This window comes from Zingiber officinale, chromosome 3B (genome assembly GCF_018446385.1).
Source record: "Zingiber officinale cultivar Zhangliang chromosome 3B, Zo_v1.1, whole genome shotgun sequence".
NCBI classification, from domain to species: Eukaryota; Viridiplantae; Streptophyta; class Magnoliopsida; order Zingiberales; family Zingiberaceae; genus Zingiber; species Zingiber officinale.
This window is the reverse complement of record NC_055991.1, coordinates 100,326,373-100,398,461: the sequence shown is the minus strand read 5'-3', so window position 1 is coordinate 100,398,461 and position 72,089 is coordinate 100,326,373. Positions and strand designations below refer to the sequence as shown.

Genomic DNA, 72,089 nt, shown 5'->3' with positions numbered 1-72,089 from the left:
TTGGTTTTTGCCCAAAACCAAGTCCCAAGCCTACCAAACCAACACCCGGTCAACCTTGACCTGTTGGTACACCATGCCTAGCATCTGGTCACTCGTTTGACCTGCTAGGACTTCCCACCAAGTGTCTGGTCAATCCCTTTGACCCACTTGGACTTTTCTATTCATGCCAAGTATCTGGTTACTCCCTTTGACCTACTTGGACTTCCATCAGATGTCTGGTCAATCCCTTTGACCTATCTGTATTTCCTCGTGCCAAGTATCCAGTCAACCCTTTGACCTACTTGGATTTCCCAACACCAGATGTCCGATCATCCTTGATCCATCTGGATTTTCCCTTGCCTGGCTTCACTCACCAGGACTTTCACCTAGTTTCACTCACTAGGGTTTTCCATCTGCCTAGCTTCACTCACTAGGGCTTTCACCTGGCTTCACTCACCAGGACTTTCACCTGGCTTCACTCACCAGGACTTTCACCTAGTTTCACTCACTAGGGTTTTCCATCTGCCTAGCTTCACTCACTAGGGCTTTCACCTGGCTTCACTCACCAGGACTTTCACCTAGCTTCACTCACTAGGGTTTTCAATCTGCCTAGCTTCACTCACTAGGACTTTCCTTCTGCCTGGCTTCACTCACCAGGACTTCCATTCTTCCTAACATCCCAGTTAGGACTTCCCAGTCAAGTATCCGGTCAACCTTGACCTACTTGACTCTTCTTCAATCAATTTCTTATTGTCAAACATCTAAACTCAAACCAAGACTCAGCTTGGTCAACCAGGTCAACCTTGACCTGAGGGATGTTGCACCAACAATCTCCCCCTTTTTGATGTTTGACAATACCACAATAACACTTACAATACCACATGTAAGTTAGGCTAATCCTATAGCCTTAATCTTCATGCCACTAGGTAATGAACACATAAATTAAGCTCTTCATTCTCCCCCTAAGAGGGCACACTCCCTCTAGGTAATGAAAGCCTAACTTACACCCATGCACAGGTCCTTTCATTCTCCCCCTATTGGCACACATCAACCCATCTTTGGGCACACATCAACCCATCTTTGGGCACACATCAACCCATGCCCCAGTTTTGGGTACACATCAACAAATCCATTTGTTGACGACTCTCCCCCTGAAGAGTTGCTCATCGTTGTTCACAACATCACTCGTCGTGATCAACACGATAATGAAGGTCCCATACCCTTCATTTATCCTTAACTTCTCCCTCAATGTAGACAAATACCCAACCTTGAGCATTTTCTAACCACTTGAGTTCCCACTTGAAATAATGAGGATATCCACTCCCCATTACAAGTTCAAAAGCTCATACATGAGCATTTTCTTTAAAGAAGGTTAACCACCTTCCAAGGTTCATGAAAAATAATTTTTCATGTCTTTAAAGAGTCCCTCCCCCTAAAGATATGGTGGTTAACTTCTGTCATTGCACCAACAATGACTTGGAATCCCTAAACCTTTAGGAAACCCAAATTTAGAAGTTTTGAGGTTCAAATACTCAAAATTTGAAACAAACCTCAACCTAAACTTCAATGAAGCCTTCCTTAACCAATCCATCCTTGTTTTCACATGAAAACACCCTTTGTATGTATACAAATATATTTTAGGGGGTTTGGAATGGTTACCTAGACTCAAAGAGGTTCAAAGATGCTGAAATCAGGCCTTCCCAGCCAAAAATCAGCAACTTGGATCGATTAGAGTTGGGTTCCAATCGATTGAACCTTTCTGAATTGATCCACTGATCGATTCAGACTCCCTGGATCGATCGGCTGATCGATCCAGCGAGCTTCTGCTCGCGGGAGACTTGCCTTCCGAATCGATCCACGGATCGATTCAGGCACTCCAATCGATCCATGGATCGATCGGAGCTCTGATAGTTGCTGAAATTCCATTTCAGTCAACTTCAGAAACCCCTAGAAAATTCTACAAAAATCCAAAAATCGTGAAATTTCGTGTAGACATTATTTAGGGCATACTTAATCATGGAAAAATAGTTTTCTATGAAAATACATCATATTTTCAAAGATTGACACAAGCTTGAAAACTTGCTAAAACTTTAGCGTTTTCTCCAGGTTTGTGTCTAACTATTCAATGGTGATTACTATCAAAAGATAGCCTTCACCAAGGTTTTCCAAAATCACTTTGAAAACATTTTCAAAACCAATATCCCATCATGTTCCTTGGGCATAATGCACATGACTTGTACATTAGCTTTCCCAATGATGGGAAAACACATAACTATGTGTTTTGATGAACCTAAAAACTCAAAAGAATACACTGAATCAACATCTTGAGCTTTGTTCATCATCCTAACATCTCACTTGTATCTAATGTGCACTAAAACACATACAAGTCACCTTATAGTCTTTGCGAGATGTAGATTTTGGTTTTGCCCTAAACTAGGGATCATGCATATCTATCTAGGCATTTTAGAGATATTAGACATCCACCTAGGATGTCACTCGTTAATAAGTGTTGTTAAATGCCATTTGTCCTTAATTACAAGGAATTAAACTAATGCATGATAATGTTATGGCATACATCAAAATAAAATAACTTTCAAAAGAAAGATTCCTATAACTACATGATATATGAATGTCATGACATGGTATTTTTGGATTTTGCATAATAAAACATGAATGCAAAAATAGACATGATGTCATGGCATATGATAGGCAAACAATCATGGCAAGATTTAGCCTAAATAAAATATACCTAGATTAACTATCTAAGTATCCTTAAAATCTTAGCTAAACTTACAACTTAAACCTAGATTGCCCTAAAGTGCTTCAAGAAAGTGCCAAAGCCTAAATTGACATTTCTAATTCCCTTGATTAATGTATGCCAAATGAAAATAAGCATATCCTCAAATGTTGGCATATTTCATTTTTCACAAGAGTAGCACTTTTAAATTAAGGCCCGGATTGCCTTAAATTTCCTAAGAACATACCAAAATCCCAACTTGGTATTCCTTATGAATTTTCCAATATGTGCCATTTAAGATTAAAATCAATTCTTCCATAATTAGGCACATTTTACTCGTTCAAGGAGTAAATAATAATTCCATTTCATTTTCAAAGGTTAACAAAACCTTGAAAATGCTCCTTGAGTGTCAATTTCCTCAAAGTTGGGTTAACTACCCTACTAATCGGAGTTGACACTCTCTAACCCATTTATGGGGTAGAGAAAATGCTCCTAGGAACCCAACACCTATTGGTGCTCCTTGGATGCTCTAGGTACTCACTAGGGATAACTTCCCTAGATACCTTCCTAGTGATCTTGTTGGACTTCTTAGAAGCCTTGGTCACATTTTCTAGGTCAACTCTAGGGATAGCCTCCCTTGTGACCTTGTTAGTGACTTTCTTAGACTTCTTAGAAGTCTTAGTCACTTTGGTTGCAAAGATACTTCTAGGGATATCTTCCCTTGTATCTTTGACTTGACCTCTAGACTTAGGGTTTGTTCCATAGCTATATGGAACTCTATGATAACTAGGCACATCCCTTTTTGCTTTGGGTTTGTATCCCAAACCTCTATGGCCATTTGATGGCTTTTGTACCCCTAAACCTAGGTTATGCTCATTTTGCCATTTTAGGATATTTTCCATCTTTTTTAGGGTCTTTTCCATTTTATCAAGTCTTGATCTCAAGACTTGATTTTCTATCATTAAATCCTTAGATTTTGATTTTTCATTACACCCATGAGCATTTTTGTTTTTGGGCTTGTATCTATTATCCTTAGTGTTCTTGCCCAAGTGTCCATCTACCTTCCTAACCTTAGGTTGGGTAGTTTTGGCATGTAGGGCCACATGCTTTTCCTTAAAGCCCTCATGCTTCCTATTCTTATGGTAAATTGTATTAAAATGATAAAAATTAGAACTATCATGCTTTTTACCATAATGTAAAGGGTTAGGCTCAATAAAAGATACCTTCTTCTTTACCTTGGAGGCTCCCCCTTGACTAGTGCCTCCTTGAGCCTTGACCACCTTCTTCCCCTTGGGGCATTGACTTCGGTAATGCCCCTTTTGATTGCAAGAGAAGCATATAATATGCTCCTTGCTCTTCTTTGTGTTGGGGATGATCTCCTTGGGCTTCACCTTGCCTTTTTGTGCCACTTGGCCCTTCTTCTTGGCCAATTTAGGGCACTTGCTCTTGTAGTGCCCGTGTTCCCTACACTCAAAGCATATAATATGATTTTTATTATTAATTGAAATATTTATACCTTTGCTTGTAGGGGTGGCATCTTTTCCTTTGGATCCGGAGGTAGAAGCTTCCTCTTGATCGGACCTTGATTCTCCTCCAATTGATTTTTCTTGACTTGTGGAGGTAGAATCTTCTTCCTCCTCTTCGTCTCTTGACCCGGATGTAGAAGCTTCTCCTTCTTCTTGATCCGGCGTCACCAAGGATTGCTCCCCCTCAATCCTAGAGGTGGAGGCTTCATCTTCTTGAATATGAAACAAGGAGTATGCTCCCTCCTTGTTCCCTTCGTTGCATTCCTTTGAGGATGAAACTTCTTGAATTTCCTCTTCTTCGGAGGTTGAGCATCTCTTAACCTCGGAGTCCTCCTCTTGGTCTTGCTCCAAAGAGTCACCCTCTATGGATACTTCTTGCTCTTGTACAGTGGAGGGGATCTCTTCATGAAGCTTGGCCAATTTGCTCCATAATTCCTTTGCATCTTCAAATTCTCCAATTTTGCAAAGGATGGTGCTTGGCAATAAATTGACCAAAAGCTTGGTCACTTTGTCATTTACATCGCACCTTTGGACTTGCTCCGAGCTCCATTTGCTTTTCTTGAGAAGCTTGCCCTTGGAATTTGTTGGAGCTTCAAATCCTTCCATTAGAGCAAACCATTGCTCTATCTCCATCATAAGAAAGTTTTCGATTCTTGATTTCCAAGAATCGAAGCTCGTGGAAGTGTATGGTGGAGCCACCCTTGTGTCAAATCCAAGTCCATCTTGGAATTGCATCTTGAAGTTGAGCTTCTTGAAATCTTTGACTTTTGATGAATTTGCTTCAACTTCTTCACCCTCTAGCTTTTCTTGTTATGCTTGACCCTTCCGGCGATGATTCCGGTGAAGAGCGGCCTCGCTCTGATACACTTGTTAGGACTAAAAGTAGCTAGAGGGGGGGGGGGGTGAATAGCTCGTCGCGTTCGCTCGTTGCTTGGCTTTGCTTGTTTCTTCAAAGATGTGCAGCGGAAATACAAAGAAATACTCACACAACGCTAACACGGTTGGTTTACTTGGTATCCACCTCACAAGAGGTGACTAGTCCAAGGATCCACACCAACGCACACACCCTCCACTAATGAAACTCTCCTTTATGGTAACTACCAAGGACGGAGAAGCCCTACAAGACTCTCAATACAAGAAGAAGAAAGGGTAGTAAAGAAATACAAGCTTACAAGCTTACAATGAAAGCACAAACCCTAACCCTAGTTTCTTCTTCTTGCTTTGATCCGCCTCTTGACTTGGAAGAGCCTCCAAGAACCTTCAAGAACTGGCGATCTTGAGCTTGAGAGTGCTGTGGAGGAGCTGGCGAGAGATCTGGAGTGAATCGGAGAAGAGATGCCGAAGGAATCGTGCGCCTGCGGCCTTTATCGACGCCAACGGTCGGATCCCGATCGATTCGAATGTTCCCAATCGATCGGGGAGGCTTTGGATCGATCCACGGATCGATCGAGCGCTTATGCGAAAACGCTGGATCGATCCATGGATCGATCCGGCCGCGCGAAGCAGCGGCGTCCCAATCGATCCACCGATCGATTGGGACATCTGAATCGATCCACGGATCGATCCGACCTCTCAATCGAGCTTGGATCGATCGATCGATCCAGTACTTGGTTTTTGCCCAAAACCAAGTCCCAAGCCTACCAAACCAACACCCGGTCAACCTTGACCTGTTGGTACACCATGCCTAGCATCTAGTCACTCCTTTGACCTGCTAGGACTTCCCACCAAGTGTCTGGTCAATCCCTTTGACCCACTTGGACTTTTCTATTCATGCCAAGTATCTGGTTACTCCCTTTGACCTACTTGGACTTCCATCAGATGTCTGGTCAATCCCTTTGACCTATCTGTATTTCCTCGTGCCAAGTATCCAGTCAACCCTTTGACCTACTTGGACTTCCCAACACCAGATGTCCGATCATCCTTGATCCATCTGGATTTTCCCTTGCCTGGCTTCACTCATCAGGACTTTCACCTAGTTTCACTCACTAGGATTTTCCATCTGCCTAGCTTCACTCACTAGGGCTTTCACCTGGCTTCACTCACCAGGACTTTCACCTGGCTTCACTCACCAGGACTTTCACCTAGTTTCACTCACTAGGGTTTTCCATCTGCCTAGCTTCACTCACTAGGGCTTTCACCTGACTTCACTCACCAGGACTTTCACCTAGCTTCACTCACTAGGGTTTTCCATCTGCCTAGCTTCACTCACTAGGACTTTCCTTCTTCCTGGCTTCACTCACCAGGACTTCCATTCTACCTAACATCCCAGTTAGGACTTCCCAGTCAAGTATCCGGTCAACCTTGACCTACTTGACTCTTCTTCAATCAATTTCTTATTGTCAAACATCTAAACTCAAACCAAGACTCAGCTTGGTCAACCAGGTCAACCAGGTCAACCTTGACCTGAGGGATGTTGCACCAACATGGGTTACCCTGTCCGGTATGTTAGTTTTGGAGGTGCCAGCTATTTTGGAGCCTCCCCCTGAATTATTGGCTTTTTATTTTAAGATTTTTGTATAATTAGAGTTTGATTTTAGTTAAGTTTTAATATTTAATTTGTAATTTTAAATTTAAGTTTTTAATTTTGAATTAATTAAATTGGTTAAATTATCTTCCTTTAAAAGAGTATATTTAATATTTAAATTTTCTTTTAATTCAATTTTATTAAGTTAATTGAACTATCTTTCTTTAATAGCTTATTTTTAAAGTTTAAGTTTTTATTAATTTTTAAATTTGAATTAATTAAATTGTTTGAATTATATTTCTTTAAAGTTTTATCTTTTAGCCTTTTATTAATTGTTAATTTTAAATTTTCTAGATTATCTTTGTTTAATATGTCATCTTTGACATTCAATTTTAAGTTTGTTAAAGTGTTTGATTTTATCCTTATATTTTCTTTGCCTTTTAAATTGAAATGATTAATTGAATTTATTAGATTAGTTTTATCTTTAAAATTTAATTTTTTGTTAATTATATTATCTTGGTTTTGGATAGCATTTTCTAGACTAATTTTATCTTGATTATTAAATACTTTATTAAGGTAATTATTGATTTTATCCATTTTCTCATTTTTAACTTCTAAATTTGAATTTATTTTAATGTTGGATGTATTTATGTTTAGATGATCACTTAATTTTAAATTTTCTAAATTGATTAAATTATTTGAATTGATTTGGTCATTGTTCTGTTTGACCAAGTCAAGGTTGATGCCAAATTGATTAGAGTCTTGATTGACTTATCAGAATCTAGATTATTTTGTTATTTTGAATTTAAATCATTTAGATCTAGATCATCATACACCATACTTGGAATAATTTCATACTTATCTGAATCATCATGTTGGTTATTTAAACTACTATTAGCAGGGGTATTTTGGTAAACATTACTAACCTTGAGCGCAACCCCTAATTCAGTAGGCTTTTCGATTGGATCTGACCCGAGTTTGGATTCGATTTTTACTTGATCCTCGAGCTCCATCGGCTCCTCGTGAAGTTTGATCAACTGGGTCCAAAGTTCATGTGCATCTTTATACTTGTCTAGTATGCATAAAACATTGTTAGGTAAAACATTACAAATAATTTTACTTATATTTGTGTTTAGTTCTGAGTTCTGAGAAGGTTTTCTCAATATCAGCCAATAATCAAAGTTTAGACTTCCTAAGAAACATTCCATTCTTCGCCTCCAGTAGTTGAAATCTTGATCGTACGGTGATGGTTCGTTGGGGTTCCATCCTTCTTGAAGAGGCATTGGTCTTCATACATGGAAACAGAGAAAAAGTCCCAAGACTTGGTCTTGGATTAGTAGTGTTGGAGAAAAAATATAATTTTTCACTATTTTTTTAAAAAAATAATAAAATATTAATAAAAAATATTATCTCAAATTTTTGAAAATGTAATATTTTGTCAATACTAAATAATGGTGAAAAGATGATGATGTATTTTTCAAAAGTAGTTTTGGAGGGAAAAAAATGATACCTGCTCTGATTGGCGGTTACAAACAATATCTAATTTTTCTTTAAAAAAACACCCCCTTTACCTGATTGGCGGTTACACCAAATCAGAGCGGTAACTGCTCTGATACCACTTGTTGGACCGTGATCGTTCGATAGAGGGGGGGGTGAATATCGATTATAAAAATTCATCGAGTAAACGCAGCGGAAAAGTAAATCAATGCAATGCTAACACAAGAACCAATTTTACTTGGTTCGGAGCCTTTGGCGACTCCTACTCCAAGGCCCGCACACAAGGGTGCTTTCGTTGGGCAATTCACTAGCAATTCGAAGAATATTACAATAAAGAATTACAGGAATGCTAATAAGAAAATTAATACCGACAAACTGAAAAGAAGTAAACTAAAGACAGCGCTTTGTCGGAGTAGCCTCACGGCGTCGCAGGAACACAGTAGAGCAGTCTGAGAGTTTTGAGTTGTTGTCCTGAGCTTCGCCTTTGACCCTCCTTATATAGGAGGCTCGGGGCGCCCCGGATCCCTTCTGGGCGCCCTGGTGTGACGTGGCAGACCCAACCAGCAAGCTCCACGTGTCAAAGCCGTGAAATGGATAATATTTGCCTCCGGGCACCCGGATCCCTTCCGGGCGCCCGGACCTCCTTTCTCCAGAGAATCCTTCTCCTGCAAGACAAGGTTAGTCCGAGACAAATATATAATGTGTAACCTGCAAAACAAAGTGTTAACACAGTTTATAAGTTCAACATGAAGAGTATGACTTAGATTCCGTCTTTCTGAGACCGGAATCTAGTCATGATCTCGACTTAGATATCCGAAATGGATCTAAGCCGGATCAACGCCTAATGTTCCCTTCCCGGGAACGCGTCTTCACAGTCACTCCCTTCCAGTGACTTACCTTTACTCACCTGTCAGACGTCCGGTCAGCCCTTCGACCCATCTGGACTTCTCGCCAGCTATCCGGTCAGCCCGTCGACCTAGCTGGACTTCGTGCCAAGCGTCCAGTCAGCCCGTCGACCCGCTTGGACTTCGTGCCAAATGTTCGGTCAGCCCGACGACCCATTTGGACTTCGTGCCAAGCGTCCGATCAGCCCGTCGACCCACTTGGACTTCGTGCCAGACATCCGGTCAGCCCGTCGACCTGTCTGGACTTCGCCTGCACACTCGGTCAGAGTGTTAGATAACGACAAACCTAACTTAACCTAATTTGTCATTCATCAAAATCTGAGTTAGGCCGTTAGTGCTAACCGCACCAACAATTACGTACTCTAATATAGAAATATCATGTTCATCAAAGAGATAAAATTAGACGAGCTTATATTAAGATGGGGTCATATCAACCTATTAAAAATGAGTATCCACCAACTAAATTCGGAAGTCAAAATCAGCAATTCCAAAGTCATTGGTCTAAGAAATTTACTTGGTTAGAGTACTCTCCTTCAAAAGATGCTACATTTTGCTTTCTATACTTCTTGTTTGAATAATAACATCCTCATAATCCTACATTTATAACAGATGGATTCAAATATTGGAAGTGAGTTAATGATGGGGATAGATGCACTTTTTTATGTATGTATGATGCAACAGAGCTATTATGCTCCCTGATTCTCATTGTACAACTCCCATGCAAGACTGAGTGCATGGGGTGCTCGAAAGTAGTCTTGACACCCAGAAGTGCACCTAGTCATGCACATGAGTCAGGGAGCATAACCGCTCTCTGGGATGCAATACTTCACCACATAACAATGTTTCGAAATATGTTGATAATTTGATGAAAATACCTTATCATATTGACAAAGTGATGAATGCACGATCTTCATAAAATAGATTGCAACTTTACAGTAACTATTGAAAACACTCGATGGCTAACTTTGCAAGCATGTGCACTTAGAGGGATTAATGAATCTCCATCTTCTAATAATCATGGAAATGTTATTGAGATGATAAAATTTATTGAAAAAATGAATGAGAGTATTGGGGCATCATCTTAAAAAAAATTTCAAAAATGCAAAATATACTTTACCAGATATTTAGAAAGATATCTTTAATATTATTGTCAACCAAGCGAGAACCAATATTCATAAAGAAATCAAAGATGTAAAATTTTGTATTTTAATTGATGAAGCAAGAGATACATTAACAAGATGCAGATGACTATTGTATTAAGATTTGTGGGTATTGATGTTTTTTTATGAGAGCATTTCCTTGCCATTGTATATGTGACAGACAGAAATGCTTAACACTTAAGAAAGAAATGTTTGATGCACTTGGTCATTATGTAGTTGTATATCCACAACATGCGAGAACAAAGATATGATGGTACTAACAATATATGTGACTCTTAAAATGGATTACATGCTCTTTTCTTGAAAGATTGTTCATGTGAATATTATGTACATTGTTTCGCTCATCGACTTTAACTAATATTAATTATAGTTGTTGAAAAATAGGTATCTATTTGGTTATTCTTTTCAAAATTAAATTGCATTGTAATCTTATTAACACATCTCCTAATTGTCATGCTTAGTTACGTTATGCTCAAAGAATTGAAATTGTACATATGATAGCTACTAGTGAATGTGATACTGGTAGATGATGTAATCAAATTAGAAATTAAGACTCATTGGAGTTCTAATTTTGACTCAATTTGTATTATGATTGATATGTATAGATTATGATTATTGTGTTACAAAACATGGTGGATGATGGGTATTAACTCCATCCGTGGTAAAGCTAATGGTTTGTTAATTGTGATGAAACCTTTTGATTTCATATTCATATTACACTTGATGCAAAAGATAATGGGGATAATACATCTGTTTTGTCAAACATTGTAAGAGAAATCTTTAGACATTTTAAATGCAATGGACTATATTTCAACTACCAAACCTTTACTTCATACTTTGAGAGAAGAAGGATTTATTCTTCTATTTAGTTATGTGAAAGAAGTTTGTGCCAAGTATGACATTGAGATACCTCACATAGAAACTCATTATAAATCTGTTATAGGTCATTCTTGTCAACAAAATGACTCAAAATTCTTGTCAACAAAATGACTCAATCACAGTTGAGCATGATTATTGATTTAATGTATTTAATGTCATAATGGATTTCAAGTTGAAGAACTTAATAATAGATTTTAGGATGAGGTAGTCAAACTTTTTAAGCTTAGTTGTGCTTTGGAAGAAAAAAAAAACTTTAAGCTTCTTAATGTTAATCATATCTATCGATTTGCTGAGAAATTATATCCTATTGATTTCGATGCACAAGATTTACACCACTTGAGCATGTAATTGGATTACTATAAGTTTGATGTTGCTGACTATGAAAAATTTCATAATTTTTTAACTATTTCTGAATTACTTCTAAGATTATAGTTGAAACAATTTCTTTTTCTGCAGCAATGGAACGGACATGTTTAACTATAAAACTTGTTAAAATAGTTTTTCCTAACAAAATGAAAGTTTTTTAATAGATTCTATGATCATCTACATTGAACAGGAGTTAATTAAAAAAAATTAATAATAAAATAACAATTAATGAGCTTGATTCTAATAAAAATAGAAAAGCACAACTTCAATAATTTTTTACATGATGCTTTTGAATTATTTTTAAATTAAATATTTTTGTTTCATATTTTTTAAAAAAATTAATATTCAGATATTTTTATTTTATTTTTATTTTTAAATTAATTAATTTATCATATCGACCGATAACTTTGAATCCTGTGGCCTGCCAACCACACAGGTTAATATCACCTAAATACACATTAATATCACCGACAGTACGGTTCAATAGTTATTGCTGCCATTTTTACACCGTAATTTTTTTCCTTTTTCTTTTTTCCTTTTTCCTTTTTCGTTACATAAATCAGGTTAACATTCTCGTGTAAAATAAGGAAGGACCCCTCATGTATGGAGGCCACGTGTAAGCATATCCAGTCCAGACAAGAAGAGTTTGACTTTTATAAAAAAATATCTTATTTGAACATTTTCAATAAAATTGATCAAGATATCATTAAAAAATTATCTGTTTCCTATTTGCCAAATAAAATTCTAAAATATAGAATCTCATATTTAAAAATTAACAGTCTCCTGGTTAACCAGATAATTTCTCATTCTATTTTTTTTTTTTTTTTTACTTGTGAATTTATTTGAACATATTTCTTATGGAAACTTCAACTACTTTATTTCATCTGCTTTTATTAAATTTATCCTAATAAAGTTTAGATCTCACGATTCAATATTTTCAGAAATATCGATACTTAACATTAACCTTCTAAAATAGTTATGATTTACAATTCATTATACTTCAGTGTATGGTTTGTGACAGCTAAAGATTATTATTATTTTATTTAAAAATATATAAAATGTAAATTATCTATATATCCCCTTAAAGTATAGAAAAATCAAAACTCATATAGTTGGCTTACCATTTTACCCTTGTTAGCATAGAAAGTGGTATTATTACTAGATTCTATTTCTCATTATGATAGTATTAGTTCCTTCAATATTAAAATCTTCTACCACCTCATTTGAAAATTACATTTCTTATATTCATTTTGTAGCTCTTATCTAATCATCAAGTAATATTTGTGTTTTTAAAGAGTCAAGAAATAAAGTAAATTATCTTTCATCCAATATTTTATCTCTAGAACTAAACTTTTATTCTACCACAATGATTGATACTAGACAAGCTAGATTTTTTTTTTTTGGTATGAGGGAAAAGATGGAAAAACTTTGAATTTTCTATTACCACCATCATAGAATATTTAACTAAATTAAGAGAAATTATAAAATAATTCTTAAATTTCTATCTAAAATTGAGAAACCTCGTGGACATTTTATTCGTTCTCTTAGTAAAAATTATATTTTTGTAACTTTTAAATTACTACTATAGTGAAAAATTTGTGTTTCAACTATATTAGTTTCTAAAATACATATTTTAAATTATAATATTTATAATTATCATATAAATTATTTTTAATATTTTGTACAGTATTAAGAGGATCAAGAAGAATAATCTTTAACTAAATTAAAACATCATAATACATAACTAATATTTCATGTAAAACATCTAATTTAAATCTAAGATCTAAAATACATGTAACTAAATAAATATCAAGAATACAATAAAGATTATTTTCATTAGTAGCATATTCATTTAAAATTAAAGTTATATTACAAAAATTCATAATAACTAAATGAAGAGTAGGATAATAAACATTAAAAAATTATTTAATTGTATTACTAATACTTTTAAAATTTCACAAATATTACTACATACATTTTATTTGTATGAAAATAAATATATATATTAGCATTATTAGTAATTGGTAAAAAAAATAAACACAATAATTCCCTATATGGAAAAAAAACCTTATAATAATTGACATATTGAATTTTAATGTGCAAATTTTTTAAATCTCATTATATTAATTTTATAAAATTACCTCATTGTTTCATTATATTAAAATGCGACTATAAACAAGAAATAACAATTTTAATTGGTTTAATTTGTTTCTTTTAATTTTTAATCCATCTTAATCTATAAATTTAAACATGATATACATAACTAATATAAAAAAATAAGACATATAAATTTTAGTTTATCAATACTTATATATTTGAAGCATTATCAAATGATATTGAATATATTTTTAGAAGTTGATCATTCTTTCAAATTTTAACATAATAATTGAGTGATATTGTAAACAGTACGTGTTTCATCAAAAATTTGATATACTAATAAATATTTTTAAATTGTTCAGGAATTATAAATCTAATTACAGATCACACTTATATAAAAATATGTTTACCAATGGTCATTCCAACTATTATAACATAAAGATACTTTATTATTTATTTTATTAAATTCTTTAATTATTTTTTCCTATCTTATTTATTTTTTAATTGTATGATTAAATATAGTTCAGGAATATGTTTACCATATGAGTCAAGTGAATCATGACAAAATCTTCAAAAGTATATTTAGATCCAAAATTAAAAGAAAAAGTATTCTATATAGCTAAACCTAATTAATAATTCTCTTAAATTAATATTAGCATATTTAAATAAATTTGAATTGGTACAATAGACCAAAACTTGATCAGCTAAAAGCGGAGCAGAAGATCCCTGCTCAATTAATAAGCCTGGATAAATTTATCCATTTAATTATAACCAAAAATTAAAATTAAAATTGCTCTTGGCACTTACATGAGCAAGTGGATTAAATTTGGTCTTCCAATTTTGTAGGTCATGCTCCATTTTCCAATTACAAGCAGTAGCAGTCTAAAACTGCATACCCTACCGCTCTTTTTGACCCAAAAACGTGCAAGCAGCCACACAGCAATATATCAAACAATATATTATATTATATTATATTAATTAAACACATTACCATTTGAATACATATTTAAGAAAATGTGTTAATTAAATAGGATTTTATGAAACATAATAATTGACTTTTTGGCACAAATACTAAGCTTAACCAAAACAAAAGATATGCTAATGAATTCCAAAATGTTCTATAGCGATCAGATCATATCTGATTAACTTACAAGTTCTGGCTAGAATGATCAATCATAGCCTAACTCAATATAATATGTATATATGATATTGCTAACGACATGGAACAGATGAATTGGATAATTTACAGGTAAAACACATTGCAAAACTGTTTTCGTCCTGTAGATCTATAAGGTTGTTCTCTCTAATTAATTAACACCTTATTTCATTTTTGAGCGGTCACTTATTGGTTGGGATCAGGAGTCGACGTTAAATCACAGTCAAAAATGGAAATCCTGCAAAATAAAGATCAAAATCCTTAGTAAACTTGTTACAAATTCAGTACAACAAAGCATGCCCAGTATATGGGCAGCTGAAAAAGATTCTGCTAAAGAGAACTCATACCAGGATCTCTAACACTTGAGTCTTTGAGAATCTTCATGGTTCATATGATACTGGCACCAAAACTTCAGATAAAAAATGGTCCGAATGGTCACCAATTTGACAATAGCAACAAGCAAAAGGCTTCCTTGAAAGGTACTTCGATAAAATCAGGTCAGCCTAGGTGCATATTTGACTATTGCCGCACTGCATCCTCGTGGAATAAAAGAGTCATTTTCTTTGTCATATAGATTCTAGTATTTCACGAAAGCAGGCAAGATGGCATAAAGCTCTGCCAAGCATTGGAAAATCCAGTTTAGGAGTTGTTCTTTAGGTAGATCCAAAAGTAGTTCCGCCTGCATGCCAGTGACAAAGAACCAAAAATGCTAAGGCAAAGAAAACTTGAACAAGCAACCAACAAAAATGCCAAAAAAGTAAATATGCTTACAATGCAATCAATTCTCAAACAGTACAGGCATCTGACCTTAAATTTGCTAATAGCATGTGCAGAAAAAACAACAATCCAATAATTCTGATCAGTGCAATGAAAAAGAGATGAGTTCAAGTCTACAGTCTACATAGGACATACAAAATAAAATGGAACCCAATGGACTGGTGTGGCACTTTACTTGGGTTCAATTGAGTCAATTTGATGCAGGATCTTTTAAAACAGCAACATTAACTATTTAACTTAGGACCAATGATAGATTGGTCCTAGACTTAGGATCCGGTTATAAGAATGGAAGATATGAGGAAAAGGAGGAAAACACTTATAAGCAAAGATCTTTAAGAGCTAAGCAAACTCAATAACCAAGAAATTATAAGCATGACCAAAATACTACTAACTAAAGAGTGTTATAAGCATGACTCCAACACAAGGATTTTGTCCTGATCACGCATGTATAACCAAAATATTGTTGTAGCTTTCACAATTGGGTATTTCCTTTTCTCTTATAATATTTTCCAAATCTTCTTGCATCATCCCTCAGCTTGAAAGAAATCAACTCTAATGAGTTTAAGAGATAGACAAAGATTTCTCCAGTTCGTAATCCCTTTGAAAGAAAGAAAGAATGAAAGAAGAAAGTTTAGATTTATAAAATTAATTGTTTCAAAAATTGATGGCACCGGTAGCTTAGGTGCCAATGGAAGCTAAAGAGTTAAAATAATGAGTGCAAAAAGAGCTCAGGAGATCAGTGTAAGCTGTTAGTTTTCAATTGCTCCACTTGGTCCTCCTTTTCTTCAATTTCACTTAGCTTCACTTATTGTTCTGTTGTTCTATCACAGATCAGTTGATTGGATCCACCACTATCAGTAAGATGGTTTTCCTGATTGTAATAACTTCCAGTCTAACAATGGCTACCTCAGTCGACCTGCTTGTACCATCAGTTGATTGTTTTCCTTGTAGCCCTTAAGTTATCAAAACATTGTTGTTCAACTTTATTAGATCATCTTTTCCACTGTCATTAGTTGATTGGAATTTACCATCAATTGATTGACTCTAGATCAGCTGACAGTCCAATCGACTTAGTCACGAACAGAAATATTTTATTCGTCGGCTGATCAGCTTGAGTTGATGACTTGGTCAACTCAACCATCAATCGATTGAAGACCACTTTCAATCAATTCGACAATCTTAATGGTCAAGTCTTTGCCTAAATTGAAATTACCCTCTTCCAGGTACAAGTCTTACTTAAAAGTTATCTTGCAATTTGTTGGTTGATCAACTTGAGTCAAACACTTAGTCGACTCAACCACCAATCAATTGAAGACTGTTTGTCAACTAGATCATCAACTACGACCATCTCAATGGTCAAGTCTTTGCCTAAGTTAAAGATACTCTCTCCTAGGTACAAGTGTCTCAACTCACTTAAAGTTTTCGCCATGTGATCAATCTCCTATCAGATTTCTTATCCCTCAAATGCACCTAGCCCTCACCTCACTTCACATGACATCATTTATGCTTCATGATCCTGTCCGAATCGCCGAACCAAAGGACGCTGGGCACGTGGCGCGCTCCTAGTCGATGGCGTAGGCCTCCGAAGCTTCGGCGAACCTGCACAGAAGTCGGGCCGGGAAGGGATTCCCGGCGGCGACCCTCCGACGCTCAAGTCAGGCGAAGCTCAATAGAAAGAAAGTGGCTCCGAGACTCGTAGAATACCTACCTCAGGCGAAGGGTGAGGGCCTTTATATAGAGCAGCAGAAAAGCGAGTGTACACATACCGAGGTGTACACGTGTCCATGGCCCATACCCCAGTAAGAGCTTGTCAGTGAGCTTACCTGATCCATACTGCTACAGTCCAGGTATGTCCTCGATGGGACAGCGGAATCTTCTGTCATAAGATTTGGAGTATGGCTTACATGCGGAACATACTCGCTATCAGACAAAGATGTCCCTTTCCTCTTCCCCTTCAATCCAGATCTGGCGTCCGGCCGGCCAACTTCCGCGACAGCCGTCCGGATGTATACGGTGGTCTACTTGGGAGATTCTTAATCACGTGCTTTGTGGAGACCATTAGCAGTATGTTACCTTATGGATTTGGCCGAGCGTGCAGTCCGCTCGGCCCCGCAATCTTTTCCACTGAGCGCTGGAACCCTGACTTCCTACAGGGCGCCTTTAACCATCAACCCGACACCGGTCGGCCGGCCGGTCGGACCCAGCCCTCTTCGGACGTTGACTCCACCGAACGGCCGGTCGGCCGTTCGAACCTCCCATCTCCGGACGGGCCTCCTTCCACTTTGACTTCCACGTGGCGTTGACCTCACCGAACGGGGTCCCCTGTTCTTACCATCGGATCACTTGCCTCCCCTTCAAGTCTAGTTGAAGGAGGCGAATTGTCCGATTGACTGGACTGCGAATCTAGCCGGGCGGCTCCTCCGTGCTAGTATCCTCCGATCGGCCGACCGCAGAGATGGCCTTAAACAAATCAACAATGGCATTCACCGGATCTCCTCGTGTTCTGCGCCAATCTTCGACATTAAGGTTGAGCATGCTTTCATTAAATGCTCCGAATGGTAGAATGCCACGTGGCGCACTGCCATCAGCCTACGGCGGCGGCGGCATGGTGTTTTGATGTGATCGAAGCGATTCGAAATGGACGGCAAGATGCACGCTTTGATTCCCGTGACCTGGATCCAATGGTGGAGGCCGGCCGGCCTCCACCCTATAAAGCCTTCGTTTCCTTCTCTCCCTCATTTGCTTCCGCGATCTCGACCACTGCCTCCAGTGCTTTGGAGCTCCGGCGATCCTGTTTCTGCTCTCCGACGCTCTCCGGCGCCTTTTTCCTTGATCCCTTTCCCCGCTGTAAGGTTTTATATCTTTCCTCCCTCCTTTCCGGTGTTTCCTCCGCATTTCTTTCTCAGTTTCGATCTTTGAAACCTCCTTTCGTCTGCTGTTGTTTTTTTCCTGCCTTTTTGCCTTTTGATTCCTTCCGATCGGCCCATGGCTAGCTCTTCAAATCCCGAAGACCAGTCGCTCGACCCATGGTACACCACCATGCAGTCCCGATTCGACCAGCGCGATTTTGATATTCTGACAGACAATTTCGAAATCCCCGAAGACTTTGAACTTCTTTTAGCCGGTCCTTCCGCTCGGCCGCACAGGCCGCCGCGCGGAGGTTTTTGTGTCTTCCGATACCAGTTTACCGCCGGTCTGCGGTTCCCTGTACATCCTTTCATCATAGATGTTTGTAATTTTTTCGGTGTGCCGCTCGGCAGCCTTGTACCCAATACCTTCCGTCTCCTCTGCGGTGTTGTTGTTTTGTTCAAGATTCACAACATCCCCCTCCGACCGGAGGTCTTCTTTTATTTCTACTACCCCAAGCAAGCCGAGCCGGGCACCTTCATGTTCCAGGCTCGGCCCGGTTTGGTCTTTTTCAACAAACTTCCTTCTTCCAATAAACATTGGAAGGATTATTTTTTCTATATCCGTATGCCCGATCAGGCCACCTTCCCAACAAAGTGGCAAGTCGGCTTGCCCCCCACTCCCGATCTGAAGAAATTTAAGACCCGACCGGAGTACCTTCATGCTGCAAATATGCTAGCCGGTCTGCGCCTTGACATCAATAAACTTCTTCACGAGGGAGTGATGTACATCTTCGGCTTGAGTCCCATTCGGACTCCTCTTCCGACCGGCTTCGGTAAGAATTTTACTCGTGCATTCACTTTGATTGCTAACTGATTTCCTCATTTTTCCTTTGCAGCAAACATCGTCATGGAGTCAGTGATGGCTGGCATCTTGAAAAAGAAGGCGGCGGCGCTCGAGGCCGCGGCAGCAAAGGAGATGGAGGCGCTGGGTATCTAGCCTGTCGGATCTCATGAGGGGGAGAGCGGGACTCAGGCTGAGTCGGCCGCTCAAGCTTCTCAGCCAAACGTGGTCAGCGGAGCCACCCCCCCTAGAGAACAAACCGCACCCGAGAAAGGTTCCGCTCGGGAGGAGGAGTAGCCTCTACAAAAGAGGCGCCGAGTGGAGACTCCCCTGCGCTCGGCTACATTAGCGGTCCAACCGTCCGAGCGGGCAACTGCCGCCGCTCGAGGCAAAGCGCCGGAGGTCGAAGCCATTTCGTCCGACCGGACGCCTTCTGAATGGGACGAGCCGGAAGCCCCCATTGAGGCTATTCCGGTCAACACTCGTCCGCCCGCTCGTCACTCAGTCAAGCGCTCAACTATCCATTCGCAGTTTTCTGCGCCGGCTTCTGATCCCGGTCGGACGATCCCTGGTCACGGCCGCACAGTACGGGTCACCCTTCATCTCCCGACTGAAGAATTGCTGCCAGAAGCCGACTGGCCAACCGCGCCCGAGCACACCATCACCTTGAAAGGGCCTCTGGCCGAGATGTGGGCCGACGCTCGGGCGCGCATTGCAATGATCCCCCTCCGGAACTTGGCCAACAGCCACATGCAGGAGTCCACGGGGGTAAGTTTGTTTTTCTGAAGCTTCACTTGCATTTTTCCGCTCGGCCTTTAACAATTTCGCCTTTTTGCATCAGCGATGGGTGGAAGAGATAGCCGTCTCCAACCGCCTGACTATGGTGGACGAGGAGCTGAGGCAACTGAAGGCGGCAGGCGGTCCGTCCGGCTCTCACGGCCCGTCATATTCCGAGCTGCAGGAGGAGCTTAAGAAAGCTCAGGATTTGCTAGCGGCCGAGCAGAAGAAGACAACCGACCAGGCTCACCATCTGGCCGAGCTCGAGCGGCAAGTCAAGTCGCTCGACACAAAGATAACCTTGGCCACCACTCGGAAAAACACGGTCATCTCCGATCTGGAGAAAAAGAATGTTGAGGCTTGGGGCCTGGAACTGAAGGTCAAGGAGTTGAGTGAGCAGCTCGACCAAGAGAAAGTGAGCCGCTCGGCCGACGCCAGCAAGCATAAGGACGAGCTGACCACTTTGCAAGAATCTCTTGCTGCAGCTCAATCGGCCTTCAAAGAGTACCAAGAGGCTGAGCCGAGTCGGGTCGCAGCTTCAAGACAGGGCTACATCCGCTCGCCCGAATTCTTGGAGAAAGTTTGTGAGCGGATGTATACCGCTTTTGATCTGGCCATGGCCGCCACCATTACCTACTTGAAGTCGAAGGGGCATCTTCCCGAGTCCGCGGTCATTCCAGTAGCCGATCAGGTGGCGCTTCTTGACAACATACCTAAGGACCTCTACGATTATTTAGAGTAGAAGTTTAAATGTAATATAGCCGCTCGGTTATAAACTACCCATTTTTGTAATTTGGCTGCTCGGCCTTATTTTTCTTAATGTAATCTCCTTTTGTTTGCTGTTTCTTTGATATAATGTCTTGAATGGAAGTTTGCCTGTGTGCTGTCCGCTCGCCTTTTATCATACCTCTAGTATTCGAAAGGGATTTTTACAAAGTATTTTGCGTAACCTTTCCGCTCGGCTAAATAGGTAACGTTCCGCCGAGATAGCAGAGGTCGTTCGCTAGATGCCGATGTACCTTTGGGTACAGGGCCGAGCGGAACGTAGAGGCGGTCGAACAATATTGAAGCTTTGATAGAAGAGATCTTTGGACGCTTACCGTCCTTATTACCCTCTTCCGCTCGGAAGTTTATAGACGTCGGCTCGTCTCTCGATATTTAACGTCGGAGCTCGACGGTCTTCCGCTCGGACGTTTATAGACGCCGGCTCGTCTCTCGATATTTAACGTCGGAGCTCGACGGTCTTCCGCTCGGACGTTTATAGACGCCGGCTCGTCTCTCGATATTTAACGTCGGAGCTCGACGGTCTTCCGCTCGGACGTTTATAGACGCTCCGCTCGGACGTTTATAGACGCCGGCTCGTCTCTCGATATTTAACGTCGGAGCTCGACGGTCTTCCGCTCGGACGTTTATAGACGCCGGCTCGTCTCTCGATATTTAACGTCGGAGCTCGACGGTCTTCAAGGCTAATTTTGAGGCTACCGCTCGGCGGACCCATAGGCCATCCTTTGAATTAATTTTGCTTCTTGCATTACAAGGACATGGGCGACTAACATATACAAAAATGATTTACATTCGTGCACCTTTCACCCCGCTCGATAAGGCTGAAGATGATTCGCACTCCACGGTCGATCCAGCTGCCGCCCGTCTTCATCCTCCAAATAATAGGCTCCTGAGCGGAGCTTTTCAATAACCTTGAAGGGGCCCGCCCACGGTGCCTCCAGCTTGCCGACGTCGCCGACCGGCTTGACTTTCTTCCAGACAAGATCGCCGACCTGGAATGATCTGGGAATGACGCGCCGGTTGTAGTTTTGCTTCATTCGTTGACGGTACGCCATCAGCCGGACGGACGCCGTGGCTCGCTCCTCATCAACCAAATCCAGCTCCATGTTCCTCCGCTCGGCGTTATCATCATCGTAATGCTGGATCTGGGCGGACTCGACGCCGACTTCGACAGGAATCACCGTTTCGCCGCCGTACACCAGATGGAACGGCGTAACGCCCGTTCCTTCTTTTGGAGTCGTTCGGAGAGACCATAGGACGCCCAGCACTTCGTCCACCCAGCTTCCTCCCAAGTGGTCGAGCCGAGCGCGCAGAATTCGAAGAATTTCCCGATTGGCTACTTCGGCTTGACCGTTGCTTTGGGGATAGGCCACGGACGTGAAGTGTTGCTTAATTCCATAGCTCTTGCACCAATCTTCAAGTAACTTCCCTGCGAATTGCCGCCCGTTGTCGGACACAAGTCGACGAGGGATGCCGAACCGGCAGATGATGTGTCGTCATATAAACTTCTTGACCATCTGCTCGGTGATCTTGGCCAGCGGCTCGGCTTCCACCCACTTAGAGAAGTAGTCGACTGCGACAATCAGGAACTTTCGCTGCCCGATCGCCATGGGGAAAGGTCCCACGATATCCATTCCCATTGGTCGAATGGACAAGACACTGTAGATGCCTTCATATCTTCCGCCGGTCGGTGGGAGAAGTTGTGATACCTCTAGCATGAAAGGCACGTCCCTACTGTCCGAGCGGCATCCACTTGCAGTGTTGGCCAAAAGTATCTGGCCAGCAGGATCTTCTTAGCCAGCGATCGTCCGCCCGGATGTCCTCCGCATGATCCTTGATGAACTTCCTGGAGGATGTACGCCGCGTCTTCCGAGTTCACACATTTCAATAGCGGGCGTGAGAAAGCCTTTTTGTAAAGCTGATCGCTGATGAGTGTGAACCGACCGGCTCTCCTCCTGAGCAGCTGGGCTTCATACTCATCGGATGGCATGGCGCCCGAGCGGAGGAATTCTATGATGGGTGTCCGCCAGTCGCTTGGAAATGTGAGGCCTTCCATCCGGTCGACGTGCGCCACCAACAGTACTTTTTCGATTGGCTGCTGAATTGTGACCGGCGTTATTGAACTCGCAAGTTTGGCTAACTCATCAGCTGCTTGATTTTCCGCTCTGGGTATCTTCTGGACAATAACTTCTCTAAAATCGGCTTTGAGCTTCTCGAAAGCTTCAGTGTAGAGCTTGAGCCGAGCACTATTGATCTCGAAGGCACCAGAGAACTGCTGAGCGACCAACTGCGAATCCGAATGAAGCGTTACCCGACCGGCTCCCACATGTCGTACTGCCTGCAAGCCAGCTATGAGGGCCTCATACTCTGCCTCATTGTTTGTAGCTTTATAATCCAGCCGGACGGATAAATGCATCTTTTCTTCTTGCGGAGATAGCAATAATACACCAATACCGCTCCCGAGCCGAGTGGACGATCCGTCCACAAATATCTTCCACATGGCTTCTGGCTCTGGCCTTTGCACTTCGGTGATAAAATCTGCCAAAGATTGTGCCTTGATTGCCGAGCGGGGTTGGTATTGAATATCGAATTCGCTCAATTCTGTAGTCTATTTGATGAGCCGTCCGGACGCTTCTGGATTCAACAGTACTCTTCCTAGTGGACTGTTCGTCCGGACAATGATGGTGTGAGCCAAGAAATATGGTCGGCTAGAACCAGAGCAAAGGCCAACTTCTCGAGCCCGGTGTAACGAGATTCAGCATCTTTTAAAATGTGGCTCGGAAAATACACCGGCTGCTCATCGCCGCTCGACCTCACAAGTGCTGAGCCTACAGCATGCTCGGTTGAAGACGTACAGGCAGAGAATTAAGATATGTCTTCAATTCTTCGAATGCTCGGTCGCATTCTTCATCCCACTGGAACTTAGTAGCCTTGCGCAGGATCTTGAAGAATGGTAGGCTCCGGTCGACGGTTTTGGAGATAAATCTGGACAATGTCGTTATCCGACCGGTCAGACGCTGCACCTCCCTCAGATTTCCTGGGGGCGGCATGTCTTGTAGGGCTTTTACTTTACTGGGATTTGCTTCAATACCCCGCTCGGTCACTATGTACCCCAAGAAACGCCCTCCTTTGAGCAGGCACTTCGGGATTTAGCTTGACTCCATATTTGCGCAGCGTTCGGAAGGTTTCCTCCATATCTTTGAAGAGATCGGCCGCTCGGACGGATTTGATGAGAATGTCGTCCACATACACTTCCAGATTCCGCCCGATCTGCTCCTTGAACACTTTGTTCATCAAGCGTTGATAGGTGGCCCGACATTTTCAACCCGAACGGCATCACATTATAGCAATATGTCGGTTAACTTTTTCTTGGTCTTCGGCGGCATGATGATACCACGATGGGCGTCGAGCATGCATATCAACTCGCATCCGGCAGTGGAGTCCACAATCTGGTCGGGATAAATCTTCGGGCAAGCTTTGTTGAGATCCCGAAAATCTATGCAGACTCTCCACTTGCCGCTTGAGACCAAGACCGTTAGCCAACCGGCTAGGGCTGGATCTCGCGTATATGGCGGCTTCGAGCTTCTCATTTCCGCCGGATGATGGTGTTACGCTCATTGAAATCCTTTTTCTCGCTTGGTAGGCGTCCGGTCGGACGTGGAGCTCATGCTGCGCTATACTTGGTGAAATTCCGGGCAGCTCATGTGTCGACCAGACGAAGACATCATGGTTTCTTTGGAGGCATTGGATCACCTCCTCCTTCTGGTTGGTCTCCAGATCGGACGCAATAAAGGTTGTGCCCTCCGACCGAGTGGGATGAATCTGCACTTCTTCCTTTTCTTCATAAATTAAAGTGGGAGGCTTTTCTGTTATGGCGTTTACCTCGATCCGGGGCGCCTTCCGAGCGGAACTGGCTTCGGCTCGGACCATCTCGACGTAACATCGCCGAGCTGCTAGTTGATCTCCCCGTACTTCTCGCACTTTGTCCTCGATGGGGAACTTGATCTTCTGGTGAAAGGTGGAGACGGCCGCTCGGAACTCGCTAAGCGCCGGTCGTCCCAAAATTACGTTGTAGGATGAGGGCGAGTCCACCACCACGAAATTTGCTGTCCGCGTCCTCCTGAGCGACTCTTCTCCTAGAGAGATAGCCAGTCGGATCTGTCCGACCGGTAGAACTTCGTTGCCCGTAAACCCGTAGAGCGGGGTCGTCATGGGCAACAGCTCGGCTCGATCAATTTGTAGTTGATCGAAGGCTTTCTTGAATATGATATTAACGGAGCTCCCTGTGTCAATAAAAATACGGTGGATTGTATAATTTGCTATTACCGTTTTGATGAGGAGAGCGTCATCATGCGGCACTTCGACTCCTTCCAAGTCCCCGGGCCCAAAACTGATTTCGGGTCCGCTCGCCAGCTCTTGGCTGCAGCCGACCGCATGGATCTGGAGCTGCCGGGCGCTCGCCTTTCTTGCTCGGTTGGAGTCCCCTCCGGTCGGCCCGCCAGCAATAATATTGATCTTGCCTCGGGAAGTATTGCTTCTATTTTCTTCTTCCCGAGCGGACGGTCGAGACCGTTCTCGTGACTTTCGGCGATTCTCCTGCCTTGGGGAACGATGCCGATCGGGAGTTTGTTGCTGCTGTGGCCTATCGGCTCGCGTTCGATCGGCTTCATGAGTTTTCTGTCGCCTGTCGACTGAGGGAGACCGTCGTCCGGCATTCCGGGGCACAGGATGAGCCACGAAGGGAAGACTTCGACAATCCCTTGTGTTGTGCGTATCCGTCCGGTGGAAGGAACAGAACATCGGGGTCCATTTCTTCCTTGGTTTGGGTCGGGCGGCAGCTACCTCTTGCACATAGGACTTGACGTGGGGGGATCGGATTGCTTCGGCCCTTGGTCCTCTGGGCGGCTGATGTGTGGCGTGTGGTTTCCGCTCGGCCGGAGGAGCCCTCTCGGTTGGAGCTTCTTTTTTCCTAGCCGCTTGTGCCTCTTCCACGTTGATGTATTCGTTCGCCCGATGTAGCATGTGATCATAGTCTTGGGGCGGCTTTCGGATGAGCGATCGGAAGAAATCCTCATCCACTAGGCCTTGTGTGAAGGCATTCATCATGGTTTCCGAGGTGGCCGTTGGAATGTCCATCGCCACTTGGTTGAACCGCTGGATGTAAGCTCGGAGCGATTCACGGGCTTCTTGCTTGATGGCGAACAGGCTCACGCTCGTTTTCTGGTAGCGTCGGCTGCTTGCAAAATGGTGGAGGAAGGCCGTTCGGAAGTCCTTGAAGCTTGTGATGGATCCGTCCGGCAACCTCCGAAACCACCGTTGAGTCGATCCCAAGAGAGTGGTGAGGAAAACTCGGCACTTTACTCCATCTGTGTATTGATGGAGAGTAGCTGTGTTATCGAACTTACCCAAATGATCATCCGGGTCGGTTGTTCCATTATAGTCGTCGATCGTCGGAGGCACGTAGTGCTTTGGCAGGGGATCTCGCAGAATAGCCTCTGAAAATTGGCAATTGATCCGCTCGGACGATGCGTCCGCTCGGGGGGCTTTCCCTTTTCTGTCTTCTCGTCTAGGCATTTCATCCGAAGAAGATCCCCGGTCCTTTTGAGCTGCTGCAGCTTCAGGGGTGCGGAATAAGGCTCGATGAAATGCAACGGTGGCCGGTGGTGCTTCCGCTCGGCCACCAGACGCTGATGTTGCTTGCTGCTCCGGCCGCTCGGCTGTGGCTTTCTGTTTTTGCTCTACGAGCTTGGCGGCCCTTATCTCGATCAGAGCATCGAGTTCCTCGTTCGAAAGCGTCACCATATGTTGTCGTCCAGCCTCGTCCATTGTTTCCGATCGGATGCAGGAGCGTTCCCACAGACGGCGCCAAATTGATCCTGTCCGAATCGCCGAACCAAAGGACGCTGGGCACGTGGCGCGCTCCTAGTCGATGGCGTAGGCCTCCGAAGCTCCGGCGAACCTGCACAGAAGTCGGGCCGGGAAGGGGTTCCCGGCAGCAACCCTCCGACGCTCAAGTCAGGCGAAGCTCAATAGAAAGAAAGTGGCTCCGAGACTCGTAGAATACCTACCTCAGGCGAAAGGTGAGAGCCTTTATATAGAGCAGCAGAAAAGTGAGTGTACACATACCGAGGTGTACACATGTCCATGGCCCATACCCCAGTAAGGGCTTGTCAGTGAGCTTACCTGACCCATACTGCTACAGTCCAGGCATGTCCTCGATGGGACAACGGAATCTTCTGTCATAAGATTTGGAGTATGGCTTACATGCGGAACATACTCGCTATCAGACAAAGATGTCCCTTGTCCTCTTCCCCTTCAATCCAGATCTGGCGTCCGGCCGGCCAACTTCCGCGACAGCCGTCCGGATGTATACGGTGGTCTACTTGGGAGATTCTTAATCACGTGCTTTGTGGAGACCATTAGCAGTATGTTACCTTATGGATTTGGCCGAGCGTGCAGTCCGCTCGGCCCCACAATCTTTTCCGGAACCCTGACTTCCTACAGGGCGCCTTTAACCATCAACTCGACACCGGTCGGCCGGCCGGTCGGACCCAGCCCTCTCCGGACGTTGACTCCACCGAACGGCCGGTCGGCCGTTCGAACCTCCCATCTCCGAACGGGCCTCCTTCCACTTTGACTTCCACGTGGCGTTGACCTCACCGAACGGGGTCCCCTGTTCTTACCACCGGATCACTTCACCTACATAGTTTGCCTCCTCTAGCTCAACTACACTCTGATGCTCCTCATCTTGTGATCCCTCGGATGTCCCATTACATTCTTCTTTGGTTTCTCGAATCTTAAGCCATCGAGTCATCATCAACCTTAACCATGTCAAGTCTCCATGTGCACTTCAACAAATCTCTGCATGACTTCATATACATATTTGTCCAAACATCAAAACCATAATCAACCTAGATCATAAAGGAAACATCTACACTAACAAAGGATGTATGGGTAATCTTTTACCCAAGCACCATTCCTTCCATACTTCTTCCAGGAAACTAGACTCAAATAAAGAATGGATGTATATTTGTTGAAAATTTGAGCATTTTTTTCCCTATAGAAGTGGGTGGGCGAACTTTGAGGGAGTCCAAGGTGAGCATCTAGCTTGATTAATTTTCCTAGATATTTGGTTGATTCACATTTATATTAATCTATCTTGGTTAACTCATGGAAATTGAACTTGGATCAGAGATGTATCAATTACAAGGCACAATTATAGATATGCAAGTAGGCCTTAGAGCTATAGATCATTATAAGATGTGTTGGATTCATAGTAGCAGGAAGGTTGACTACAATAAACTTCAATATGTATTTAAATGAGCTTTCATGGGTTTATTAACTTATCTCTGATCTGATATATGCAGTTACATATATTATGCAGTATACTTTATACAATATAGTTATTGTAATATCTATTCTTCAATTAACCCAAATGATATATTTAATGAATTAACAATTATAATTGGGTCTAAATTACTTTACATTTTAGGTTTAAATGACTTAATTAGGCGTTGTTATTAAGAACATGATCAACTATGAAGATGACGATGAGGCAAACACTTGCTCCTCTTAAAGACATTCACATTTAAATCTATAGGAATCAAGTTCCTTTTTGTGCTGGAGAATGTGGCAAACAAATCTAGTTGTCTAAAAAAAAATTTGGGTGTGAAACACAATGTTTTTTTTTTTTTAATGTTAACTTTTTGTACACTTGCATCAGGTCATGCCCCAACTATTCAATACACTAGTATATTTTGTCATACATTTTATGAGACGGGATTATTGTGAAAGTCTATCAAAGATATCTTCATCCAATTGCTATAAATCTGAGTAATGCAAACAAATCTATCTTGTGTTGCAGTGTAACATTTCTATTAAATCTTGACATGATTCGACACATTTCAGAGCATACGAGTTTGACTCAAATGAGTTTTACTTCTATAATAGTCTTCCACCTTGCCTTGTTTCCCTCTAAATATATGCCTATAACCATTAGAAAGTTAATTGAATTAGAGTAAAGAGATAAAATATATCATGCATCTCAACTAATAATTATACCTTGCTAATACCAAAATGAGTTCCAAACATTAGATAATAGCATTGATCCATATAACTTCCTCAACCATAATTTCGCATTGAAATTATTTTCGCATACGTCCATAGATAGTAGAATTGAACTTCTGCTAACATAATTGGAATTGAAATACACACGGTAGAGACACGATAGGGGACTCTAATATCACTCATCCTCTTTGTTACAATTAATGCTCTGGTAGTGATGGAATCAAATGATGAGTCATAAGAAGAGATTCTTCTTATCTCTATCAATACAATTGAAACTGTGTTACAATTGAGGACACAATGACATTTACTCATGCCTACACAATGTCGATATCGATCAACAATCAAAACTATATGTTACAACTCCATTAGCCAATACCAATTGATACTTGAAATCATGGTCGGTTCTTAATATGTATTGTGCTAGTATTTAGATGCCATCAAAATTCTTTAGAACTTTCTCAACTAACTCATATCTTAAGATCATATGTTTAATTTAAATGCCAAGGAAGTTAGATACGATGACATTATTTTCTAGCACTTATATGATCTAAATTATGTTTGGAATGAAATCAACGGAGGTGGCAAGTGATCTTGTCCATTACACTATCCAAGGCCTAACAAGGGTGGGCATGGTACAGATAACATGCCAATCCTAGCAATCAAGATCCACCTCAGGCCAATATTTTAAACACTGCAACAACTTACAAAAATGATATGAAAATACACCTTTATTTCATTATGAGTGAACGAAAGAGAATTCCGATATACATCAGATGTCATTGACTCTGTCATAAGCCTGAAAACCTTCTTACTCATGTTTGTGATCATAACGACTGTCTTTCCACTCGTATATATCCTTTTGATACCAAGGTCTGCTGCCATTCGCCTCACATAGAGTTTTTTTAGCAATATCTGAATACAACAAAGTAAAGCGACAAGTGTTAGACTTGACCAGATAGATCTTTAGCATTCAAGTTCAAAATGATTAACACCTCCATTGAATGAGGTTCTTTTCCATATTGTCGACGTAACTGTTCAGTGAATTGCATTAATCTCCATATATCATTTGCTGCAGCTCTCTCTGCTTCCTTGATAAGTTCAACAGGGTTATCAAGATAATTTATGTAATCAGAGGAGAGGTGCGGTGTTAAATTTATATCAAGCTGGACAAACAAGGAGGGGAAAAAAGTCATACATTAAGATATGATCTCAAAAGATTAACAAAAATATTTTCTTTGGGGGAAAATGTTAGCACCTGCACGCTGCTATAAGGTACTGGGAGAAGTCTATTTTTGTCGACCTAAAAGAAAACTTAGCAATTTCAGTGTTTTCTTGAATTATACTAATATTGTATTGAATTTTGATTTCAATTGGTACAATTCAATGGCATGATAAAAGAAAGTGTCTTGCATACCAACTAAAAACTTGAAAGATCCTACAGCACAAGGAAATACCTCAGATAAGCTTTCAAAAAGCATCTCAAAGAACAGATCAATCCCAACATTCCCAATATCACCTGTCTGTTGTTCGCCGAATATATTACCAAACCCCCTTATTCCCATGTCTCTCTCTGCGAGATAAAATCCTTTGCCTAGGTCTCCGAAATCCTCGATTGCAGCAAGTCTTTCCTGTGATGAAACAACCACCAGCCATAATGGTAAGTGAAATAGAGACCTTAAATTACATTCTTTAAGAAACAGAAGCAAACTTACAAAAATAAAAGTTCAATAAACCTTGAAGTTATAGGGAGTTACACTACTGAACCAATTATAACATAGAATCAGACTAAAGTTTCAAGCTAACTGAGATCTAAAATTTCAGGGAAAGAAATCATGACATTGTAGTAGAGCACTCACTGCAGCTTGATCAGAGAGCAATGACTTGTCAGGAAAGAACAAATATGCATAAGCTTCTTTATCTGATCTCCCGACCCTTCCTCGAAGCTAATTAAGAGATATTATAATGGCATATTTAGTACATTAAACAAGAGATTGAAAGATAAAATGAAACAAATCATAATAATTCAAAGAATTCTAGCATGGACATCCAACAAAATCTTCTAAATGTACAAGATGAATTCAGACATTGTTGGAACTGTCATCATAAATAAACAGTCCAGTAGCACATTGCCATTGACTAAAATAAATGTAATATGCTTACAGCAAAGTTTTTTCTCAAGAGGATGATAATAGCAGATCTCATACTAATGGAAATAGAGCACTGATGTCAAAGTGCATTTAGAGAATGTACTTTGTGCTATAATGCACTGTGTGAAAGTACTTTAGTGTTGGGTAACACAAATTTAAAAATTGTTTTGCAAAGCAATTTTCACAATTAGGTAAAGCATGATGGTATAATAAATAATTAGAATCAATATTGTTAACCAAAATTTAAAATAAATTAAAATTTATATCTCATTTTCAGTGTTTTTGTTAAAATGAAAACATGATACGATATATTAAATTCCTGTGATTAATTGATTATAATATGTTAAAACACTGGTTTGTTGATCAACTTAGTATTGGGGTTTATGTCATAATTTGTGGTACAAATGTTCATATAGAATTTAGGGAAACTATACAAAATAACCCATACACGGACATATAAAACCCTAAATATAGAAGAACCAACATGAGACTCAACACTCTACAAGCTGAAAATAGATGCTATTCATGTCCAAGTTGTCATATAAAAATTTCTCATGAGAATATAAATTAGACACAACAATAATAAAATGAGAAATATACTACTCATATGTGTATGCTTACTTAAAAGTTAATGAAGTATGAAGCCAAGAATCCCTTCAACTTTAGATCAGCAAAGCTCTAAAAATAGTTATGCGAGCACACCGGCAATGTGGTCAACGACCTTAGACTAGCTGACACATGGATAAGATAGAAGAAATGAAGAAAAAGATAAAATGAAACTAACAACAAAGAGATTTAAGAAACTAATCTCTTTAGTGAGTTCTCTCTAAAGGAGCTTATACTACCAAATGCCACCAGTTGAAACTAATTGGAAAAGGAAAGCACTAGCAAGGTTCTGGAGGAAAGAAGGCATAACATAGTCTTTTGCTGGATATAGCAAAACGATAACAGTGCATTTTCTTTACTAAACACTTTATTGGAGATAGAGAACACATCTTGGCCCTTTATGGGCCATAGACTGAGAATCAGACATAGGTTTTCACTAGAGATAATTACCAAGAACAAGAAACACGAGGAAAAAGACAGATGGAAGATGAATGCTCAAGGACTTCCCTTCACAACACAAACCTACGGAGAAGACAAGGTGTGGAGGAGGCTGAACTGTTTGATCTATTGGGGAGAAAGAGAAGGAAATGTGCAGAGAAGGTAGAAAACAAAATGATGGAAAGAAGCATAGAGAGCAGAGCTACACAATTAATGTAAAGGAAGAAAGCATGGTTTCTTACTGTAGGAAATAGATAGCAAGCTCGGTGACTGGCACCAAATGAAAGAGATCTGGGAAGCAAAGCAAGACACACATGTTGAGAGTGGATGAAAGAGAAGAAAAACAAATTTAGGAGAATATGAGCAGGAGATGAATAACTACACCACATCAAGAGGAAGAAGAAATAGGATAGAGCAGTCACTACATATTTGGGAATCCCAAATATGGAAGATGAGCAAGGGAAATAGAATTCGGAGGGAAATAGCAAAATGAGAGAGAGAGAGAGAGAGATGATGATGATGGAATCTCATGCGACATTTTAGACACAAATGAGAAAGAAAAAAAAAGGGACCAGACTAGCAAGTGCTGTAAATGATGAGCTAATGTCATCCTTGTAGGGAACAAACATTAGATGGTGTCTGAGATACAAACCAAGAGACAAAGACTACACAGGCAAGTGGCTTTTGCTGCGGCCCATCATTGATGATGCCAACACCTTTCGTGAGTTGGCCAGCAAAAGCAGTGTGGCAGAAGCAGAAAGCACCACTTACATCTCTAGGATCCGTGAGGTGGCTAGAGAGGTATGAATAGCCAAAAATCCGAAAATCAAAACACTCAACTACTTTTATACAAATTACAAGGCTCAAATAAAGTTATAGTTAAGCAATGGAAACACAAATAAGAACAAAAGCAAGGCCAACAAATTCTTTAACATGGTTCGGACCTCGAGTTCTATTCCACGGCCTATTGACTTGTTAGGTGGGTCACTGTTCAAAAAATCCCATAAAATGTTGTCCTACAAGAGACGAAGAAGTTTCATAAAAATAAAATGCTTTTCTTTTACTATGATAAAAATAAAAGCAACTTATTTTGCAAGAGCTTAAAGATGGAAATCTTAAGCTCTTTGAGTTTCAACCAGAGAAAAAGATTATATAAAACAAATAAGAGAGTGGAATTTGAGCTGAGCAATAGAATTCTTGTTGTGGTCAAGCTCCCCTACCTCTCTATTTATTCAAACCAAACTTGATAAGTTTCACACAGCTGCTCTATTTAATTTCCATGGACTCAAATCTTCTCCATTTGACTAAACATCAATCCAGAAAGCCTTATCTATTGACTATTACTCTTCACTTGACTCAACATCTGTTCAATCGACTCAAATACATTGCAGTCAGTTCAACTCCTGTCAATTGACCCAATTGTATAAGATTGCAAGCTCATTTGCCAGCAAATAGTATTCTAGTCAACTAAAACCAGATTCAGTTGAATAAAAGCAAGTTTAGTCAACATAAATCCAAGTCAGACGACTCAAGCTCTTTCAGTAGATTATTGCTACAACATCATCCTGTTAGTAAACTTAAATAAAGAGCAACCTATTTCAGGTTGTCGATTGTCCAATCAACTTAAACCACTTTAATCGACTGAAACTTAAGTTGAAAGAAAACCCTTTGATCCTTGAGAAAAACATCAATAGTTGATTATCAAGTCAACTTGATTGTTCAATTGACTGAAACAAACCTTAAGTTTACTAAATCTTCTCGAGGATCTCAACTTGACTCAAGATCGAGCTTATTTGCCAACTATGAACCAAAATACATGTTCTTTGGTCAAGTGAATGCATGGGTAAACATTTAACCAAAATGCAAGATTATAGTCACTTGTAATCCTCTTAAGACTCATTTGTCTTCATTTGCCAACTGGGCTTGCTTTTGGGTCATCCTCATCTGCAAAGAGGCCTCGCATTTGAGTCTTTCTCTACCAAGAGACCTGGCCTTTGGATCTTTCTAAACTGCTTAGAAGTCTTACCTCCAAGTTTTCCTCAACAGTACATGTCACGGTCCTAGCCAATCTTAATCTTTCAAGTATCCAGCACCTATTGGTCTTCTCCATCTCTTAAGTATCTGATACCTTGACCAACTTGAACTTCTCCAAGCTCAACTTTTGTAGTCATAAATGCACCTATACCTATCAGACCTATGCATTTACATATGTGACAAATATATCCAAAAAAACAAGCTATACCTAACCCAAACCCTTTACCAACTATTTTAAAATAAGCTAGTCGGAATCTACCATCCGGGGTATTATTGTACCAACAATCTCCTCTCCTCTTTTTATGTTTGACAAACCATTTAAATTTGAGTAATATATAAAAGAAATAATCCTTAATGTTTATTTCACAATTTCCAATTATTTAGGGTAATGTGGAAGAAAAAAAAAATCCCCTTTAACCATTTTCTGATGCACTAACTTAAATGTCACATTTTCTCCACATTTAACAAAATAAAAAATAACAATTAAAATATAGTTAAAAAAATTATACATGCAAGTTTAACAAAAAATGTATAATAAAATAAGCAACTAATCAGAGAATGTAAATTTGTTTCCCTCTTAAGGTAAGATCTTTTTCTTAGGTAATAATAGTTTCCCTATACAACAACAATCAAGTCTTACCCCACTAGGTGCAGTCGGCTATATGGATCCTTCTATGTCATTGAGCTCTATCCCCTACTATATCAATATTTATATTTAAATAAATTATATCTTATTTTATTGTTCCTAACCAAATCTTCTTTGGTCTTCCTTTTCCTCATTTGATGTGCACATTTGTCATAGTTTTACATCACCTCTACGTGTATGTTCATACCATCTTAAATGTGTCTTCCAGAGTTTTCCCTCAATAAGTGTAACCCCAACTTTCTCTCTAATATTTTCATTTATTATCCTGTCCATTCTTGTATATCCGCACATCCACCTTAACATCCTCATCTCTGCAACTTTCATCTTTTGCATGTGCTCGAGTCATAGTTCAACATTCAACTCCATATAACATAAAAGGTTTAATTGCCTTTTTATAAAACTTCCTTTTAGTCGTAAAGGTACTTTACCATCACAAATAACATCTTACTCTCTCCTCCATTTCAATTATCCTTTTTGTATTTTATGTAAGACATTCCTCCATCCTTTTTAAAAAATGATCCTAAATACTTAAAGCTCTATAGACAACTCGTCATCTCTTATCTTAACAATTATCTAATTGCATCTAATATCACTAAACTTAAATTTTATATATTATGTCTTTACTCTACTAAGCCTAAAACTTTTCACTTCTAACGTTTCTGCTATGATTCAAATTTTGCATTTACTTCTTCAAGTGTCTCATCTACCAAAACAATATCATATGCAAACAAGCAGCACAACAGTACCATATCTTAGATATGTCCAATAAGTTCGTTTATAATTAGTGTAAAAAGATAGAGACTTAAAGTTGATCCTTGACGTAATCCTTTTCTTATGGGAAATGCTTCGATTAATGCGCCCAAAGTTTTTACTCTTGTCATTACATCCTCATACATATCCTTAATTAGTTCAATATATACTACGCTAACACCTCTTTTTTCTAGAATTCTTCATATATTTTCCCTTGAGACTCTATCATAAGTTCATATAAGTTTTTTCTAGGTTGACGAATATCATGTGTAAGTCTTGCTTTTGTTCTCGATATTTTTCAATTAGTTGCCTCATATACAACTTCTATTATCGACCTTCCAAGCATATTATTCAAATTGATTTTTGATCATCGTAGTCTCCTTCTTTAGTGTTTTTTCTATCACTCTTTCCTAAAATTTCATAGTATGACTCATTAATTTAATACTCCTATAGTTCGCACAATTTTGCACTTCTCTTTTGTTTTTATAAAAGGGAACTAAAGTGTTTACCCTCTTATCATGATTTTTTTTTCACTTTCAATATCAAGTTGATAACTTCAATACCTTATTTTCCTAAGCACTTCCATACCTCTATCAGGTCCAACTATTTTTTTTCATTTTGCATCTCATTTAAAACTTATTCTACCTCTGAAGTTTGAATTATAAAATAAAATTTTAAATTATACAATAAAAATTTAAATTTATATACTCATTCAACTTACTTAAAAAAAAAAAAGACAGCCCGGTGCACGAAGCTCCCGCCATGCGGGGTCTCGGGAAAGGATCCATTGTACACAGCCTTACCCTGTTTTTTGCAAGAGGCTGTTTCTAGGATTCGAACCCGTGACCTTTTGGTCACATGGCAACAACTTTACCGTTGCGCCAAGACTTCCCTTCACTCATTCGACTTACTTAAATGACCTAAATTAAGTTATTCACCTAAACTTTCATTAAAAAGTTGATGAAATACCTCTTCTATCGCGTTTTTATTTCCTTATCATTCAATAGTACCCTATTACATTCATCTTTAATATATCTTATTTGGATAAGGTATCGTCTTCCTCTCTATCACTTTAGCTATTCTGTAAATATTCTTTTCCCCTTCTTTTGTATCCAATTTTCAATATAAGCATTCATAGGTTTCATTTTTTCTTCATTCACTACTTTTTTAGCCTCTTTCTCGGCTACTGTGTACTTTTTAAAACTTTTCTCGTTCTTACAAGTGTATAATACCTTGTAGGTTGTTCGTTTTTCTTTTACTTTCTCCTTTACTTTCTTATTCCACCACCAAAATTTTTTACTTAAGTGATGGTGCACGACTAGTTGACTCACCGAGTACACTCTTGGCTATTATTTTCAACTTTAATGTCATTTTATCCCATGTCGCCATGTATTTTTCATAATACTTGTTTCCTACCTTCTCCTTAAATATGGTTTGTTTCTCATCCTTTAACTTCCATCATTTAATTTTAAGAGTCATACACATTTGCCTTTAATACTATATTTGAGGCGCAAATCCAAAACTACTAACCTATGTTGAGTAGTTTTATCCAGGGATAACCTTACAATTTTTACAAATCTTTGTATCCTTCTTTTTAACCATGAGATAGTCAATTTATGACTTATTTTTCTCACTTTTGAATGTGAACAAGTGTTCTCTTTTTTTTAAAAAACATATTTGCTAGTATAAGATTATATACTATCACAAAATCCAATATAGTTTTTCCTTCTTCATTTCTTATTCCAAACTCATGAGCCTCATGTAGAGCTATCAAACGGGTCGGCTCATGCAGGGCGGCCCGTGGTGGGTGACCTGTGGCAAGGCAATTCGTGGCGTGACAGCCCGTGGTCAGGCGAGGTGGCCCATGGCTAGGCGAGGCGGCCCGTGGTGGGGGCAGGTCAGACCGACGCATCATTGGAAGCGCAATAATAACTCACATGGCATAGGTGACGAGTGAAATTTTAATGACCCTCCGCCTTATCTTAAGATGTAGAGAGGCACAAGAAGGCATGGAGCAACAAGAGATTGGCCTGTGATCAGATGCATACATGGAGTCATAGGTCCAGCTATAGAAAGGAATCATGAGAAATTTGCATGACTTGTGCTCATGGAGGAAGAAGCTACAGATGGACAATGATGACTTGCAACATTTTGATCCTTACTAGATTTCATATGGACCAAATAATCAGTAGAACAATTTGGAGATCAATTGCTGGCAACAAAGTAGGTGGAGCTTATGGCAAGGAGAGAAGAGGTGAATGTGGGAAGGCTACTGCTGCCAAGAGTTTGCTCCATGTTGGATCTAATATGAACCAAATAAGTAGTAGAACAATTTAGAGAACAATTGGTGTTAGCATAGTCCGTGGAACTTACAGCAAGAAGAGAAGAGGTAGATGAGGGGAGGATGGCACATAGCCACTTCCTTAGGGGAATGTCTCTTTAAAAACCCTAGATACTAAGGGCATCCACAGTCATGGGAGCTCTCCAAGAGCTCCCTCAATATCACATCAACATCACGTCAAAAGTAAAGATCCCAACATCTCTCCACTATAAAAAAAAAAACCCATCTAAACAATCTAAACAACTCCTTTACGGATCTCACACTTTTTCATTATATTTTACCTTATATATAAATAAAATTTAAATTCATAAATTACCACTTAATAATATTAATTATTAAAAAATAAATTACATTACATCAAATAAAAGACCTAAATAAAAAAAATTATTATTTATTATTATTATTATTATTATTATTTTTAAGAAAGAAGGAAGAAGCGGCTCCCGAAACTAGGAACCGCTTCTTCCCAAAAATAAGGGAGCTCCCTCATTAACCCACATCAACAATGGGAGCCCCATTGTGGATGCTCTAATGAGCTCTAATTTAGGTAGAATTTAAGGAAAAAGTATTATATTATATCACATAAATAACCAATAGGGGGTGTAAAACCAATACACCTAATTAATTTAATACCTTCAACGATTAGTACATTATTTTATGTTTTTCTTAATATAGAAACAGTCATGTTCATTTAATATAATAATGATTGTAATATGTTTCTATTGTTTTATTGTTAATATTAAATTAATCATAATCATATCATTTAATTATTTAAAATATTATTTCGATGATTAATTATTATACTATTAAATACGAAATAATATTTTAAAACAATTTTCTATTTTTCTAATATCATTAATCCTATTATTAACATATAAATAACTTAATATTGTTTTATTTTGTGTAAATAAAATGATATTTGAGCATTCATTTTAAATGTTAAATATTATTTTGTAATTATATAGTAAAATTATATTTATAATATTTTAATATTCAATTTAAATTTTTACAGTATTTGGCATTGATATTTTACTAATTATTCAGTTTTTAAAGTAACTGTTTGATATCTAAAAACTGCATTCTAAAAGCAACTTGTGGAAGAACTTCGGCAGCCACATAAGAAAAGTAGCTTAGGAGCTACGGTGTTTCTAGTAAAAGCAATTTGAACATGAAATTACAAAACACCTTAATTAACTTCCAAAATGTTTTGACCTTAAGAACGATTTGGCAAAGCACTTCTAAAACCAACCTTAAACTATTTAATGTATAGCATGATTATGTATTAGAAACATCAACAACTACAACCCATGAACACCAATTATAAGAGCTTAGCTACATTGACTTATCCCACCACTGGAACCAGAGAAAGAAAGATAAGAACCTGATATATTTGTGCCAAACCAAATTTGTGAACATCCTGAACTATTATGGTGTTAGCATTCTGAATATCGAGCCCACTTTCTACTATATTGGTGCAAATAAGAATCTGGATTTCTCCTAGGCAAAACTTCTCCATTGTATATTCAAGATGCTTTGAGTTTTGCTGAAAGAAATGATAAAAGTGTTCTTCAGAATAGAAGGCAATAAAAAACAAACAGAATATTATGACAGTTAATGTTTAAGAAGCTAATAGCTTACGCTAAGTTACCAAGATTGTTTTTTCTTGTAAAATAAATTGCTCATAATACGATGTAGATTGGTTATGAGGATCCATGGGGCTTGAGATTGACATCTGCAGGGAATGGGCCTGCTTAATGAAAGTCCCTTTGGGACACTTATACCCCTTAATCACTGATGGCACTTGCAGGGATATCTCTGTCCCAATTCAGAAGGGGTTTCAGGCCATAACTCCCCTCCCTCAAAATGACTTGGAGAAAGATTCAATGCCCTTATAACACTCAATTTCTTATGGAGCATGAGGGAATTAATGAAATCATGAATTGATTATGGATTGGCTTCCCTATTCAGGAATGCCATTGGCCATAACACCCACCCATCAATATGACAAAGAAAAAGATTTGAAGTATAGAAAAAAATTGTTTAGCCAACCCCACTAGTGGGATAAGGATTGGTTGTTGTTGTTGTTGTTTGGCATGACTGTAATTGCCAAAATAAATTTTATTTTTTCTGAACTTATAAAAATTCTTTACCTTTTAGAAACTGTTCGTCACAACAATTTTTAAATGTTTTTCAAATAAAATATTAATGACAAAGTAGTAATTATTATGAAATTTATAGAATTATATCTATTTTCAAAGTTGCTCTGTTTTTCCTTACATTTTTATAATGCTCATATTCATTTGTAAAATTTGATTTCATTACCGCATGAAGAATTATATCTAATTTTTAAAATTTACAATTATCTTCCTAGCATTTTACACAAACATACGATATTATATTTTAGTCCTTACATTTTCATAATTTTTTTAGTCATCACTAAAAAGTTTCATTTTCATTAAAAAGGCATAAAGATCCTCTATTTTTTTAATTTCAAATTTCTGTCAACTTATCTCACAATCATCACATGTCACTAGAATAATATATCTTACAGCCTTTATTCTTCTCAAATTTTAAATTTAGTCCCTATATTTGACACCTTTGTTTTCATACATCTATAACAACTCAACTGATTGCATTATACATTACATCTAGACATGGTAAGTTTGATGAAATAAAATATGGATGAGAAAAAAAATAATGCCCTTGTTTGTTTACTATACTAGCTTTTATCAGGTTTATTAGTATTTTCTAATAGATAGATCCCCTCTCCTCCATGATCTGTATGCACTTTTCCTGGGCATAGGACCAGATGTCGTCCCTGTTTAGTTAGACAACGACCCTTTTTCAACAAGCTACCAACATCATCGTCCAATACAGTCCGCAAACTAGCAAAATTGAAACTTCAACCTCCCAGTGTAACCCCCATTAACATGAATCTAACCTCGTGTCTTTCATCTTCCTTGAGCCTGTCATTGTTGAAATAATTGATATGATTGTGGCCCACAACATCTCTAAGAGTCCCTAGAAACTTTCCTGAATTCATGCACAATTGCAAGCACACTTTTCAATAAAGAAGTGACTCCGTGTGTTTTTCTATCGCTTCAACAACCAATTGGGAATCCACATAATAAATAATTATATTTAGTCTTGATGGTATTTTGATTGTACAATAAAATCTGAATTATTTAGTTTTAATATAGAGTAGATTTACTATAGACTAAAGAATTATAAAAGGTTTATTTTAGAATAAGTTTAACATTATTAGAATGGACCAAATGAAGTAAATCCTAGACCAAGTTAAAAGGACATAAACCAAGATGTTGGCCATAACCCGGCTACAGTTCAGAATGAAACCACCGGTTCGACAATTCAAAAAATCTCGACCCTTAACACCTTCAAAGTCGGTTATGGTTAATGATTCAGAACCACCCGTTACAATCCGTTGGTTCGGTGGTTCATTGTTATTATTTATATTATATTATATTTTAAATATTAACTTCAATGGACATATGGATTGGTTTATGAATGGAAAATTGATTCCAATGTAGAGGTGAAACAATAGCACATTAAAAAATTGAAGGCCATTAGATTGATTTATATTGAATCACACCATTAAAATATTATAAATATTATTGAATAAGATAAAATTATTTTAAGGAAAGTCTCGGTTCATTCTTCACCATTAAAATATTATAAATATTATTGAATAAGGTAAATTAGTTTTAAGGAAAGCCTCGATTCATTCTTCACAAAGTTGCTTTGTCAACATTCGGGAGTTTATATTTTTTAAGTTTATTTATGTGTTTTTCCCCTATAAAGGGAGAGACGAAAGAATTCATTCTTTATTTTTTCTCTTCATTTATCCACTCAAGTAAAACATTTCTATCTCTCTTCCTAGGCTTTCTCTAATATTGAGTTTTTATCCTCTATGTCGTCACACCCTCCCCTTATCTTCACTCTTATTATAATAATGTATTATAGACCAATTAGTGTTGCACTTGCTACTAATGATTTTTTTAATCTAACAGTAGCATCGTTATATGTTAATGTGGTGAGGCATATATATCACACAAGTTATAACTTTTGATTAATTTTATATGTTCGGTGATAGTCTTCACCATATATATAATTTTATAGTTGAACAAATTATATCCTTTGGCAAATTATTGTTGAACATATTATACTAGTCAGGTGGTCTCTATAAACTAAGTTAGATGTTGGATGGATAAAAAAAAATAAAATAAGACCAATGAATGACCTACTAAGATATTTAAATGGAATGGACAAATTAAATGAGTTAAAAGTGAAAGAGCCTTGATATTGAAAAATTCCAGACAAATAGGTTGAAAAATTGGCTCCAATAGATAGGTGGAATAATCCTACATTGGAAAAAACAAGGCAAATGGCTTGGTTTATATTGAATCACACCATTAAGACTATTAAAATGTTATGAATCATTGAACGAGAGGCCATCTCTTCATTAAAAAAAATAGACCCTTTAGAAAAATCACCTAATAGTTTTTTAAAGAATACCCCATGAAGTGTCTGTTGATTTGAATCATCAATGAATTGTCGGTTCATGAATGATTTTAGACCAGAACTCTAAAAACGGGTTGGTTACGATTTTAGCCCGTCGAACCAGGACTTGTTGACCTGGTTATGGTTCTGGGTCCGGTTCGAACCCAACTGGTAGGCATGTCTAGTTTGCCGTATGCACATATAATGTTCTATCTATCAATGATTTTCCTCGAGCAAGTTGAATACCAAAATTTTTTCCTTAGTATTGACTCTTCTTCTTTTATCATCTATTCTAAGAAACTAGGTGTTCTCTTCTTCCCTTGAAGATGCTTGTCATCTTTGCATGTAATCCAGTCCTCCTATTTCTAACAAAAAAACCATTGCACTAAGAAAAGCTTCAAAAACTATAGAAATAGGTAAAGTTATCCTTAAAAAGGATAAAGAATAAAAACAAAAACTTAAAAAGTATTGGAAGTTACTATGCTATCCCAAAAAAAAGTCATATCGAGTCTCCTGGAATGCTAGTAAAAGAGAAGCAGACTTCTATTACAAATCTTTGTCAATAAATAAGCCAACTAACCTTCCCATGAGCAATTGCAATTGTAGCACAGGGGAACGAATCTTCAAGAAAATCTCTTACTTCTTCTAACCCTGTTATCACAAATTCTCAGCACATCAATATCAATTTTCCATGGGCAAAAACTAACACATGCTTCATTGTCAATGATAAGCTACAGAAAAAGGACCCAATATATCTTTTCAATATTTTAGCACTCCCCTTCATAAGTGGGCAAACAAATTCCAGATAATCAGACCAATCCCAACATGTAGATTGGCAGAGGTAAGTTTTCTTTTAATTAACAACACCTGACACATGTATTTTGGTGCCTGATGTAAAAACAACCAAAATAAATATTATAAATGAAAACTTTTAAAACCCCACCAGAAAAATAAATTGATTCATAATCTAAAGTTTTATCTTAAATACTTTTGTTGTTACTTCTACAATCTCTGGTAAACCATCCTATTGTGTTATTTATTCAAGCATGATAGAATTTCTATTTTCTAGAATTTGTACGCTCTCGTGAGTGCATCAACTGAGGCATGTGGACCAATAAGATCATTGGTTGAGGCACACAGGTTTCACCATCATGTCAAGATTCTGAGATTATTAGCTGCTCATGAGGAGTCATTGTCAATTTATATTTGATTCACTAAGACACATCTCAATTGCGTAGTTTGTTTCAAGGTTTAAAATTTTAACCCGTGCCGAAGTTTCAGTTTCAGACCGAAACGATATAGTTTCGGTATCATATCATGCCATGCCGATACGGTCTCGATATTTTTTTATTTATATATAGGAATTATAAGATAAATATGTTTATGGTGTATATAAAAATAAGTTGTATATTGATTTTGTATAAGTTCTCAATTATTGAACAATTTAATATTGTTAGAAAAAATAATTAAATATAGTTTTCTTTAAACAAAATTGATCTATCAATAACTCGAATTAAAATTGATCTATCGATAATAATAAGTATATAAATTAATACAAAGATATATAACAATTATATAAATTAACTATTTATTCATTTAATTAATTATTAATTAAATAATATATATTTAAATAGTAAAAAAACTATCTAGTAAAAAAAATAAAAAATTATCAGAATATAAATCTAATTTATTAGAATTTTCTAAAAATAATTTAGAATTTTTTAAATTTTTTTAGAATTTTTAAATGAAATTTAAAATAATACAAAATAATAAAAAATTATTAGAATATAAATAGAATTATTATATTTTTTAAAATTTTTAAACAAAATTTAAAATATTAAATAATAAATTTTTAGAATATTAATTAATAAAATTTATTAAATTTATTTTAATTTAAAATATATTTTTTATATATTTTATTAGCATAATTTAATTAGGGTTTATAAAAGCATGTTCGAAATATCACACGTATCTTAGAAATTGTTTAAATTAATTAAATAGAAAATTTAATTTATAAGAAAAAAAACGTCGCGACCTCACGACGGATCGCAAGGGGACGTGTCCGGAGGAATCAGAAGCTTTGTCGGACGCATCCGGAGGCGCCAGGCGCTGCTGGAGGCGCCGGAGGCGTCTCGCGACGCCATCAGCTTCAAAGGCGTCGCGGAACGCTCCCGACGCTTTCGGCGCCGCCGGAGGAGTCCCTCCAACACAGCCTACAACGCGTCGGGAGACAAGGACGCTTCCATTGCCGATTTTGCTAGCCCAGCGAAAAGGTAAAAATCGTCCGTGTCGGACGACACGGAACAACATTTCATTCCACGATTTGTTTTAAACACCCAATCTAACCATTTTAAGACATTTCAGTTTAGTTGTAGCTCCAAATGAAATTGGATTAAATTGATTATATTAAATTAAGATTAGTCTAACCCATTAAGACAGACTTTGTGAGCAAATAAGGTTCAATTTCATACAAAGATCACTTGTATCAATATTATCAAGAAGTTGCCATCTTAATAGCATGATACTAGCCTTCTTATCGCTGATGTCATAAAACCATGTCTAACATTCATCTAGTGGTAATGAAGCAATGATACATAAAACAAATAATCAAATGGATTTTGGTTGAAAACAAGCAAAATTTAACTCTATCCCCTCTAGTACATCCTTCCCATCTTTCTCAATCATGCAACACTTCTGAATATCTAAAATCCCATACACTCACAAGGTGTCAAAGAAAAGTTTGGTTGCAAAGTGAAAGCCAGCAAAAAGCTTCAGAGTTCATAATGTTTAAGCTAATGATACAAAGTTAATTAGTATCAATATTATCCTTCCTTGGGTAAAAAAATCACATTATCCATTGCTAGCCATGTTTTTAAGACAAGTCATATCTCATAATTATTGAAGTGCGAAAATTATTAGAGTTATTTACTTAGGTAGTCTCCACTGCGTTGATATATATTACAATTATTGTTCTTTTATATTTACCACTTTCAATTGAGTTTTATTCTATTTACAATTTGGTTCTCACCCTAATTCAAACTAGTTAAAACATATTGTATACAAGATTTAAAACCTTGGGTTTTGGTCTTTGACCATATCGATATGTTTTCGGTACCGGTCATGCAGTTTCGATATGATTTTGATATTTATTTAATTGAATATTAATAGTAACATAATTAATTTTACTTAAGTAATTTTTAATTAATTGTTAGTTATAATTAATTGTTTAATTATAATTAATTAAATTATTAGCACATATTTGTTTATTTTATGATTAATTCGATTATATCAATTTTTATAATTAAAATGTTTTATAATCTTTAATTTTAATTTTTAATTTAAATTATATTTCTTTCGTGTCAATCAATTATGCTAGTAAATGACAAAAACGTATTATTTACCCCACTAAGCAGCACAAAAAGTAGCCCCACTGAGTGGCACACAAAGTTTGAGAACCTTAATGCAAATAGAGGGTCAAGATTTCACAATAATGTTTTTGCTAGCAACCCACAAAGACAATGCAAGTGACCAAGGGTCAGGCTTCCAAGAGTAACATGATAGAGCTTCCACAAGTGATAACAAGAGCAAGGCTTTAATGATATAAGCGTCTGTGAGGGCAAAATTTCTACAAGCACGAGGCTTGACAAGACTTCTAAGGTGGGACTTGTGCAATGAGGTAAGGCACAATAAGGAATTTTCTTTTAAATATATAATTTCTTTCTCTTCTCCCCTTTTCCACCTTATGATCTCCTTTCACTTCTCTTCCTTCTCCCCAATTCCTTCATCCTCAATGCCTCGGACACCACATGCTAGCACATCGAACATAACAATGGCTTTGATATGAATGGCTTTGACACCATCATATCGTTCAGGCCAAAAAATGAAATCCACAACCTAGGAAGATATTTTCTTTACCTCCTACACCTGCCACGCTGATCAATTTAGCCAATATACTATAGAATATTGATCATTTTCAAGCATGTCCATACCATCTCAACCTAAATGTACTTCAACTAATGGGAAAATTTTATATAATTATATACAAGCCTTTATAAATACTGTCTTAGTCTTTTAGGAAGATTTGAAGGCAATTATTCCATGATAACTCTGTGAATAAGGAATATTACAAGTAGGTCTTTACACCTTACATACTGTAGAATCTCTGCTTGTTGTTATAGATGTATTCAACCTAATGGCCTCAAGGTGCTACTTCAATTGATTAAATATTTTTTTGAAAAATAAACTCGGATTATGCATTGATCAATTGGTCATGTATCTAGGAGAACTTTGACGCATCCATACTTAGCTTTATTTTAGATATAAAAAAAAGTGGAAATGCATTTTGATAATTGAAGATAGGGTTATAAATAGAATTGAACGTTCATGAACAAGCTTGGTGTTCGGCTTAGTAAGTACTTGTTTATGTTTGCTCAATACACACAAGATCAATTAAATAAACAAGTTTAAACAACTCGTTAAACTAAACAAACAAGTTTGAACACATATGTGTTCAGCTCATTAATGTCACGAACAATGTTTACGAACCATATTCATTAATAAAACTCTATCAACATGCTAAATAAATAAAAAAAACTTTTTAAATAAACAAACATGTTTGAATTGTCAAGTTCAATAATCAATCAAACAAATAAAAGTTTCAAACAATCAAACAATCAAACAAGTTTGAATTGAGAGCTTGATAACATCTAAACAAACCAAACTCAAGACAAGCCTGAACCAAACTCAAGCAAAGCCTGAACCAAGCTCAAGCTCATAAAAAATAAACCAAACCAAGCTTTAATAATTATTTCAATGGCTTGGTTTATTTTAGACTCGGCTTGGCTCAGCTCGGTTACCTTATCAAATAAACTTGAATACCTCAAACCTTGGCTCAGTTTGGCTTCCTTACAGCCCTAATTAAAGCATAGAAAACATATGTACAAGCAACCATCATAATGATGCCTTCACCATCTAGCTACGGCCTTTAACTCATCCTAAGTTCTTTCTTTCCATTCTAAGCAAGAAACCATCCTAGTGATATCCAACTAGAAAATGACTTCAACTTTTGGAGTTTGTTTAGAAATTAGAGAGACACTCGATTGTAAGTTATATAAATTTTTGAAAAATAATTCAAAATGCCAAAATGAAATGCATTTAGTATAATCTACTAAGAAGCAAAATTATGAATTGTATTGAAATTTAATCTTCTCAAATCAAGGAACTTTAACTCTAAGAATGCAAACACCACAAATCCTTAAACTTATGAAAGCAAAAAGGAAAACTTTAACAGCAACTTTAGGAAGAAGAATAAAGATGGTCAGACAAATAGTATACAAATTCCAAAGGAACACCACTATTTTGTTATTATTTGACAATTACAATTTCCCATCCTAGACAAACATAGTTTTACTTTGAATTTTTTCAGTTCATTTGTCAAATCCCAAATAATTTTTTATTTGAGTTTATAAATTTGTAATTTGTGTTTCTTCGACCTTACCAGGATCACAATCATTTACTTGTAAGGTTTCGCTAATAGTAAATATTTTTTAAATAAATTTTATCAATAAACTAACAAGTATGTCATTAATTTTCTAATTGATCTCAAATACCTTTCAAAAAATTGACAAATTAAATTGAAAAGTTAGTTTTTTTTTTTAATTTCACAAGAATAAAAATATTATAATTTTAACAACCTTTGCAGCACGCAAGTTAAAATATAATTCTATTAATGATATCTATACCAATTTCTCATTCTTGTAGTATATCTAGGATATCCATAAGTTTATTCACAAAAATCTCATGTTCATCCATCTTAACTATTCACTAGAATTTATCATATTATTCAAATTACATCTCATATAACAAATGCAAATAAAAAAAAATCAATTTTGAGGGTTTGGAATTTCTCATTTTTATTTTAATTAATCTCAATACATATTGCATGAGTGTTGATGAAATTTGGATTATTGTGCAAGCAAATAAAAGAGGGCTTCATGTCACTGTTAAACTAATTCATTCTAGAATTATTCTTACTCTGTGTTCTCTCATCACAAGACTGTTGCTATGGTATGAGACTCGTGCTTGTGATGTTGCTCAAGGTTCCTAGGAATAAGGTAACAGCAACAAATAAATAGAAGTAAAGAGGCAACCTTTGATTCGTGGAAGAACATAGAAAACTTGACCACCCCGATCTAACTCAAACTTTATGGCTGATAAAATCTTTTCTTTACTAAAAGATGATAGTTGAGTCTTTATACGAACTCTTTCAGGAGGCGGTGTGGAAATTAAACTGCAATACAAGTTAGTCAGCTTAGAAACCAAGAAAAGGTTGAAAATTCTCTATCCTTCTGATACTCCGCAAAACCCTTTTTACTACCTTCTACTAAAATATAATAATAGAAGTGTCTGACATAATCACAGTGAAAAATGATATTTGGACGATCTCAACAATAAATTCATAATTGCTAAAAAGTTCACTATGTCATAAATGATGAATCACAAACTTTATTAACCATGATTCTATGATTGATGGTACTAGCTGTTAGACAAAAGACTGCAGAAAGGGTAAAATGGATATACTTATCAAATTAATTCTACAAAATTGATCGCTAATTTAGGCTTTTCCTGCCCCACACTACTTTTGACAATGCTGAGGTTATGAATAACACTAAATGTTATTAAATATTTCAGAATTCAGTTGTCTCGACCAAAATTTGGAAGTATATCAAGGTTGAGACTAGGCAGCCATGATAATGCAAGAATGAAACCAAGTTACTACCTCAACGCAAAAATATAACTATTAAATTCTGATATAATTTCAATATCTAGTAATAATAGGCCAATGCGAAAGTTATTGTTAAAACATTGTAAAGTCTCTTACTATACAATTTCCCTTCAGCTATATCGATACCAAATCTATAAAATCTGGTATATTTATATTTATCAGCGCATGCATGTTTCTTAATGTTTATTTTAGCTGATAACTATTCGTCAGCACTTGGTTTTATTGTTGAATTTTAATATTTGATCTCATTATGTTAAGATTTCCAACAATAGGAGGAAATCCCAAAGAGAAACATGCAATTCTTTACAGTGATGGCATGTCCACATGGAGAGAGGTGGAATCTGATCTCATCCTTAACTAATTATTGCAACAAAATTGGGTTAGTTAGTCTAAATCTATACAAAGGTTTTCAAGATACAGCTGGATGCCCGATTTTTCTTAAAGTATATATAGCAAAAATACCATGTTAATAAGCATACACATACTTCACTATTTGCAATATCTACTACCTAGCATCACGGAATCCAGTTACCTAGCATCACGGAATCCAGTTAATGCCAAGTAAAGAGTGCGTGGAATAGGTGTTGCAGAAAGTGTGAGAACATCGACTGCAGTCTTGAATGATGCTATCTTCTCCTTCTGTTTGACGCCAAATCTCTGAGAAATTAGACAATAAAACAGGTCCAAGTTAATGAGTCAATGGTAGAGAAAAAGTAAAGCTAGAGAAAAAGAAAACGTGCATTCATAATTGGATTGTTCGACAAAATTGCTTGTTTGATTGAAACAATAAAGTACAGAACCTAGTGAAACATAGAACAATTAGGTATGAAAAAGAAAGAAAACACACACAAAAACCAAGTGTTTATTATGAAAAATGTGTAAGAGAACAATCAAATGTGTCACTCTGGACATTCACCAACTTGAACAATTAGAACAAGTTTGTACGAAAACAATTCAATGGTCAAGTATGTCTTATTGATTAGTGTTATCAATTAGGAAATACCTTAACAAGAAATTTAGCAAACCCAAGATGAAATAAACAAATGGATTCCAAGTAAAGAAAAATATGGAAATGCCATTACAAGTAGAGGTGTAATTGCACTTTGGATGACTAGTGATATTGACCTAGTGACTCCAATGGTGACTAAACATCCAACGCAACAAGACAAAAACCAGTATAAGGCTTCAGAACTTTGGTGTCTCAAATTTTTATTCTTATGATTACAAAGTTATAACGTCTACGTTGAGTGTTCTCCTAGTCTTACGTTTAGTCATCTACTTTTGTCAACAAACAAACTCAAAATGAACATTCATATCAAGCATACAATAGTTAATAACTGGTTCTTGGATCACATAATTGCTGATGCATCTTACCTCGACCTATACAACAACAACCAAGTCTTATCCCATTAGGTGAGGTCGGCATTTTAATGCGACCTATAAAAAAAGGGCAACTCGGTGCACGAAGCTCCCGCCATGCGGGATCCCGGGGAAGGATCCATTGTACGAACCTTACCTTGCTTTTTGCAAGAGGTTGTTTCAGGATTCGAACCCGTGACCTTTTGGTCACATGGCAACAACTTTACCTTTGCACCAAGGCTCCCCTTCCATCTTAATGCGACCTATCAAGGACAAAAAAGTCCTTTCAATCAAAATGCATTAAAATATTTGATTAGTTAATATTTTGGTTTTTAGATCATAAATTAAATGGTTTGCCTGTTGGCAATAGAAAGCTTAAAACAAGGTTCAAAGTCCCTCGCTGTACCAGGATTTAGATAGTTCCAGTGTCAAATGTGTATGTATGTTGGTACAAGGTGTTGCCTTTAGGCACCAACAGAGAAGACGGGTGAGGTCCATAGGCACCCTCACCAAAGCCCAATTTTTTCATTAGGGTTGCCAATTTAGTTTTCTTGCAATAGCTCGGTGGTTTTGTCGCTGCAGCTTGAAGGTGTTGCTACGTTGAAGAGGAAGATATCAGAGATTTTCAGATGGCTGGATCATTTCCAAGCCATTCGGATGGATCCATATCCCTTTATATTGCTTAGAATGGCCTAAAACTTAGTCATAAAATAAACATGCATTTATACAAAAGTCATTGTAAAAGCCTATTTTTACAACATATAAAAGATTGCATGCCTCAATCAGCAATCTTGAGACGTGAACCAAAAAGGAATTAAACCAGAGGTGATATCAAATATTAATTTTATTCACATTTCCTGATATGTTGGAAATCCAAAAGTTATGCTTGAAAATAGACATTTACTCCTGAGAATCCGCAGTCAGTTGTATGCAAGGATAAAAGACATCCTCAACGGGCTTTATCACAATCGGTCATCAGATGGAGAACCGAGATTTGACAAATTATGCTCTAAATGTATTCCCTCGAAATGCATTGTGGGCATCCATCGTGGATGCCTACAAAATCTCAAGGAATCTATCCAAATTAAAATTAGATGAACTCTTTTATGAATTAAAGCTACACGAACAGATTAACGTCAAATTCAAGAAAGGTATTGCTCTTGTTGTAGGAACATTAAAAGAAAAATCCAGATCTAAACCAGAGCCTGAAAATGAGTCTGACCCAGACTCAGATGATGAAGAATACCTAGTAAGAAAGATGAAGAATTTCACCAAAAAGAACCTGCAGAAGATCAAGTCCACTTCCAATTCCAACAACAAGAAGACAAACATCACGCGCTTTGGATGCAACAAAAAGGGGCATTACAAGAACAACTACCCAAATCTCAAGAAGAAGAAAGCCCTTAAGACAACTTGGGATGAATCGCCCTCAGAAGAACAAATCAAAGCACACCAACTATCTCGCGCTGATGACATACGGATCAGAATTGGAAAGTGAATCGGAAGACGGATCCAAACCAGAATCGTGCCACGAGTCCACACTCGTTTCCGAAGGTTCCGATGAGGTATAATTTATTTTAAGCAAAAAGTTTTTTAAAATAATTACATGTTTACATAGGAAATTAACTATATCTGAAGATCAAATAAACGAACAAAGCAAAGAAAATAAAAAACCCAATGAACAACTAAAAATAAATTCAACAGATTCTAGATGAAATCCCAACTCAAGTCGCAAAACTTGAGGAGGACCTGTGTAGCACGGACACTTGTAGTTTTTTTTCCAAGTGTCGGGCACGGACACGACACGCAAATACGCATGTCGGATACGGAAAAATCCGTGCCCTTGACTTATAAAGTTTGACCAGTCGGATACGATTAGGATACAGCTAAGACACGGATGTGACATGTTTCTGGATATGTTTGGGCTCAAATGTAAAAAATTAAAAGTTATGAGGCTTATATTGAAAAATAATAAATTTCTAAGGATTGATTAATAAATAAATTAAAATGAATTTGGCATAACAAAACCCTAAATTCCTGTCTTCGATCTTTTGTTGCTCCCGATTATTTCCTCCATGCTCTCGCCGCTGCAAACCTCGCCACTGCTCGCTACTATAAACCTCACCACTGCTCTGCTCTCGTCGCTGCTCTGCTCGCCTCGCCTGCTTGCCTCGCCTGTTGTTCTGCTCGCCTCGCCACTATTCTGCTCGCCTCTGCTCATCGTCACCCTCTAGTTTTTGGCAAATTTACCTTTCTGTTTTTTCTTCTGAAATCACTGTTCTGAATTTGTTTTTGCTTTTTCGCTTTTCTTTCTTCTGAAAAAGAAGAACTGCACATCCACGAAACCTTTCTCATAACAGTTATAACATTGCACATTTTGGTTCGAGCTTCCTGTGCAATGTGCAGACAATGCAATGGTCAATGGAACAACACTTTTTAAATTTGTTACGCCAAAAGAAAAATATTGTACAGTAGTAAGTAGAATGTTGGAAAGTCTATTGATCAATATGTTTATGTTATTTTCAGCTTATTTGCCATGGAAAGTTTTCAAAATAAGAGTGGACAAGAGGATATTAATGATTATTCTTCTTTGTGGAAATTTGTAACCAAGGTGGAAAAGGCAGTTGGAGGAGGAAATGTCACTTGGTCATGCAATATATGTACTAAAGTGTGCAAAGGATCATATTCGAGGGTGAAAGCACACCTGTTAAAACAAAAAGAGGCTGGAATTGCTGGTTGTACGGCTGTTACAATGGATCAAATGAAGTGTATGCAACAACTTGTGGATGATGCAGAATTGAGAAAGAAGAATTCTAAACCGAAAGAAGTTTCATTTCCTTCGTCATCTGCATCATCAAACATGGCTTCAAAATTATCATTTAGTGGTCCTATGCAAAATGATGATCTAACTGTAACAAAGAAGAGGAAAGGACAACTTGGCTCTCTTGAAAAAGCTTTTAACTTGAATGCTAGAGATGAGCTCCACTCTGAAATTGCGAGGCTCTTTTACACCGGAGGATTATCTTTCAATATTGCTAGGAATCCTCATTATGTTCGTGCTTTCAGTTTGGCTGCTCAACGAACGATTCCAGGTTATCTTCCACCTGGATACAATTTATTGAGAACTTCACTTCTTCAAAAAGAAAAAGCTTATATTGAAAAGCTGTTGGAGTCAACAAAAATTGCTTGGAAACAAAAGGGGGTTAGTATTTGTAATGATGGGTGGTCGGATGTGCAAAGAAGACCGCTAATTAATATCATAGCCGTGTGTGAAAGTGGTCCTATATTCTTTAAGGCGATATATTGTGAAGGCGAGTACAAGAATAAAATTTTCATCTCTAAGTTGATCATTAATGCTATAAATGAAGTGGGACATCAGAATGTTGTCCAAGTGGTCACCGATAATGCTCCTATTTACAAAGCTGGGTTACTCGTTGAGGCAAAGTATCCACACATATTTTGGATTCCTTGTGTTGTGCACACATTGAATCTTGCTTTGAAGAATATTTGTGCACCGACTGACTCTCTACAAAACAAATAAGCCTTTGATGAGTGCAAGTGGATAGCAGAAGTAGCAAATGATGCTTCAATGATCAAGAATTTTATCCTGAATCACAATATGAGATTATTGATGTTCAGCGATAACTCAAACTTGAAGATGCTATCACTTGCGGATACTCGATTTGCTTCCACAATCATTATGCTTAAAAGGTCCAGACAAATCAAGAAATGTCTTGAAAATATGGTGATTAGTGAAAGATGGGATGTGTACAAGGAGGATGATGTAGTGAAGGCCAGAGTAGTGAAGTACAAGATATTGGATGATCAATTTTGGGAAAAGATTGATTATATACTTGCTTTCACAAGTCCGATTTATGAGATGCTAAGGAAAGCAGACATTGATCAACCTTGTCTTCATTTAGTCTATGAGTGATGGGATGAAATGATAGAGAAAATGAGAGTTGTTATCTCAAAGGGGGCTCATAGTGAAGATTCAAAGTTTTATGAGGTTGTTCATAATATTCTGGTGGAGCGATGGAATAAAAGCAATACACCTCTACATTGTTTGGCGCATTCTTTGAATCCAAGGTAAAGCTCTAAAAAATTTTACTTTCTAAGTTTTAGCAAATTAGAAATATTAGTTTACGAATGATCTTAAACTAATAAACTATCAATCTTTTTATATAGGTATTATAGCCATGAGTGGCCCAAGAATCTCCCAATCGTCTTCCTCCTCATAGGGACATCAAAGTTTCAAGGGAAAGGAAAAAGTGCATTGAAAGATATTACTCCAATTCATCCGAACGAAGAAGTGTCAATGAGGAGTTTGCCTCTTTTTCAGCTGTCATTGATGATTTTTCTGATAATGATGCAATGCGTGATCGAAGTTTGATGTCTCCAACTAAGTGGTGGGTTATTCATGGTGCTTCTGCACCAACTCTTCAAAGTTTAGCTTTAATGCTACTTGGACAACCATCTTTTTCTTCTTGTCGTGAGAGAAATTGGAGCACCTACAGTTTCATACACTCATTGAAGAGGAACAAGATAACACCACAAAGAGCGGAAGATTTGGTATATGTTCACTATAATCTTCGTCTTTTATCTAGGAGGAGTCCACATTATAGTGAAGGAGAAAGTAAGATGTGGGATGTTGGAGCAGATGGATTTGATTCCATGGACATGGAGGGTGCTGCTATCCTTGAAATTGTCAATTTGTCTCTTGATGAACCTAAGTTGGAGTCAATCTTATTTACTGATGAAGGTGGTGTTGGTGATGAGACAGATATGGATGTTTGATTTTTTTTTACTTATTTAAGATGGATTTGGTGTTTTATATTTTGTTATGTTTACTTTTTATTTGTAATGGATATTTTGATTGATCTAATATGGTTTTCTATTCTAGGATTTTTAATTATATATATATATATTAATAATCGTCGTATCGTGTCTTATTTTTTCAAAAAATTTCATATCGCCGTATCTGTGTCGTGTCTGATACGATACCCGTATTCATGCTACATAGAGGAGGACAATTCCAGATTGAAAAGCGAAGTACTTGAATTAAAACAACTACTAGAAAAATTTACAACTAGATCTAAGTATCTTGATATAATACTTGGATCACAAAGAGTTGTGTACAATAAGTCCGGACTCGGATACAAGTCCAGCTCAACTAACAAAACCTTTATATCTTTAGTCAATCAACATAAAAATCAAACTAAAGCCTGAGTTCTGAAAGCGTGTCTAACCACGCAAGTAGGAATCAATCAATAGTACGTACTTAAAAATAAAATACATTATCTAAAACCAAATAATCAACCTTAATCTCAAAAATTAAACCCTCTAAGCTAAATTCAGGAAAGTCAACCAAAGCAATAACTAAGCCTAAATTAAATAAAAACAAAATTAATCTAAACTCAAACTATAACCAAGTCTATTATAACTATAAAGCAAATCGACACAAACTCAAAACCTAAAACCCAAGTCCATTAATTTAGGGGGAGGCTCCAAACACAAACTCAAAACCTAAAACCCAAGTCCATTAATTTAGGGGGAGGCTCCAAACTAGTTAGAACTTCCAAAATCAATAACTTACCCAGGTGGATAATTAGGACTAGTCTAAAGGGACAAAAATTTAACTTGATAAATGGTACCGGTGAAATTTTGGAAGATAGTAGGTCAAGGAAACTCTGCCTGTGCATGTCTAGGAAGATATGACTTCGACCTAATGCATTTTGACTTAGTGGAACTAACTGAAGCTACCCCTTACTAATCCTAACTGGTTAGACCAGAGTTTTGTATTAAGTTCAGTAGATAGAACTATTTGGAAAATTTCGAAAGCGTGGTTACTTTAATGATATCCAATGGCTCACCACAGCTTAGAAGTTTATCCAAAGAACGAACCCAAAGCTAAACTTGAATCTAACGCAAAGTTAAACCAAACCCTGAATTTCAATCTAACTCATCTCACAAAATCATAAGATTCCCCGATTGAAAATATAGATCGAGTAAGATGACTAAAGATCAAATTAAATCAAACTAAAATAAATTAAATCAAAATAAATCAAATTAAAATAAATTAAATCAAATTAAATTTCAAATTAAAAATTAATCAAAATAAAACTCAAAATAAAAATTAAATCAAAATAAAACACAAATTAAATTAAATTAAATTAAATTGAAATAAAATAATTCAAAATTAAATCAAAATAAAACTTAAATTAAATTTTTAAAAAAAATTTGCCACCGAAGGCGCCTCCGACGCAATCGGGGGCTCCCTCGGGCAAGCGAGAAAAAATCCCACCCTAACCGATTGAAGGCGCCTTCGGTTGGTTGAAGGCACCCTCCATAATACATGGAAGGCGCCCTCTATAGCGCATGGAAAGTGTCTTCCATTAGGCTAAAGGCGCCTTCAATCCTATTTTTTCCAGCAAACGTTGCTCTGTTCGCGAATTTGGCAACGGCAAGGCGCCTTCCCACAGCCGATCTCCACCACTTCTTCATCTTTCTCATTCCTAATCTCGACATACCTCCTCGGTACACCCTAACTTAACTATATAGTTAATTTTTTGCTTTCTATGTGTTGTTATATAAATATTTTGCATGCATAAATTATTTTAGGAAACGATGACATGCTAACCCTAGTCCTAGCAGTACCTCATCCACTAATGCTAGATTTCCTACTGAGTGGCTTAGGCTAGACTTTCTACAGCATACATACATTCCACTTAAATCTAGATTTTTGAGTAGATTTTTTTTCACTAGATATTGTGCACATATCGAAGTTATTGACTATTACTAGTTAGATAGGCTAGTTTACTATAGTCATTCAGTAAACCTAGACTGCACAATTCTACAACAACCTAATTAAGATTAACGATTTGACTTACTCCACTAGAGTTGGTGGGAAGAACTTTAGCTTCTCCCCCACTCCATTGTATGATAGTTTAAGACTTAGGAGATCTACCTGTCCATTTCTATATTACCCTGATAGGGATTTGCCATTTGGCGAATCCTACTCCCATATTATATTGGATACTATGCACGTGTATTTTTTTTTTTTTTGGAGAGACTAGGACTGACTTTAGGTCACTCTCCCTTAGGGTCCAAGACTATGTCCTGTATCGAGTTCTGACCACATGCATTTTACCGATCACATCTTGCGATGATGCGACCCTCCCATTCCTTCTTCCTATATGCACTTTGCCTGTGTCTTGACATTGACATTGCATTACACATATTCCATAATGGCATTCATGCATCCAATCTCGTCACTAGGCGTCAGGTTCATATGCACTATTGTCACATTCTGACATACATATTCTCGACCATAGGAGTAGATGTGACACAAGTACATCCAGTCCCCTTAGCGCGTATGACGAGATTGGTCAACGTCAGCTTGCATTAGTGTATATAGACATTACTACTAGGGGGGACTAGCTTGGAGAGTGGGATCGCAACCAGACGCTCCAAACGAGGTCGAGGACGATTTCCCACCTATCATTCTGGCCGAGGGAGAGGAGTTGCCGACATTCACGGCCGAGGAGTTCTTTGGACAACCTCTTACTCCGACCCAGCCCTCGACCTAGCCCTCGACCTAGCCCTCGACCTCACTATCCATTGAGGACCGACTAGCTCGACTCGAGGAGTCTTCCGCACAGCTCCGGCAGTCAGTCTCGGACGAATTCAGCACCATCCGGAGAGAGATGACCACTGGATTCTCCTCTCCGGGAGGAGGTGACCACTAGCTTTCAATAGATTCTTCGGGTTATGCAAGTGCCTGAGCAACCCCCACCTCCTCCAGTTGATGATGGCAGGTCTTTGTTTTCTTATTTGATTATACAGTACATATTTGGATTATGTGGATGCACTTGATTCTTCGAGCTTACTACTTTTAGCCACTGTCACTTGATTAATTTAGGAATGTGTTTCATAGACTAGGACTACTACTTTTAAAAAAAAATAAATGGTCTGTAAATTCTAGGAAAAATTCTTTACTTGTATTTTCTAAAAATTCCCATTTCCTTAGACTTTTAAAATTGACTTTAGCCTTAGTCTAGAGCAAATCCATAGAAAGCATGATCTTATAAATCTAGGACTTGAGCATCTCACACACTCTAGGTCTCCGTTGATTGTGTATTCAAAAAAACCTAGAACGGCGTGAGATGCATATGCAAATTGCATGGACTTAAGATGCTTATATCAGCGCATTATCATAAGTCTGAGCGAGAAATATCAAATTACAGTGATCAGCTTAAGTAATCCATCTTAGTCAAATACTAACTGGATACATGTACCTAACTTGACTAACCAAATGAACACTGCTATCTTCTGATAGTCAGTTAGTAACTATCGGTTAGACATCTAAGGACAATTTCTAGATGACTATTTTCCTTAAATAATATCAAGTTCAAGGGAAGACACTTTCAAAAAAAAAAATTTTAACCTTCACTATTAAAAACGAAAATTGTGTTTTGTTTTGATTTCTTTTACTCAAAATAACTTAAAATCATTTTGAATTCTTTCGAAAGGATTTTGAAGATATTTTTTTAGTTAAAGGATCTTTTGCAGAAGTCTTTCGAATTCTTAAAAATTTCCTAGGCCTATTTTGAAAAAATTTTGGAAATTTTTAGTTAAATTTTTTTTCCCCAAAATAACTTAGGATATTCTTATTTAAAGCTTTTTGAAAATATTTCTAATTTACAAATTCTTATTTAAAATTATTTTGAAAATGTTTCTAAGTTAAAATTTCTTGTTTCAAAAATATTTTGCAATTATTTCATAGTTCAGAATTTGTTCTTAAAATTTATGTTTTAAGGTTATTTTAAAAGTATCGGAAAAGCGTTTTTGTGGAAAATTATTTGCCTTGAAAACTTCAAAATTGTGATAGTTTTGAAAAATCAGATCACTTTTAAAACCTGAACAATTATTTTAAAAATTACTTTAAAAATATCATGGAAGCTACTTAAACTTTAAGCCTTATCAGTTACTTTGCAAAAGTTAACTTTCAAAAACTGTTATAAACTTTGTTAGACTTCTTTCAAATTAAGTGAAATTTTTTTTAATCTGAAAGTTAAGTGAAATTTTCCAATAAACATGAGAATCTTGTACTTATTTTTGCCAAAGTCTTATTACTTTCCATATTTTGCAAGACTTACTACATTTTTTTTTCTCTGCGTATTTTTTTTTATAAATGTCAAAGGAGGAGGGTTAGGGTTTAAGTTAAAAAATCAAAGAAAATCATAAGAACATAACCCTCAAAAATGATCAAGAGAATAAAACTAACTATCTTATTTTAGATTTCTTTTAAAATCATTTTTTTATATTTTGCATTTTTTTTTCCTAACTTTAACCCAGGTTGTCATTGCATCAAAAAGGAGGAGATTGTTGGTGCAGTTTGCACTAGCGGTCTAACTCAGGTTTTGATGAATGACAAGTGAGTTAAGTTAGGTGTTGTTATAATCTAATTGTTTAACCAAGTGTAGAAGAGTTGACGGGTCTGGAAGACTTGACACTAGATTGAAATCCAGCTAGGTCCGCGGGACCCGATAGTTGGTGCGAAGCCCAGATAGGTCAAAGGGCCGACCTGATATCTAGCAGGAAGTCCGGTTGGGTCCGCAGGACCTGACGACCGAGCATGAAAACCTGGTGTGTCAAGAGGCTGTTAACCGACTGCAAGTTGGTAAGTAAAGGTAAGTCACTAGAGGAGAGTGGCTCGATGAGGACGCATCCCGGTTGAGGGACAATAGACGTCGGTTCAGTTTAGGTCTATTTTAGATCCCTAAACTGAGACCTTGACTAGTTCTTGGTCCAGAGAGGACAGGAGCTAATTATTATTACTCATGATTATCGTGCTAACACTTGTCGTCATTATTTTGTTTATTGGACTAACACGTTTTGCATGGCAAGAAGAACAAAAAATCTCAAGTGAACAGTATCCAAGGCGCCTTCAAGCATTGGAAGGCACCTTGGCACTGTTCATGGAAGGCGCCTTAGGTGCATGGAAGGCGCATAAAATTCTGACCTCTTCGGCGATAAGGATCAACTCTTTTCGGGATCAAGTTTTACACGTTGGAGGCGCCTTCAATCCTATGGAAGGCGCCTTCCACAGCCTTTATAAGAGCATCTCAACCAAGCTTCAACATATAACACATACAAGTTTCTACGCGTCAGGTCCCAACTGCTCTGGCTTCCTGCTCTGACTTTGCTATGATGCTGCTAAGCCCGTCTACCACTGAGAAGTCACCCAAACATCGAGCTCGAGCCGACCAACTTCGAAAAGAAAGTGGTTGGTAACTTTAAATTCTATACTTAATTATTGTAAAAGGACAAGTGTAGTGTGTTGTACTTGCTCTGATTTTCTTGTACTTGATTCCCTCTTCCGATGGTTCTGGAAGAGGTATTTTAGTGGATTACCCATTGATAGGTCCACAGGACCTGGGTCTTGGAGTAAGAGTCGCCGAAGGCTCCGAACCAAGTAAAATCGACTGTGTCTGTCTCTATCTTCTTACTTATTTTTTCCCGTGTTTTTCCGCTGCGTACTTTGATCTCAAAACAAAAAGAATAAATTTTTTAAAAGCACGTGATTTACCCCCCCCCCCCTTTTCACGTGCGACTCGATCCAACATCTACACCCATATAATCTTGTCCACCACCACTACCAACAACAACTAAACTCCGCAATTGTTAAAAATAAATACAAAAATAAAAATGGAATCTAGTAAAAGAGATTTAAGATAAAAAATGAAACACATTACAAAAAAATACAGTGTGAACATCAAATCAAAGGAGTGTGAGTTGTAATATAATCAATAGATAGATGAAAGCTCAAATATTCCAGGATAAAGTAGCAAATTAACTGAAAATTAAGCTAATATTTAATTCAGATAATAAGTCAAGAAAATAAGCATTAGAATCACTTGATTTTCAACGTAATAAAGGGACCTATGGAGCAAACACAAAGCTTTAAAAGATATTTGGCAAAAGTGTTCAGAGCACATGAGTACAAGAACATAATTTCCTATAACTTACTCTTTTTCATGAAATGCATCATGTATTTTATAGTTTTCATAACTAAGCATAAATTTTCTCCTAAAATTGGTGTATCTCTCAAATACTTTATACAAAATTATCAAAACAAACTCAAATTTAGAAGAGAAGCTAAAAATGAAAATCAACAGACTAACAAACCAAATATCCAAACAACTTCAAATGAACATTAACAATAGATTGATTTGCATAAGTGTTATAAACACAAAATAAATTACATAAATCAACATGTATAATTCCAACTTTTGTAAAATAAAAAATGCATGTCAATCATACAATGCAATATTCACGAAATATACCAATTAATATTGATCAATAATTTAGAATAGACTTTATACATAAGTAACATACAATAAATATTATCTTGTGTTTATCACTTACAAACAAGTATTTAAGTTAATACTTATAAGCAAGTGTTTAAGCTAATAGTTACAAATTGCAAGCTACCAATTAGAGTGACTAATGGTTTTAAGTCAATTCAATTAAAATCATTCAAATGATTTTATGCATATGCAAGACCCTATATGGTTCCCTTCCAAATCTATTTATTTAAAATGTTATTTTATTGGATCAATTTATTTTTTAAACAAACTCTATTTTTGTTGCATCATTGGAAAAGCACTCTCTAGCAAGGAGCTTAGGAAGTGAATACATAATGATTAGGTGGTTGGACCAATATAAATATCTTGTTACTTTTCTAATTGTGTCTACTTACATGGTGTTTTGGCTGGCAAATGCCTTTCCATACAAGAATTAAGCATATTCTATAAAGCATCTTGGTTGAGTGGAACACGATTTACCATGCATTGTGTCTACACATTTGACACTCACATTAGCATATCATATTGCACATTACTTAAGTAGAATACTTGTGTCAAATTAGTACAAATATCATAGTTTCTGGGCAAAGATGCAAAGTCAAAGTGGTATTGGAAGACCTAAAGCAACTAGAAAATTCTTGTCCTGCTACCCAAATTTCTTTTGCCATTAATCCATGTTCCATTGCAAGAGAAACATACTAAGAGACCACATCAGAATAAAAATATTGAAATGCAGAAATAGGAACTTCACTTGTTCTTCATCAATGACGAGCAAGCCCAGGTTGTTGTAGGCCACCCGGTTCCCAAGAAGTGCATGGGTTCCAACAATGATGTCCAGATGCCCACTTTTGATCAATGACAGGTACTCTTCCTTTTCTGACTTGGTCTGCATAATTTACTGAAATTTAGTAATAGTGAAACAAGGGTCAATCAAGCAGGCAAATGTCTAATGCCAAAAGCATGCATTTGAGACTAGGAACCTCAAAATATTACAATTTACACCATCAAAACTGATGTTTCCTTCAAAAAATAAGAGAACACGTGAAATCATTTTGATAATCAACATTTTCTAGCGTACCAATGGCACTCCCCATGTAAAGGACCATCAACGGTTAAAGGAGGCAATTGAGTGATGAAAAAAGTTAATAGCATCCTGTAGATGAATGGGTTTCTCTTCAATTTACCATTCATCTGGATGTGACACAAGGGTCTTTTATTTTATGAAGGATTTTTATTTACTTGTGGAATTTTATATCAGCCAAACAGCCACCAACATACTGAATCACCTAAATTTTAATATTTGGAGAAATGAGATTGATGTAGTGAACTCAAAAATAGTTAGAACAATCACAACTTAATGAGGAAGAGATGTTTAGTCTCAGACTGATCCCCTACTGGAGCCAAATATGTTGTGGCCTCAAGAAAATAACGTTAGAAAAATATAGAACCATCAAAATGACCCTCTCATGGAGAAAATCAATTGCCAAAGAAAAAACAAACTACAATGAAGTTATGAACAATAGTGAATAGATAGAAACCATACGAATTAAAGAAAACAACTTCAGTACCATCAGTATAATGGTAGACAAAACAACAGAAAAAATTCCAAGTCACTTTAAATGCAAAGAATTCACAATGCTATGATCTCATATCTTAAGGACAGTATCATCTTGTCCAAACAAACAACTTTTATGTAATCTTCAAACAAGCACAGAAAATGAGACCAAAAAACAATTTAGTACGAAACAAAGATCTATACAAGTGTAAGCTTGAAGCAGAAAACATTATATCCTTTTAAACCATGTAAACCTGGAATCTGCTTAAAAGCCCAATCTTTATATGAGGATACTGAGAAAATCTCTGAGATATAACAACAAAATGTTGTTTGGCCAGAACAATTGTTGGTGTGAGAACCATAGCTTGTTTTCCTGCAGAAACAACACAGAAGATAGCACGCATTGCTACTTCAGTTTTGCCAAAGCCAACATCTCCACAGATCAACCTGTCCATAGGTGTTCCTCTTTCTGTCAAATCTCTTTCAACATCAATAAATGCCTGTCAAGCAAAATCAAATACACAGTTACCAAGCCAGACAAATAGGTATGCTCATGCAGCATTAACCACACAACATATTGGAAAAACATACCAGATTCCTAGTAACCGAAAGTTATTTATTGTTAAAAGTATACAACAAATAAGTGAAATAACATCCGCTCTTCCACATTAAGAATACAGTTAAATGAAGATTGAAGAATGCAGAAGCTTGGTTGGCAACATCAACTGCTAATGACTTAGATCCCAGAGTTGGATTAGAATTGACAAAGGACAATATAATCTTTCCAAGCAAATTGGTCATTTCACAAAGACTAACAGAAAAATTTAACTGAGAATTTGAAGAAATACCTTCAAGTGAGTTATATTTCACTAGAAGATAAGAAATTAATTGAATTTGATAAAAAAAAAGAGCGAAAATAAAAAGATGAGAACAGTTGATATTTAGTCAAGTTAGGTTGATTTCAGATATATTGGACAATTTAGAAACTTCCATCACACTTAAGGGAAGTGAGTCATCATAATTCCATCTTAAATCACTCAGCCTCAGCAAAGTTTGAGATTCGCAGCAAGATTGTTGTTCAACCTTGTTGAGGCTCATGATCCACTACTAAGTAGACCAAACACCAAATCATCTCTCCCCTCAACAAGGGAGGTCATTTTGGATCAAGAATATATTGATAATTTGTTATTTATATGCTTTATAATAAAAATTATCTCTTTTATAATATATTTGTTAAATTGATATTACTATGATTTTTTATTTATTATTAATCTAATAGGTATATATTTTTAATAACTAAACACTTTTTAATATGTACCAAAATATGATTTTACCAAAAAAAAATAAGTATAACCTGATCAAAAAATAACAAAGAGGCAGCATTTACAGTCAAAGATCTCCTAGTAGATCAGCAAATTCTCAAACCAAAACATGAATCAAGTGTTTGTTTTTCGTGCCTTGAATCATGGATGAAACGGGATCTACAAACCAGAGGATGTTCCCAGTTTCAAGAGTAATTCAAGTGATCCAAGTCAATTGTTGTTTTATTATCAACTATTTTGTGTATTCTAGCTGCTTCATAAACAGAAATCAACATGTCAGAGCAGGCAATCATCTTAGCATGGTTTCCACTTGCAAGTAGCCAGTATTAAACATTGCTACCACAAAACACTAGAATGCCACCACATAGCTATGTGCTCATCATTGTTTTTTGAATTAGTTATTCTAACCATATGCTTTCTGTGTCATCTTCAATTTGTAGATTTATATTATGACATTGTTCACATGTGATAAAAAAAAATGTTGACTAATTACCCATTTGTTACTATATTACTCGCTTAGAGGCAAATTCTAAATATCTCCTGGACATGATATTCTCTATTGATAATCTTGTACGCATGTAGTTGGCACTGTTGTCAAATTTTTACATGTTGATGGCAGCTAATGTGCTACACAGTAATATAACACAAACTCTGGATAAATAGGAAAAAAATGGAATTAAAAAAAAAAACATCTGAAATGAGTTCAATACGCCTAGTGAAGAGACGAGCCTGTTTTTGGTCAGGGGTAGGCTCATAAGGAAATTGAGCTGCGAAGTTGCCCGCTGATGGACTCTTAGGATATGATAGCCTTTTCTGTTTCAACCTGTGAAGGTATAATTCCATCAAGTCAACCACCATTTTCTGAACCGCAATCTTCCCTTTTGTCCTTCTCCTCTGCCATGTTGTAGGGTCACTAAGCTTGCTCAATGCCCTTGGTTTTCTTGTTTCATTTGGCCTGAAAAAAAAGGTAAACTGAATACCTGGTTAACACAAAAATTACAGCACAATATAATCAGTTTGTATTAAGGTATTGTTCACAACTGACCAAACCACAGAGCAATTATATCTTTCAACATGACAAATCAAGTAGAACTAGATCCAGTGACATCAGAAATGTTATTTAATGAAGGAACACACGGCGGGTAAGACTAGGATTGAAAGCTATAATTTATAACTGCTGAGTTCGATATATATTAAAAGTATTAAACTAACAACTTATCATGTACTCAATACAGAAAATACCATATGTTGAGAGCACTTTCTGCTATATAGATAAAATTATTTCCTAGAAAAAAATGGCGGTTAGAAGCCAGCAGATATTTCTTATCGGAAAACTTCCATCATGAGAACTAATTAAATATGCAAAAACCAGTTTAGGGGGAAAAAAATGTACTCCATATTATAACAAGTAGAAACTGTGTTACTAAAAACAAGTAAAAGACAAATGAATTAGGCTAGAGGCGTTTTGCAGATAAGGGCAGATGAAGAACTCTCACAGATTATAGCGGTACAGCAATCGGCTTGCCTGCTTAACAGGAAGTTTGGCCATCCCATCAGCATATTCGATGAATACATACTCAATGGGTCCTGAGGACGAGTCCTTTGGGGCGTCAAACTTGATGGCCACAAACTTCCCGATCCCAACTTTCTTGTGCACCACATAATCACCAGGGTTAAGCGTGTAGGGATCCACCTGGTACCCGAACCCGCCTGCATTGGTAAGTTTATCCCCTTTAAGCTTCTGCAGCCCCCTTTGTTGCTGCTCCTTCACCACTCTAATGTACTTGTCCACCTCGAAGGAGTCCATCGTGCTACCGTTCTTGGGGCCTTCCCTGTGCTTGTGCTCCCTTCTTATCCGTTGATTGAGAGCAGTAATGTCATCGGGCTCAGTCTCCGGCCGCTCTATCCGGGGAGCGACGGAGCCCTCAGTGTAGAACGTTGTGTATCTGGAGGAGATGATCAGAAAACGCGGTGCTGTTCGTATTGAACGAATGGAGAGAGGGAGCCGTCGAATTCCGGAAAGAGAAGGGAAGCGTAGGAAGGCCGGCTTGGGCGTGGAGGCGGGCAGCAGAGAGGCACTCGCTGCCGCCATGAGGCAACGGATGAGGAGAGAGGAAGGGTTAAATGACGTTGTAAATCGTGGGGTGGGTGGATAGAATGAGGATCATCTCGTGGCGGATATTTATCAAGCATGGGCGAGAAGTTCCGGATTTTTTGGACACTCGTAATTTTAATGGGCTATCAGTCGAATTGATTTGAAAATAGTTGACTACTAATGTATCGATTGATTAATGCGTAGAACAACGGACTAGTAAAGTTATTATACACATTAAAAGGATATAAAAGGTTTCTCTTATGCAATCTTAACCATTAATCCTCTACCAACTTTAATTCTTTCATCTGTTAGAAAAAAACAAAGAGATATTTTACGAAAGTCAAGAAAGTAGAAAGTTAAAGGTCTCTTGACTCATTAAAAAAAAAATCACGAAATGAGAATATTAAATTATATTACATAGTGGGTTAGAATTGGTATATTTGATTATGTTTTTTTTATTATACTAATCAATTGTATTTAACTTTGCTAAGTGACTAATAAAAGAATGATTATTATTCATCCCTTCTCTAACTCTAACTAAAGATCTTAATAAGTAGTACTGGAGCCTCCGGAACTATGATACATCGGAAGGACGTTAAGTTATTATTTAGATACCTGTAACTTAACCATCAACTATAATGTATTTATAGAAATTTTTTTTCCAAATAAAATGTAACTATGGGATACTAGACTTCTCGACTGTCAATCACAAGCGTTTCTTGATTTATTTTAGCGGTCAATGGAAAATTTTCACTGATCAAATCATTCATCCAAATTTAATATTACGTGATTCATCAATTTTTTGTTAAATAAGCAATACGAATATTCTTTACGGACTAACCACTTAGATAACAATGAAGAATTAATCTGATCATTCCATAAAGTTCAAAGGAGATTTTGAAATGTGAAGAGGAAGAATGGAGATATTTTTTTTAATATATATATAACAAAGGAAATCAAGCGAACTCAAGGAAGAAAATCAAGTGGATGAATGGAACAAATTGAGATCCTCAAAGGTAATGAAATGAATATTGATATTATTTTTTTCCATATTACCAAATGTCATTTTGAAAAACATTGGAAATTATGGACACGAGAAGGACCTTTGGGAGAAGGTCATTATGTTCCATGAAAATCCATAAGTCCAGGAAGAAATTGAAGAAGAATTAGAAGAAAAAATTATTAGTACAATTAGGCCTAATTTTGATACTAGCTAGTACACAAAGGTTGTATTTCCATTTTTGAATATATATATATATATATATATTTATGTTAATTGAAATATGTTAACTATGTTGATTAAATACTTAACAATAGATGAAATCTAAATTAGTTAAGTCAACTAAATATTTGACACTAATTGATGTTTAAAAGAGAGTTAACAAGATGAAAATCTAATGATGTTGATAGTGAAAGTTTAAATGGGTCAAAACTCAATAAAGAGATGACCGTTGAGAAATTCAATTAGGTGTTGATAATGATGAAGTCTTACAAATCAAGAAGGATTAGATGTTAAATAAGTGATAAAAGTGTAGACAAGTTGAGGATGATTGAATGTTTAACCGTTATGAAAGTCTTAATAGGTTAAAGGGGACTTTTCCTTCTATATATTTTGGACTCATAGTTATGAGATTATAAAATATGACAAAAATTATACCAATCAATAGTGATAAAAGTGTAGACAAGTTGAGGATGATTGAATGTTAACCGTTGTGCAAGTCTTAATAGATTAAAGGGGACTTTTCCTTCTATATATTTTGGACTCATAGTTACGAAATCAACAAAAGTTATACCAATAATTGGTTCACATAGGAATGCCCTGGTTCATGTAAGAATGGCTAAAGAATACTGAAAGAAATTATATTCAAGTAAGTTTGAATGATATTTTTTTGATAAAGGTAACAACCCCCAAAGGGAGAGCAACCCACTCCTTAGTAGCTTGGTTGCTCTGGGCTTCATCCTCAACCCACCCAAACAAACCTTGCAAGCATCCAAGCTTTAGATCCCAGTCACAACCCAAAGCCCAAGCAAATCTTCAATTCCAACCCAATACGATTAACCCAAATTCGCAACCCACAAGCCAATTGGTTTTGGCTCTAAGAAGGTTGTCATTTGTAGTTCCAATTTTAAATTTTAAATTTGAATTTGCCTCTACTTTGCATCTTTTCCAGCCCGCCTCACTATCCATGCACATGCTTAGCATGTGACACTCATCTTCCCTAGCTCCAACAATTCTATCAGAGCTCCGATCATCATCAGATAAGTAAGGGAGCAATCTAGACAACACTGGCTAACCATACCGATAGTTCCCAGTTGTTGTTCTTTGCTTCCCCTTTGTTCGACAAACTTTTAGCACACCCAAACAAACTAGAGTTCTCCTCTCTGCACTGCTGGTCAAGGTTCCCTAGTAGTCTCAGAGCGGCTGGAGGTGCTTTGTCATCGCTGGTGTGGCAGGTCCACCGATAATAACAATGGCCAACAGTTAAGTCAAGAAAAATAGTAGGTTGTATTGGTTTTCAATCTAATGCTCCTTCTATCTAATTGCAAACTTTAGTCATCTTTGTCATTGGAGCTTGCTATAAAGTTGTTGTGGCTAGATCAGAGGCCATGAGAGACAAAAAGGAGGTCCCCCATGTTACTTCTTTAAACTGCCAGCCATGGTAGTCAGCCAGCATGTCATTGTCTATTTCCTCCACCGATTAGGGATGGCAACCACTACGATCTCATATCGTAGCATCTCGGCTAAGGTTTAGCCATCACCAAGGCCTTATGCTTGAAGTTTCCTAGCATCCTATTCTAGTGAACTTCGTCAGCATACATGTACTCCATGGTTTATTGGTTTAGGTGCAAAAAAGACAACCTCTTGTGGAGTTTGAATAATACTATTATAGATGTATGAGGCCTAGTGGTTTCTTGGGCCTTTGCTTTTCTTCTACTCTTTCCTTGAGTCGATGACAATTCATAGTTATTACCTTGAGACTAAAGAAGAGTTTGACCTAATGCTTTACTTCTATCCTAGTTGTTCCTGATTTGAAATTAGAAGATAATTGAATATTTTTTTCTATGAATATTGCATATTTAATTTCATCCATTTAATTACCCCATGCTAGACTTATAGGTTGTGTTTTTTTAGTTAGTAATAAGGATTAAACACCCATATTAAAAAAAATAATGAATCAAATAACACTAAACCTAAGGTGACTGATCCAGTCCCATAGAAGTTTTATATTGCCGCTAAGGTAAATCAGAAAGCACTAGTGGCGGGTGGACCAAAAACCCAGCATCCTCATGGTTGCGCACCCTATTTGAAGGAAAACACCCATATTCCAGGACCATACAAATTTGTTACATGAAATTGTTCAATATTCAAGTAAAGCATGGAGAACGAGATGTTTGACAAATGATGAAATAATGACAGGTTAAGATTGACGGGATGTCAAAAAAGAAGAAAGTGAAAGACTCTAACTTCCACTTTACTTAAATTATTTTTTAGAAAAAAATATGGCTGAGAAATACTATATATATAATATAATATTTAAAAGCTAATTTCTATTATTTTTAAAATAAATCTTAACTGTAATAAAAATTTGAATTTACTATCCATCTAACATCAGTCTAACCTATATTATCTAAAATTATTTAAAACCAACCAGTAAATAAAAATCCAACATTTAACTTAAAAAATATTTGATTCTCTCATGAAATCTCTCATAATATCATAAATCATAGTTTTATGTGGAAATACAATACAAGGTCTTCGGGAGTGTACTATCCAGCCCAGTCCAATCAAGAGTCAGAGCCTCCTGCCTTAATCTCATCCTCACCTGTAACCATTCAAACCTAGTGAATCCAATGACTCAACACATTTAAACTATGATAACTAATACATAAATATACATTCACATGCATTTAAAAATACTTTTAAGAAAACTACATTTAACTTTAAAATCATTTGCATTTATATTCACATAAATCTTTAAAATACTTTAAGCATCATATAACTTTTTCTCATCATTAATCATAAACATTTTAGGTGAAGTTTATTATTGAAAGTGACTCATTTATCCTCTATTTGATTAATCAATCTATTAAAAAAAATCATGGTACCAGGCAGCAGAGTTCAGCGACCACTTCTTCGTCGCATTCCTTTTGGCCTAAATATGGAAAATACGATACTAGGCTCCCTCTAGAACCTTTTCCCATAAATAGGCTCCCTTTGGAATCCCATGGTATTTCTCACATTAATTCACTTAAATTCTCATTTGTTTATATGTTCCTTATTTTTGATACAACTTATCACATTCCTGTATTTTTCTTTTTCTATAAATGACATTTTTCTCATTTTCATGAATTGTGAGGGATCGGTGGCCAGTTAGAAGGGGGGTTGGATAGCTAGGTCACCCCTAATTTACTTTCTTCTCTACAAGGTGTTAGTGCGTAGCGGAATACACTAAACAAAAATAATAAGAACAAGCAAGAAAGCACAAATCCTTTACGTGGTTCGGAGATTGCTTGCTCCTACTCCACGGTGTGTCCTTGAGGTGGACGAACCCTTGATCCTTCAGTGGATCAATCCTCAGCAATCTCCGACTAGCTCTTACTCCTTCTCGGTGGAGTACAACCTCTCACAAAGCTCTCTTCCTCTTACAAGATGAAGACTTAGATTAGGAGGAAGAGAATGACTTTGAAGCTTTGGACAATTGCTAAGGAGTTATTCAACAAGCACGAGTAACCTCCTTCAAGCCCCAAACATTCCTTTAAATAAGAGGAGAGAGTTGATCATCATATCAACTCATCTCAGCACCAGTCGACTCATAAAAGCATCAGTCGACTAGTGCTACCGTTGGAGGTAGCTAACGACTACTTTGCAGCACCAACGGTCTGCCAACGATCATTTACTAGTCGACTGGTAGTTGTTTGCTGAGCGAACAGAATGTTTCTGTTCGCAGCCAGTCGACTGCTAAAACATGTAGTCGACTGGTGCAGTTGACTGCTAAAACATGCAATCGACTGGTGCAGTTGACAGCTAAAAGTTGCAACCGACTGGACTACACCTTGTTATACACTCACACTCATCCTCTCCGGAGTCGCCCTTGAAGTTCTCTTCCTCGGCCTTCGTCTCTCAGATGCACCTGAGCCCACGGCTCCTCTCCGTGTCATCCTTCACGTTGCCTTGAAGTCCACTTCCCTCGGGTCCACTCCGTTGCTCCTCGTCCGACGGTCCCTCGGATGCCTTCCACACCATCCTTCACCGACTCAAGGATT

The 72,089-nt window shown here is 37.2% G+C and overlaps 1 protein-coding gene across 5 annotated transcripts; it reads right to left on the bottom strand.

Annotated features, from left to right (window-relative positions):
- Nucleotides 1-14,706: 14,706 nt before the first annotated feature.
- LOC121967170 (ATP-dependent DNA helicase At3g02060, chloroplastic-like) lies at nucleotides 14,707-66,877 on the bottom strand. Of its 5 annotated transcripts, none has more exons than XM_042517221.1 (15): nucleotides 66,226-66,877; nucleotides 65,459-65,684; nucleotides 63,662-63,907; nucleotides 62,604-62,738; nucleotides 49,657-49,781; nucleotides 48,490-48,629; nucleotides 42,921-42,991; nucleotides 39,204-39,365; nucleotides 30,717-30,803; nucleotides 30,315-30,488; nucleotides 30,116-30,160; nucleotides 29,853-30,023; nucleotides 29,587-29,772; nucleotides 15,114-15,445; nucleotides 14,707-15,004 (listed from the first exon to the last, which is right to left on the bottom strand). In XM_042517221.1, the coding sequence occupies exons 1-14, from the start codon at nucleotides 66,819-66,821 to the stop codon at nucleotides 15,344-15,346; spliced, it is 2,466 nt and encodes an 821-aa protein (XP_042373155.1). In that variant the 5' UTR covers nucleotides 66,822-66,877; the 3' UTR covers nucleotides 14,707-15,004; nucleotides 15,114-15,343. The 5 variants fall into 5 exon arrangements, with proteins under 5 accessions (XP_042373155.1, XP_042373156.1, XP_042373159.1 ...); XM_042517222.1 differs by having other exon boundaries at nucleotides 29,673-29,772; XM_042517225.1 differs by having other exon boundaries at nucleotides 66,255-66,381.
- Nucleotides 66,878-72,089: the final 5,212 nt, after the last annotated feature.

Coding starts and splice junctions, on each gene's coding strand:
- LOC121967170 (XM_042517221.1), bottom strand. CDS start 66,821: ATGGCGGCAGCGAGTGCCTCTCTGCTGCCCGCCTCCACGCCCAAGCCG. Junction 65,685..66,225: donor TTGCTGTACCGCTATAATCT/GTGAGAGTTCTT, acceptor CTTTTTTTTCAG/GCCAAATGAAACAAGAAAAC. Junction 30,161..30,314: donor TTTTTGAAAGCTTATCTGAG/GTATTTCCTTGT, acceptor GTTTTCTTTTAG/GTCGACAAAAATAGACTTCT.